We start from the raw sequence: 72,089 nt of genomic DNA on the forward strand, positions 1-72,089 counted from the left end.
ATTCGTCGCCTGCAGCGGCTCCAGGGGGGGGGGGGGGGGGGGGGGGGGGGGGGGGGTCCGGGAGTTTCTCGAGGTCAGCCCGTTTCTCGAGGAATGAGAATGAGGAGCGCGGGGGAACGGGTCAAAGGTCAAGTGTGGGAACAGACACCCCTCTTACTTCCCTTCCGCCAGCGAGCGAGCGGCTCTTCTCTGCTGCGAACGTACACGACCGCAGCGGCGCCGGCGGCAGCGTTTTCACTCGCTGTCGGGGAGAGGCGGATGCAGTTTGCATGTAAATACCCAACTCCCTCCCTCCCTCTCTCTATCATGTGGAGCAGGTCGGACGCCCACACTCGCTCTCTCTCCCTCCACCACAGCACCAGGAAGGAGGAGGAGCAGGAGAACCGGAGCGACAGGACCGGCTGGATTCCCCGCTGGTGACACACACCGCTCGCTGACTCGTGGTGGATGTTCGTCGCCACCACCTCCGCCTGCTCACCCCATCGTCCGGTCGACACCGAAACTCCACCCGCCGCCGTAACATGTTTGGCTTGACGCTCGTGTTTAACAGCACGTACAGTAAAAAAGAGCCATAAAGCTGCCACTGGACAGGAGGAGGGAGGGAGGGTGAAATATGAATCTACAGGTGCCCGTGCAGGAGGCCTCAGGGGGGCAGACGTACAGGCGTTATCTGCCCCTCGGCTCTGCTCCACCAGATGAACCCACGGACTCGCTGCGTCGTCGTCAGCTCTGGTATCACAAACACAAAACAAACAAAAAAAAAAGCAACAACCCTCTGATCATAATAATATTTTACGGCCATTTCATGTTCCTTCCCCGTGTCCCTGCGGAACTGTTCCAGCCTCAGACGGAGCCGTGATGCAGCCCCCCACCACAGTGATGAAGATGATGATGAGGAGGAGGATGATGAGGCTCCTACATCCTTACTGTACCCCCCCCCCCCCCTCTTCATCCTCTAACCCTCTCCCCGGGATTTGCTCTTGTGATTTTTAGTTTTTTCCTCCACTTCCAGGGGAGGGGGGGGACGGGACCCCCCCACCCACCGACTCACCCACCGACCCCCCCCCCACCCCGGACTGACCCGCAGGAAGCTGCATGGGGCTTTTTATTACCGACGAGACGCGGAGCAACGTTGAGGACGCAGGCGGGTCGATGCGGATCGATCGCGCCGTGGAGGTGGAACAGCCATCAGAGGAGATTATAGACGATGAATCATTCAATATCTCTGTTTGACCAACAAGTGTTGGTTTTTTGAAACAGCCTGTTTGATATTCACAGATTAGATCGTCCGTCAAGTGTGTGTTATTTTCTTTTTTTTCCAAATTAAGACACAAGTGCTCGTTGGAAATAAAAGTGAACGTCGCGTTTTGTGTTCTCGTGCGTAAAGAGCGCGCGCACCGGAGGATTTACATGAAACGTATCGGACGCGTTTTTGTTTTTACAGGAATCTTCTTAATTATTATTATTATTATTATTATTTTTCAATGTCTCGCATTGAGATTCTGAAGTTCCTTTCCTACCTGGACCGGGTGAGAGCCGCGCGGTTCCCCAGCTCTGAGAGCTCCAGCCCCGGCTTACAGGCTCCGCTCCTCCTCGGTCCCCGGACGGAGCTGCTCCAGACCTCCGGGGGCTGGTGGGGGGGGGGGGGGGGGGGGGGGGGGGGACACCCGGAATTAACAATCCACAAAAGAAATGAAAACAATCCAATGGGGGCAGACGCGGGGGGGTAATTATTCCTCTCACAATTTCTGTCCCACTTTCACAGTCGTGACCAGCGGCTGCGCGTCGACCCGCCGCTCCGCTCCTCTCTCCGGGGCTGGAGCCGTGGAGCCCAGCCGGGGGAAGACCCGTGCGCACAGCGGGGGGTGGGGGGTGGGGGGGGGCGAGGGAGGCAGGGAGGTGTCACCCACTCGCTGGTACTCCGTTACCACCGGGCAGCGGCGGCAGCATCCTCCGCTGACTGGCGCGCTCTGGGGAGGTGGGTGGCGGCGGCTGGATGTGATCGTGGTGTGTACGCGGACGCAGCACCCAGGGGGGGGGGGGGGGGGGGGGGGGGGCGGGGGAGTTAAAAAAAGAAGAAAAGAACAGATACGTTTAAAAAAGTCACCCGAGAAAAAGAGCCACTATGTCCGGTAAGATCCGGGAGTTTTTGGCGGTGGTGTAGTTTCCAGAACCCTCCCCGACGACGACGCGCGCTCTCCGCTCCGCTCCGCTGTGCCGCCGACACCAACTCTGTGCGCTCCGGCTCCGGCGCGGCTGCTGCACCGAGTGTGATGAGAGGAGTGGATCCGAACGACTGCGCTCGTTCTCCCCTCCCTCTCCCTCTCTCTCTCTCCCCCTCTCCCTCTCTCCCCCCCTCTCTCTCTCTCTCTCTCCCCCTCTCCCTCTCTCTCTCTCTCTCTCTCTCTCTCTCCCCTCTCTCTCTCTCCCTCCCTCTCCCTTCCTCTCTCTCTCTCCCCCTCTCTCTCTCTCTCTCTCTCTCTCCCTCCCCCCTCTCTCTCTCTCTCTCTCTCTCCCTCTCTCTCTCTCTCTCTCCCTCTCTCTCTCCCTCTCTCTCTCTCTCTCTCTCTCTCCCTCTCCCATCCCCTCACATCCCCTCACTCTCTTATACTACAAGAGGGGGGGGTGGAGCGAGCATCCACCCCGAACACTGACGAACTCTCCCCGGGTTCCCCAAAACATTTTCTGTCATTTATCCAGATCTGTGACTTCTTCCTGACTGACGCTCTTCAACACGCGCCGCTTTTTATTATCTATATATACAGGTATATGTGTATATACAGGTATATATGTATATGTATGTATATATGTATATACATGTACATGTGCGTCACAGTGCGCACGGAGCCACAGGTTCGAGTCTCCATCAGCCCCCCAAAAAACCCAAAGAGATAAAGAAGTGAAGTTTCTCTCTCTCTCTCTTCACCTCCATCCATATTTATAATAAATACATGTTTGGACCCCCCCCTTCTCATCCCATCCCCATGTGTCTCTCCCTCAGCTCCGTCCCGCCTCACTGCGGCTCGGAGCTGCTCTCTCTCGCGCTCCGAGCGCCACCTACAGGCGACCGTCGGCACAGCCCCCCCTCCTCCTCCTCCTCCTCCCCTTCATCCCCCTCTTCATCCTCCTCGGTCGGAGCACTCGGGCTTTTCCCGCCGCCACCGAGCAGAGGTATCAGGGGGGTTGGGGGGGTTGATGTTTTATTGCTGCTGTGATATGAAGACACGAGGCAGCGGGAGGTGGATGGAGGTTTGTTTATCCAAAGCTGCTTACTGCACTGTGATATTACACACAACACTTATGGATTATTGTTTTGGGTTATTTATTTATTTTTTGCACATGGCTGCCTCTGGTCTCTGGCATCTGCTCAGAGGGGCTGATCCCACCACGTCATTCAAACAACAACATTTAATTTCACCTTTTGCTTTTATTAGGATCTACATCAGGATTTACACTGCAAAAAATGTGTGCGTGTGTATCTTGCTTTTATGGAGTCCTCAAGTGGCTGACGTGGATATTAAATATTGAATATTTAAATGTTTAATTCAATAATTCCGTTCAATAATTAATATTCTTATCACCGTCACTCTGGACGACTCTCATTCATCCACTTTAACTCAAAGTCTGACTCGATGTTTTGCAGCAGCAAAGCTCTCTGGGACTCGTAGTCGACTTCTCTCGTGAAGTAACTCAGCGGAGCAACGTTCTGCATCTTTGTTCTATGATTACCGATGATTATCTGCGGACTGTGGGATCATGACGACTCTTGGTTTTTTTAATTTGTCTGTATTTCCTGCTGCTCGACTGTCGCTGGACACGTCGAGTGACGGCTAACACCAAGAGGAAAGACAAACGCTAACACAGTCTCCTTTAGTTTGATTCACTTCAAGTGACAAGTGCTGGTCGCTTTTGTTCACACTTACTGTTCACGTGCCGGTTTGCGAGCGCCAGTTCCACGCTGATCTTCCTCCGATTTGCTGCAACTCCAGGATCTGTCGGCGAGCAGAAAGTCGCGTGGTGTGAACTTGGCATGTATCTCTCCGTGACTGAGCGTACTAGATCGCCTCAAAGCAAATTAGCTAACATGCTTCAAAGGCATGGACGGGCTTCAAAGTCACGAACAAAAATCAAAGTCACGAACAAAAATCAAAGCCACTTCAAAGTCACGAACAAAAATCAAAGCCACTAAGACTTCAGAGCCATGCGGAGACTAGCTAGTTCTCTTAAAGCAACAGTGACATGTTTAAAAACAGGAACTTAAAGCTGCAGTGTGTAATAAAGAAGAAAAAAATATTCACAGAAATTTAATACATTGTACATAACTACATGTTCATGTACGTATTATCACCTGTTACCAAGGACCGATGTTCTTTTCGTCTACTCTGAATGAGTTAAATAGTTTCATGAGGTGGACCCGACCTCCGTGTGAGTCGCCATGTTTCTACGTCGCGTTGTCAGAATTTAAAAAAGAAAAAATTCTGCCAATAATTGCGTTAAAAATGCCAAAAAGTGGAGACAAAGAGAAATGCTAACAGTCCAGAATGCGTCGCATTAATCGTTGTTTAATTTCCAGCGCTGCCGGAGACCGGAAATTGAATCAATCAATAAAGTGTCCCCCGTCGGGTGCTCAGTTGGTTGCGATTTACAGTTTAACTTTACCACCAGAAAAGTACAAAAATTACACCTCTTCCCCCGACACATTAAGAGACGTGCTAGCGACAGACGCACCGACGCCGGGCTTCTCGTGGTTAACGCGCCCGTCTCCCGTACCCGAGGCTCGGGGGTCTTGGCGGCAGTGAGAATCATCAACAACAACAAAGGGAGGACGAGTTTCAAACTCTTTCTTTAACATTGTGAGATAGAATGTTCACTGATTTCACAGAGGATAATTCGGAGATCTGGATGAAAACAAATCAGACACATTTAGAGATTAAGAGTTGCGGAACCAAATAACAAATCCGGATCTGGTCGGTTTTGAACGTTATTTCATGAGGAGACTGTTTGAGTTCTTCTCAGTGTCATTCTAGTTTAGAGCAGCAGCTAACGATCAGTCTCATCATTGATTAATATGCTGATTTAATTGACTGGTCTGTCACATCAGAAAATATCATTCCTTGCATCCCTCTCCACTTCCGTTTACATTTCCACATTTGAAATGACGGAACCAGAAACTCTGACATTCTCACTAAAACTCCTTTTTGCTGATTCATTTTCTGTTCACCAATTAATTAATTCAGCTCCGGCATCATTTACACTGTAGCACTAAAACAATGAACCCACAAATAAACACATTCATTTCGTCGTTGCGAAGCTGCGTCAGCAGCATCAAACAACCATTTTTTCAAACTGTAAATAACTCGTCTATCTTCATAACTCTGGTTATGAGTGTGAGCAGCAGCCGAGCAGCAGAAGGACAGACTGAGAATATTGATTGGGATATTACATCTGATCAGTCAGGGTCCGAACAGGCTGGGGGCGTTAATCACGGAGTGCGATGCCGGGAAACGAAGTCGGCCCTCGGAGGTTCAGTGGCCGACTCCGGAGACGAGACCGGATGCGACGCGTCTTCGGGAGGACGACGGCGAAGGGAAAAACAAACAGGGAGGAAACAGACGGACACTAACTGTATCGACAACACTGTTGGTGGCTTTGTTTTAACTCACTGTCGGTGCCAGACGGGTGTGGTTCTATTGACGCGGACACCGCTGACGAGATATTTCTGGGTGATTTGCTTCAAATCGAATCAAATTTGCAGCTTTAAAGTCGCATTTTGACTCTCGTCTTCCTCGTCTTCCTCGTCAATGACCAACTGGTGGTGGCAGAGAAGCTTCTGTATGTTAATTCTGGCACCTGATTATTATTTGGTTTTACGCTTTCGATGATGAAAAAGTTAATTCGCGCAGTGAATTCTTTTAATGAATTCGGAGCTTTTTGAGGCTGTGGCCATCTTTCTCTACAGTTACCATGGTGACGTGTTGTTAATGGGAATGTAATGGAAAAGCCTCAGTAGGCATGTAAAACTACGGAACAGGATCAGGGCCGCATGGGAAAAATTTATTTGAGTTCTGACTTTGAACTTTGTCAGAATTCTGACATTATTTTTCAGAATTCTGACTATATATCCTTTCTATTGCACATTTAAAATTTCTGTAGTTTTTCTATACCGTGTGGTTTCCGCTTACTCTTACGTTTGCACTATTTATAATTAATTTATTGTATATACCGCCTGTTGAACCGTTGTGTTGCGTTTTCAAACCCGACGGTTTGAAATGGAACAAAACGCCGTGACACCGTCACTCTGATGGTGATATCTGTCAAAGACCGTCTGCAATACTTTATTTATTCTCCCTGGTGAACGTCAGTAACACAAAATTCCCATTCCGTGCTTTAGTATCTTTTAACTCGCCAACAGCTGCTCTCCACCTCACTGAGATGTCATCATTTACTCCTGCAGGATCCGATAACTTAATACGTCCTCACGTGTTTTATTCTCAGAATCTGACTTTAAACTCAGAATTCTGACTTTAAACTCAGACTTTATTCGTAGAACTCCAGGTACCTGTAAGTACTGTTCTCAGAATTCTGAGGTCAAAGTCATAATTCTGTAGAATAAAGTCATAATTAAAGTCAGAACTCAGATAAATGTCCATGTGTGGAACTAATCCCCTTCTGTATAAAACAACAGACCATCTCTCCTCAGTAAAAAAAACTAAAACAAAAAAACACTTCAATGTCCAATCTGATCTCGCCACCTCTCACTTTAGCATTAGCATTAGCATTAGCGTGAGCACAGGTATCCCCCTGACCTGGTGTCTAGCTGCAGGTCAAAGGTCAACCAATCAGGGAGGCAGATGGTTCATCCGGGGCGCCGCCTTCTTCCTTCGGCAGGTGGCTGCTTTACATTCAGCGCGCTCGCCATTCGTGCCGCTTTGATTAATAGACTATAATCTGTAATCTCCGCACTGCCCGCTGCTAACGAGCCAAATTAATTAGGCAGTGACAGTAAACATCTATCGATAGGATCAGATGAAACTTTATTGATCCCTGTGGGAGGGTGGAAAAAAATCAGCACGTGGAAGCTACAAACGGTAACAGACGAGCCGAGCAGGAGAAGCGCCACATACTGTAGCTATGTGGGGGAAATATGTGAAACATGAATCAGACTCATGGTGAACAATTAAATGTAAAAAAAACAAACAGATGAGACAATCAATGAAATATTTGCATTATGAAAGAGATGCAAATTGATTGCACAAACACAGACACACAGTTTACAAATTAGATTAACTTCCAGAACCTTAACCTTTGCTGTGTGTGTGTGTGTGTGTGTGTGTGTGTGTAAAACGTAGATAATACTGTGTAATAATGTTTGAACGGTTCTGCTTTTAACCGAGCTGACAGATGGTTGACGCCATGTCGCTTCTGTTGACACCGAAGAATGTATTGGATGTATTATTATTATTATTACAACTATTGAATGTATTTCCATGAAATTGGATACATACATTCACGTTCATCCCAGAATCAACTGTGATAACTTTGACATTTAGCGCAAAGGATTTGAGCCTACTATAGCTGTTAGCATGGGAAGCTAATAACAGTATTTCAATCAGCTGCACCTCAGCTGCTTATTGCTTAAGTGTTAGCATGCTAACACACGAAATTAACATGTGTACCTGCTTAACAGCAGCGGGCTAGCATTGGCATCTTGAGCATGCTGTTACTTGTTGGCGAGTCAAAAGGATGCCAGACACATAACGACCTCAAAGCCTCGTTGCTATTGTGACGACAAGCAGACAGGAAGAATCAAAATGTAACCTTGTCACTGTCGTCTCTGTCTCACAGACATTTATATTTTGTTCCGGACGCCAGAACTAATCTACCTCGGCCGTGACAGTGATAATATGTTCGTCTGTGTCTGAGTTTATCCCATTAAACGCCTATTAGATCAGCTGAAGGCGGCACGGTGGCGTAGTGGTCAGCACTTTCACCTCACAGCAAGAAGTTCGAGTCCCGGTTCGAACCAACCAGGGCCTTTCTGTGTGGAGTTTGCATGTTCTCCCCGTGTATGCGTGGGTTCTCTCCGGGTTCTCCGGCTTCCTCCCACAGTCCAGAGACATGAGAATGGGGTCAGGTTCATCAGAGACTCTAAATTGACCGTAGGTGTGAATGTGAGAGTGAAGTTGCAAAATTAAAAAACTAGTCACAAAGGAGTGACTACATATGTAACACTATCAACTAACGTCACGTCTCATTGCTATAAGACCACTGTGATTCACCTGTTACCATGGTAACTGCAACAGCGTCTTTACAATTCCAGGCATGTTGAATCACGTGGTGCCGTATCGAGTTCGAAGGGCTGTCCCATTTCGTAGGGGGAGATTTTCAACCCCTTCCCCTTGTAGCTCCTTTTCAAGAGGAAGGGGTAAAAATGAGACATGGGATTGGGCCTCAGTCAATCGACATGGGTCCTCGACTTCTGAGGTTGCCGCTTCCTTTTCCATCATCGTCATTCCCTCGCATATGCACCGCTCCGAGCGCACTACAGAGCAACTCTTACACTTCTGCGTGGAATATAGAAAACAAAACGTCTCCGGACTCGTTCGAAGTTGTATTTCGTCACGTTAGATGGAGTCGGAGCTTCTCGGTCCTCCGGTCGTCCATTTTTGCAGAAGAAGCATTGAACTGTGTAAACGGTGCGTGAGCAGACACGGAGGAAGACTCCCCTCCATTACAGATGAAGATGTCCCCGCTGCCAGTCGGTATTAGTCAGATTTGATTTGCTTTTTTACCTCGATTAGCACCGGGAGGCCGAGCTCACAGCTCCGAAGGCGTGTGTGCGTTCAGCTCCGTTAGCTGTCGGTCGGTGTGTAGGCGGGACCTGTGTGGGCTGCCGGGCAGCGGCGTCTCATTGGCTGCCGGCAGGTGTGTTTCCTGAGTGGCGGCTCCGTAATGGGCGCCCGTGGGAATCGCAACCAACAAACCTGTGCACTGACACGGCCGCCTCCCACCCCCCCCACTCGCACCTCGTCCTGCTGCAGCTCGCGCTGCATTCGAGGACCACTGGGAGCGGTGGTAAAAGCCGCTTTCCTCTGGTGTGAGATACCTCTCAGCTCATGGTTTAGGCTGGAAATATTTACAGTGAGTCTGTTGGACTCTGGATAATAAATACAAAGGAAAAGTACAGTTTAGAGGTTAGTGCTTCATTAAAACCCTAAAAATTTATTATTATTTTTTTTTTTAAGAAATGACAAGGGAAACTCATGAAAGTCTTAAAACACAGAGTTGTAGTTCTCATTTTTCTGGTTCATGTGATCATACTGTAGTTTTGTTTTTCTTCCAGCAAAGCTTCTCTTTTCCCTACAACACACACACACACACACACACACACACACACACACACACACACACACTCTGTCAGTTTGTCTCCGAGTGTCACCTGATGCCTCCATCCGCCACATAGAGAGCTGTCAGTCATCCTGACCGCCATATTGTTAGCGATGGACCAGAAACAAAAAGGCCTTCGAGAAGAGCGTGTGCGCGTGTGCGTGTGTTTTCTGTTCAGTTTTTTTACTGCAGCATCAATCTGTGATCTAAATGTGTAAATCATGATATATTGGCTTCGCCCCACAACTAAACTGATTGACGGGTCATTCAGGAGATAATGTGCTGCGTGGCGTTGGCGTTGGTTGTGGCGTCGTGAGGTTTCCCAGATGTGGCGACAGTCGTCGTCCGTTTTGTATTCCGTGACATGAATTGCTTGATCTTCTGCCCCTTGTCCAATGTGGAGCGCTTCTGAATTCGCCCGACGTTCTACAACGCGCCACATTCCCAAAGTGTGCAGCTCCAACAGCAAAGACGTTTTCACGCTCCGGAGGAGGAACAACGTGGCCTCGGCAACGGATGGAGGAGGAGGAACAACCCCGACGGTGGCCAGTGTTTTCTAACACGGTGCTCATTGATCTGCAGCGAACACACTTGGCTCCTAGACGACGGGAAGACGAAAGGGATGAAATCATTCGTTAAAGCAGACGATGAGCTTTCTTCTTCTGAACGTTCGGTTCATTAGAATCCAAGAGATCCACGCGTCCGAGGTTTAATCCGCGAGTGCGTCGCGCTGCGGAGGATACAGACGCTCTGTCGGACCGAGAGGCCGAAAGTCCCCCATCGGTGACGGAACCATTCTGATTCCACTTCGTCCCCGAGCAGATAGATTCCAGCTACTGTTGCCGTCGGGGAAATTAAACAGAAATTGATTTGCAGATAAACAGGGTCTTGTGACCCTCCGTATGAATTTATATGAGGTGGATTAGTGCGCGTTACTGCGTCGACGTCCGACACGTTGGGTTCGGACTGAAGTGTCGCCGCAGATGGTTGATTCGTTCCTGATCCCTGGATTTAAGTGACGGTGTCGATCCTCCGGGGGACAAACGGTGGAAAAGTTTGTCTTGCTTGTTTTCCCGGAGGAATAAATTCATATTATGAAGAACAAAGAGCCTTAGTTCTTTGTTCTTCTTTTTGTTGCATTACTTAACGTCCTCTTCATAACAGCAACAGTTCAGGATATGAACATGTGGACGAGACGCCATTGGTGAATATAAAATACAACGTGTCTTTCTGTAACCCACTGTCCCAGCCACTATACTACTGTTTCATCTACTATTTCTTCTACTACTTCTACTTTTACTCCAACTTCTGCTTCTTCTACTACTTTTTGTCTTTTATTTCTTCTAATACTAGAACTTCTTCATCTTCTACCACTACCATCAGTACTTCTTTGTCTACTTCTACTACTGCAAATACTACTTTTAGTCCTATTTCTACCAATTTTGCTTCTACTCCCACTACTTATGCTTTTTCCTCTCCTAATGCTGCTACTAATTTTTACTACTTTTAATAATTCTTCTACATCTTATTCTACTTGTACTTCTTCTTCTACTATTTCTCCTACTCCTACTTTTGCTCCAACTTGTACTACTTGTGCTTCTTCTTCTAATACTTTTTTGTCTTCTACTTCATCTAATACTGGTACTTCTTCCTTCTACCTCTGTCACCAGTGCTCCTTTGTCTACTTCTACTATTTCTGTTTCGTCTACTATATCTACATCTACATATTCTTCTTCTTTGACTTGGTGATAAATTATCTGTCTCCATTTTTAACGTCATTTTTCATGGTTTTACAGTTTGATTTTCATTTCACTGAGCATTAAAAACCTCACACTGCCTCGGGGGAGGGAGGGATGGAACCATGTATAATTCTGAATCATAATGAATGATAATCAGCCGTGTGTTGGTGGTTGACCTCGTCACAACAAAAACACAATGGCAGAAGAGGCTCAGTGTGTTTCATTTCACTTCTCTGTCGCTGGCAGCACATGACAATGTGTTTGTGTTGCATTAATGAGAAAGAATGAACACACACAATAAATGACTCACTAAATGCTCAAGGGTGTGTGTTTGCTCTATTCATGTTGTGGGGCGGAGCTGCCAGATTGATTGGCAATATTTTCCAATGGGTGCCATGGTAACAGACATTGAGGAGAGATGGACGTGTCCCTCAAACATGTCGACGAAGCCGTTCTGAATTCGAGAGCGTGGAGCGTCACGTGGAGTCTGACACTGGGGGAGGTTAGCCTTGTCCAGACGATGGAGAGTATCTGCCCCTACGGTGCCCCCTACTGTTCACGTCTGTGCTGCATCTTGCAGACGTGTAGCGTTCATTTCCGAGGGACTTGCACGACCAACGCCCGACACGTGAAGCCGCCATGACGTGAAACCGTATGTAGTCTAAAGGAAATATGTGTCAGGCCTTAAGCAACAAAAGTGACGAGCGCTAACGGAGCCTTGGTGAGGACGCGCCAGACTCAGTTTGCAGAGGCCGGAGCTGGAGACTAGGTTGTTGCCACGGTTGTTTTAATTTTCTATGTTCAGGGCAGGCCCCTGCAGTGTGGAGGAGGCAGACCCTCATCACGTGGTGTAGTTTTGGGAGGATGGAGACACGTAGCATTTAAAATGAACTTATGCAAATAAAGCATGAATAGATATATATGAAAATAAAAAGTGTTAGGCAGAGGCCTTCAAAAGCGATGTCATGAAAAGTTTTCATTTATCAGCCAACTGCTGCAGGACTCCTTGTTCTAATTGTCTCTGAAGAAGCGTCTTGGTGACTCTGGCTGCAGAAGGAGTCTGGGACCGATCACACGACTCCCGACGGAGCCGGTGACGGATAAGAAATGGAAAAAACATCTGACGAGCCCGAAGCTTTTTGTACAGTATTTTAGAAGTCAACGGTTTTGGGATTGTTTAGGTTTCTCATGAAAAAAAAAGGTGTTTATAACGAAGGACGGACGTTGAGGTGTTGAGCCGCTCCGTGGAAACCTCGAGGGATTATTTTCATTAATCTGTCGATTTCTTTTCTCGATCAATCGATTTGGTTGTTTGGTCCAAATGAAAAAATGTCAATCGCCAAGATGATGTTTTTGTTTTATCCAAACACCAAAAAACTGAATTTATTCACATTTAAGAAGCTGAAATCAGAGAATTTTGACTTTATTTTACATAAAAAAAAATCGATTTATTTATTTAGTTGGAAATGAATTTAGTAGCAGAGTACTAATCGATTATACGATTAATTGTTGCAGCTCTAGAAACCTCCTCCTCCTCCGGTTTGGGGTCAACAAACCTACCTACCTATTTCCCTACCTACCTACCTACCTATTTTCCTACCTACCTACCTACCTATTTCCCTACCTACATACCTACCTATTTTCCTACCTACCTACCTACCTACCTACCTACCTATTTCCCTACCTACATACCTACCTATTTTCCTACCTACCTACCTACCTACCTACCTACCTATTTCCCTACCTACATACCTACCTACCTACCTACCTATTTTCCTACCTACATACCTACCTATTTTCTATATAATATCTATTGATATCACTTATGTTGAAAACACAGTGCCTCACATTATGCACTTGATGGACCATGATAAAAGTGCTAGAGTAAACAACACGACATGTTGTGTTTCCTCGTGTGATGTTGTTGGAGTGTGTGTGTGTGTGTGTGTGTGTGTGTGTGTGTGTGTGTGTGTGTGTGTGTGTGTGTGTGTGTGTATTTGGCGTTGGGCCTCTCACACACTCGTCGTCTCAGTGTAGAGAGTCAGAGAGACTTCACCTGTGTGTGTGTGTTTCTAGTCCTGACGGGATAATGGACTGCGTCTGTTCAAGAGGGGTCAAGGGTCACCTCGCAAACAGCGCTCAACCCTCGCGTTTACACCTGCCTCTGTTTCCGTGACACCCGGGCCCGCGGCCCCGCCCACTGTCACCTCGCTGTTGTTGTTTCTCTCTCCTGATAGGCCGCCCCCAGCCGCCCCGCTAATTACGCCACTTTGACTGCTTTCTCTCTCTCTCACTTCAAACACGCAAACCTCCCCTGGCAGAAATGTCCACCGGTCGCCGTGGTTACCGTGCCCATAAACGGTGCTCATCTATTACCAGTGATTCACGGGAGATGAAAAGCGGCTCGCCGCCACACTTCACTGAACAAAGGAACCACACACGAGTGTGGCTGGTAAACACAAAAACACTAATGCATTTTTGTCCAGTAAACATCAAACGCACTTGTCAAACAAATAATCAAACACATTTCAGGAACAGATACAATAAAAAGAAAAATCATAACTTTGGATAGTCTTTGATTTAAAAAAAACCAAAACAATTGTTAACCAACCTCCTGAACGTGGTCAGAGACGACAGATCCTTTTCATACAGCACTTGATTTTCAACTTTTATTGGCACCTGCTGACGAGAATATGAATAATAAGAATAAACTGATGAAACAAGTAGCCGCTGCGTCCTGCTGAGCGCCGTTCACTAACCGTGGCAGAGTGTGGAGAGCGGCGAGGCCACAGTCATTAAACTAATCCAGTATAAGTAACACACATTGTGTTCCTGAGAGCTGCCGTTCATACGTGTTAACGGTTTGATTTTCAGTCGCCTGCACGCTGAGATTCCCGTTGTTAAATGTACATTGAGACCTGTGAGCCAGGTACTGAGGACCTGCGTCAGCAATTCATATTTAATAATAAGTCTCTTACACCTCTGCTGTGTCCATTCTCATTGGTTGTAAAGGAGACAAAGACTGACTGAGATGTGGACAGCGCCCAGGTTTTTGTGCTACACCCCAGAAAATTAAGCGGATCAAAATGAGCAGTTTATAATAAATCATATATAGAATATAAAAATAAAATTGAACAACGCACACAAAGGAACAAAAATACGAGTGCGGCCTGACAGTCACTGTTCCGCCTCCTCTCTCCGTCTTGACCTTTCCTCCTCCTCCCGTTGTGTTGCAGCTCATCCGGCTAACGGGTTAATTAGCTGAATGAAGTGCTCGGCGGAGGAAATGTCAGGCTCGCTGGCTGCAGTTTGACTTCCTGGACGGGAGGTTGAAGGGGTCAATGGAGGGGTTTACTGAACCTTTTCCCTCTCACCTTCTTCTAAATGTCACCCAGGAGCCATTAGTGGGGGCCCGGCTGCAGCGAGGCTCCGCGTGGCAGACCGACCGATGGACCCAGCGACCCCTGAAGACGCCCCTGGACGCTCGACCGGCGTGAAAAACCTCCGAGGTTCGCCGCGACGCAAGGAAAAAAACATTATGTCTCAGCTTTCTTGAAGGATATATAGTGTGTCAGCGTTGGGATGGGACACGCTGGGCCTCAATGATACCAAAAAAAACACCCTCTTGTTTTTCTTCTGCCAAAGTTAGCATGCTAACTAGCTAGCCCTGACCCGTCTCGTCAGTCTGCGATAGCGAGTCGGTGTTGCGTCCGGTCCGCCCCGAAGAGGTAGATGACGTATTCCAATAATCGGGATTTGCTAACGAAAAACAACGGCTGAAAGTGTCTTGCATGCGAACCGTCGCCGTAACATTCGACGTCACAGAAAAACGCAGGAAAAAAAACAGAGCAACAGGCTGAAAGCGTTTCAGTCCTTTCGGATGTTTTAAACCTCGTTCACCTGTCCGTCCTCGTTCAGCACATCTCTAACGTTGTGTTCAGACCAAACTTGCGGAACAAGTTTTTTGCATCACGTTCTTCGCCCGCAGGATCAACCCACGAATATCTGTGTGTGCTTTTTCTGACGCGGACTCTCAACACTGATTGGCTTCTGTGACATCACATGAACCTTTCGCTCGAGTTTCAATAGCCAATTTTACGACTCTGCATCGTTGACGTCCCTTCGCGAAGTGTCCTGTTACTTGTGCCTGGCAACGTGAATGCACCACAGCGTCAGCCGTCATTGCTGCTGGGATGAGGTCGGGTGTTACACCTGTAACCACACCCGCCCGTGATGTCACGGTAGGAAAACATCCCTGTGTGCGGTGAGAAGTTAAAGCACTGACAAACGCGCACATAAATTGATAAAGAAAAAGGCCATGAAGTGCATTTTAACCTAACGCTATGAAGATTCTGGTGAGTTTACAAGTCAGTCTGCATTAGCTGCACGTGTTGAGATCTGTGCATGTTTTCTAAAATCACGATCTCTTTGCCGAAAGAATGAAATGGCAATCCAGATGCGTGTCCCAGAAGACGTCGCTCCCACTGTGTGCACACATCGTGCTCATCGCACATGAGAACACAAGGGAAGACTTTCATCGGCCTCGATGACAGGAACGTTGTTTTTGTCTGTGATTGCTCTTTTCAAACGTGTCAGAAAAGACCTGACGCTCCGGCGCGCGATCTGTTGGCGTTTATAATTAGTTAATATTATGTTGAAAAACCGCTTTTCTTTTTCCCGGGGACCACTGGACAAAAGAAAGAAGACTCGAGTGCAACGCGTGGACCGACATACGCACAACACCAAGTTCAATCAACACCCCAGCACTGCCGCTGACATCATGCTCGCTTCAGCTACACGGGGGAAGAATACGGCTGATTACCGCAGCTCGTAGGTTTACTGCGTCGTCATAATGTGACTCATTAGGAGCCTTGTCGACTGTTATACAACAGAGAGCAGATTATTCCGTCGAGTGATGGTGGATGAAACATGCGAGAGAGAATTGGTAAAGAAGGGAGATGCTGCAGAATTTGGAATTCATTTCTGGCGACAGAAAAATGTCTGCATACAGATAAAACTTACAAAAACAAGTGGCAGAACGTATTTTGGTCTCGGACAAATATAAATTTTGACCTGATGACGGCGCCAGGATGAAAAGTAGGTACAGCTAGACACCAGGTCAGGGGGATACCTGTGCTCATGCTAATGCTAATGCTAATGCTAAAGTGAGAGGTGGCGAGATCAGATTGGACAGTGTTTTTTAGTTGCTTTTTTTTTGCTGAGGAGTCTGTTGTTTTTTACAGAAGGGGATTAGGGCCACACATGGACATTTATTTGAGTTGTGACTTTAAACTCAGAATTATGACTTTATTCTACAGAATTATGATTTTAATCTACAGAATTATGATTTTAATCTACAGAATTCTGACTTTAAACTCAGAATTCTGAGAATAAAACACGTGAGGATGTATTAAGTTATCGGATCCTGCAGAAGTAAATGATGACATCTCAGTGAGGTGGAGAGCAGCTGTTGGAGAGTTAAAAGATACTAAAGCACGGAAAGGGAATTTTGTGTTACTGACGTTCACCAGGGAGAATAAACAAAGTATTGCAGACGGTCTTTGACAGATATCACCATCAGAGTGACGGTGTCACGGCGTTTTGTTCCATTTTGGAATGGTTTGAAAACGCAACACAACGGTTCAACAGGCGGTATATACAATAAATTAATTCTAAATAGTGCAAACATTAGAGTAAGCGGAAACCACACGGTATAGAAAAACTACAGAAATTTAAAATGTGCAATAGAGAGGATATATAGTCAGAATTCTAAGTTCAAAGTCAAAATATCAGGTGCCAGAATTAACACTGCGGAAACATACGGAAGCTTCTCTGCCGACCACCAGTTGGTCATTGAGGGAAGTCGCCGCCGCGTCATGTATGAAGTTGCGGAGACGAGGAAGACAAGAGTCAAAATGCAACTTTAAAGTTGCAAATTTGATTCGATTTGAAGCAAATTACCCAGAAATATGTCGTCAGCGGTGTCCGCGTCAATAGAACCCCGCCCGTCTGGCACCGACAGTGAGTTAAAACAAAGCCACCAACAGTGTTGTCGATACAGTTAGTGTCCGTCTGTTTCCTCCCTGTTTGTTTTTATATTATATAGATGTAATATCCCAATCAATATTCTCAGTCTGTCCTTCTGCTGCTCGGCTGCTGCTCACACTCATAACCAGAGTTATGAAGATAGACGAGTTATTTACAGTTTGAAAAAATGGTTGTTTGATGCTGTTGACGCAGCTTCGCAACGACGAAATGAATGTGTTTATTTGTAGGTTCATTGTTTTAGTGCTACAGTGTAAATGATGCCGGAGCTGAATTAATTAATTGGTGAACAGAAAATGAATCAGCAAAAAGGAGTTTTAGTGAGAATGTCAGAGTTTCTGGTTCCGTCATTTCAAATGTGGAAATGTAAACGGAAGTGGAGAGGGATACAAGGAATGATATTTTCTGATGTGACAGACCAGTCAATTAAATCAGCATATTAATCAATGATGAGACTGATCGTTAGCTGCTGCTCTAAACTAGAATGACACTGAGAAGAACTCAAACAGTCTCCTCATGAAATAACGTTCAAAACCGACCAGATCCGGATTTGTTATTTGGTTCCGCAACTCTTAATCTCTAAATGTGTCTGATTTGTTTTCATCCAGATCTCCGAATTATCCTCCGTGAAATCAGTGAACATTCTATCTCACAATGTTAAAGAAAGAGATTGAAACTCGTCCTCCCTTTGTTGTTGTCGATGATTCTCACTGCCGCCAAAACCCCCGAGCCTCGGAGTACGGGAGACGGGCGCGTTAACCACGAGAAGCCCGGCGTCGTTGCGTCTGTCGCTAGCACGTCTCTTAATGTGTCGGGGGAAGAGGTGTAATTTTTGTACTTTTCTGGTGTAGTTAGGTAATCCGCAACCAACTGAGCACCTGACGGGGGACACTTTATTTTGGCGCACGACTGATTCAATATCCAATTAATGCAACATATTCGATTCCGTTTAGTTCAACAACCGTATTCAACACGACGTAGAAACATGGCGACTCACACGGAGGTCGGGTCCACCTCATGGAACTATATTTAACTTATTCAGAGTAGACAGAAAAAGAACATTGGTCCTTTGTAGAAGGTGATAATACGTACATGAACATTATATTATTATTATGTTATGGACAATGTACTAAATTTCTGTGACTAAGTTTTTCTGAATATTACACACTGTAGCTTTAAGTTCCTGTTTTAAACAGGTATGCATGTCACTGTTGCTTTAAGAGAATTAGCTCTTCTCCGCATGGCTCTGAAGTCTTAGTGGCTTTGATTTTTGTTCATGACTTTCAAGTGGCTTTGATTTTTGTTTGTGACTTTGAAGCCCGTCCATGCCTTTGAAGCATGTTAGCTAATTTGCTTTGAGGCGATCTAGTACGTTCAGTCACGGAGAGATACGCTGCATTGGCTCATGCCAAGTTCACACCACACGACTTTCTGCTCGCCGACAGATCCTGGAGTTGCAGCAAATCGGAGGAAAATCAGAGTGAAATCAGGGCTTGCACATTGGCACTTGAACAGTCGGTGTGAACAAAAGCGACCAGCACTTGTCACTTGAAGTGAATCAAAAACATGAAATAGAAAAACTAAAGGAGACTCTTAGCGTTTGTCTTTCCTCTTGGTGTTAGCCGTCACTCGACGTGTCCAGCGACAGTCGAGCAGCAGGAAACACAGACAAATTATCATAATATAAAAAAACCAAGAGTCGTCATGATCCCACAGTCCGCAGATAATCATCGTTAATCATAGAACAAAGATGGAGAACGTTTGCTTCGCTGAGTTACTTCACGAGAGAAGTCGACTACGAGTCCCAGAGAGCTTTGCTGCTGCAAAACATCTAATCGGAGTTTATGCGGCCACAGTCTCTCGCCTTGCCAACAGTATCCTACCTACGTGAAAATCCAACCTGGCAACTCCAGGCTCCCTAAGAGCTGTCAGTCAAAGTCCGGAGGCTCCGCCCCAAAGTGTCAAAAACTTTTTCCGCGAGTGTACAAAGCGCTCCACGAGCAGCGCCGCTGCTTTTCCCGCCAGCGAGAGCAGATCCTCGAGCCTCAGGGGATTTAAATCTTCGCATGATGGTTAATATATGTGCGTGTGAAATCACATACATCGCTCGTGAGTCATATTTTTGGTGCGCTGTATTAATGACCCAATTCTTCCTCCATTGATGGGGAACATACGTTTTGGCACGCGTGTGTGTAGATTTGAAATATAACGTCCAGATGATCTAATGTTTTCTGATGTTTCCTCATCAATGTCTTCATCTTTTTTCCTTTTTGGTTAAAATCCCACCTGTGCCAAATCTGTGCTGCGTCGGTCGACTCTCCTCCTGAGAGAGGAGACTCGCCAACTGGAGTTTGGCAAAATATTCAACCAAATGAACCTGTGTGCCAGTTCCATAAATCGTACAATAGATAAGGACTCACGTGGAAGTAGAAGTTGCTGAGGTTAAATGTTGTGACCTACAGATCCCCCAGATCTTCAGTCAGGGGCTCAGACATTATTCCGTTTCCTCTGTCTGTCTCTTTCAGAGACATGGCGGCGCTGAGGCGGGACGTCCTGCTGTTCCTGACGGTCGCCCTGCTGGTCTCCTGTGATGCCGCATTCATCGACGTTCTGTATCGTGTTGCCGAGGAGCAGCCCCCCAACACGCTGATCGGCAGCCTGGCGGCGGACCAGGGCCTGCCCGACACGGGCCACCTCTACAAGCTGGAGGTGGGCTCGCCCTACCTGCGCGTGGACAACAAGACGGGCGACATCTACACCACGGAGATCCCCATCGGCCGCGAGAAGATGCGCAAATGCCGCAACAGGCTCTACGGCAACAAGTGCTTCCTGGAGTTCAAGGTGTCGATCACCGACATGGTGAAGGGCCTCGGCTCGGGGCCGCGGCTGATCAAGGGCCGCATCGAGGTACTGGACAACACGCCGCAGCTGGTCGTCATGGGCAACCTGGACCGCGAGCGGAAGGACTCGTACAACCTGAATATCAGCGTGGTGGACGGCGGCCGGCCGGCGAGGGCGAGCAGCGCCCTGCTGCGGGTCACCGCCACCGATGAGAACGACAACGCGCCCAGGTTCGAGAGAAGCCACTACGAGGCCGACCTCCCAGAGAACAGTCCGCTGGGACACTCGGTGCTGCAGGTCAGTCGGGGAACTGGTCACTGTACATATACTGTAAATGTCTGGACATGCACGTGCATGTTGGCTCAATAGTTTGGTTGAGAGACTCTGAGACTCTAGTGGAGGTTCTCTGAGGGGCCCTCTCACTTCTAACCATCACGACTCAGCATGATAATCTGTCAGTTGATCTACTGACCGGTGACTTTGTCATGTTCCCTCAAGAAAGTAGAGTCTGGGTCCCAGAAGAGAAAAGAGATTAAAAACAAACCGAGGGAAAACACCTGTTTATTAATTTCTTTCTAAAGAAAGGTGAGCTGGCTCTTAGCAAACTCCTGCTACGACAGCTAGCTAGCAGCTACCTAGCTGAGATCAACACACAGCTGCTTATCGCTAGCTTGCTTGCTAGCTAACTAACGTTTACTAACTGAATATAGTAGGAGTTCGCTAGCTACTCTAAGAACACACACACAATATTATAATTTCATCAGCATCATAGCTGCGGGGCCCACGGAGACTGTTTATGTACAGGGCCCAGAATTTGGTGCTACAGTCCTAGTTAAATGCACACAACAGTAGATTTTCAATTCATTATTCCGCTGAAAGAAAATTAGAAAATATATATGTATTTTTTTAAGCAACATTTTGAAAAGTTCCAACTTCTTTAAAGTAAAGATTTGATGTCGATGATAATATTAACAATCACCATCATTGACTAATCAATAGTTGATTATATATCCGATGAAGGATTGGACATGATACAGGGATATTTTTTAATATACAGGGAGTTATGCTTGTTTTACCCCTTAAACCACTTCTGGGAGGTTTTAAAGGGAAAAGAATAGAAACGACCGGCCGACGAGTTTCATCCGAGGAGTAAAGTTCAAACCTGGATTCAGTTGAGCAACAGTTTTACTGACAAATATTTGTCTCCGCTCCGACCGACCGACCGACCGACTCTGCTCCTCACACGGAGCTCGTGAAATGAAAAAGTGAGTTTCGTTCAGAACGAATCTGTCGCGGCTCGTGTCGGAGAATTCAAACTACTTCTTCTTCTTCTTCTTCTGTCCACTTGAACGTTGCAGTGACAACACACAACACGCTGCTCGATTCCCCCCGTGCACACAGACGGTGCTGCCGAGGTGAAGCAGGGCGTGGGATCGGGCCGGCGAGTCGTCACTTATTAACCACTGAGTCTACTTCACCTTTGAGCTCTGGGCTTCTTCAACGGCACTGTAGAAAAAAGAATCCCGACACTTGTTCCACCGGTGTCGCCTTAGTTTCCTCTGAAGAGATTTTGAAAGCAGCAACAATTTCTGACATCAATATTAACGAGCGAGAAAGAAAATCCTTGACGTGAAAATAGCACTTTAACTCAAGGTCCACTTACTTACTTTTGTTTTGCAGGATCCTTTAAAAACTTCACAACTCCATCTCATGACCTCCGCGGGAAGATGGAGTCGGAGACACAAAGATTTTAAAAACGTCGACCTTGAGCTGAGATTATTTTCCTCCTTTTAAATATTCATGACCAAATTAGCAACGCTCGTAGTTGAAAGCTCCATTAAAAAGGCGAGTGAGTGGACTTTGGTTTTCAGACGTTGCGTTCAAATGAAATATTTATTTTGTTAAAAATGCAACAAGGAAAAGTTTTAACACTGAAACGCTTTTATGTTTTTATTCATTCAACTGTAAAACGCCACTAATCTCAACTGTGGATTCATCAGATTAGATGAGACAAAAATACTGAAATATCTGGTGTGAAATAATAACTTTTCATTTTCCTTTAATTGGCGAATAATCTAAAATTTTCTTTGAAGAATTAGACGAAAGTAAAAAAATCTTCAGTGTAATTGTCACTTTTCAGATGAAGCGTCTTCTCATTAAAGGCCGAAGAACGTTTGACGGGTCTGACCGTCATCATTACTCACCGCTTTCACCAAAAATACATGATAAAAAAATGTGTCCACATTGAACCACCATATTTTCTTATTAACCTTTATTAAATTCTCGTAGTCCGATTGAGGGCAAGCCCTCATTTCCAATGCAGCAAAAAAAAAAGGTTAAATTACAAAAAAAACAGTAACAGGTTTTTTTGTAGATTGTACAAACTGTTCCAGTTGCTAACATTTCCCCCAAAAGTAGAAGGCTGACATTTGTGGGAATCCAGTTAAGCTACACCCTGTAGCTGGTTAGCTTAGCGCATAGCATGAAATAGTGCTAAATCTAATGATTGTTTCCATTATGGACGAATATTTTCATGATTATCGATTAATTCTGACCAGATTTTTCTTCACGTTTTATTTTAACCAACAAATACCAATATATATATATATATATATATATATATATATATATATTACAGTAATAATTTACAGTAATATAAATGTTTAGTATATATAAATATGTAGTTTTTAATACTGAAAAATGAATTCAAAATTGAATTGAATTAAATGATCAAACAAATAGTTGCAGATTGTTAAACTGATAGTTTTAGCGCTGTTTTGCAACAGCCTGGCAGTTTCCCCCTGTTTCCAGTCTGTAGCCATGCAGTATATTCATGTACAGCTATAAGAGTGGTATGGTTCCTCTCATCTAATTCTTGGCAACAAAAGCAAATACGTATATTTCCCATTTCTTTTTTTAAAAAGAAATTTTGCCATCGCCACTTTACAGTTTATAATAGATTTCTGTGTCCTCGGTCATGACATGATTTTTATTGTTCGTGGAAATAAGATTAAAGAGTAAATTACATTACTGTGAGTCCCAGGTGAAGGCTGGAGAAACGCTGCACCAGCAGCACCTGGGACGTTTAAATCAGCTGTTCAACAACCAGCTCATTGGAAACTTACATGCCGACCCACATTCCTCCACAGCAGGCGAGGCATTGAATGAGCGCAATTAAAATGTATTAGATGTGTAGATAGTGAGGCGTAATGAGAACATCCTAAGTGACAATCTGCCGACTGCTCGTACCAATTACATAACTCCATTCACTTTGGGTTTGGGCGTGTGAAGGTGGATCGCACGCCAGATGCTGGTCCGGCTTTGTTTTGACAATGGGAGGAACATTCACTCATGTGCCACCCGTCGGATGCCCCTGACCCGCTGCGTGGCCGTTAGATGTTGCCGTGTGGGCGTTTGCACTCGGCTTTGATGGTCTGTTATGTCTCAAGCAGGAGAAAGCAAAGGACTTTGTAGTGTTGCATTAATAATGCTTGTGACTCTTTGTAAGAATCTAAACAGTCAATAGAATTTAACTGAGTTTATAATGGAGTCGGGGGGTACATGTTGCACCTCAAACAGCCATTTATGAATAAAAATTGCCAGAAATTGGTCAAATGGGACTAATGTTTGAAAATGGTTTTGACATTTCTTTAGAGAAACCCAGATGTCAAAAGGTTGTTTCAGACTTAAAAAGGCCTGGAAAAAAAGTCTGTTAAAACGTCCTTAAGTGACTAAAATGTATATCTAGCATATTACACAACCTTACTTTGGTGTAAATACATAACTTTTAAGTGTTTAGCCGTGAAATGGTTACCCTCTGTTTTTGCCCTTGTAGGTCAGAGCCAATGACACAGACACCGGCATCGAAGGCAAGATCAGATACAGCCTCCATAAGCCCTTGAAGAGTGTAAAGAGGCTGCTGCGCATTGACCGCCTCACAGGCATCATATACGTCAAAGGCCTGGTGGACCGCGAGGAGGAGAACGTCCTCGAATTCTTTGTGGTCGCCAAACATCGTGGGTCCAACTCTAAGAACTCCACGGTTCAGGTGACCATCAGTGTCAAGGACCAGAATGACAACCCGCCGGCGATCGAGATCCATGATTTTGGCTTGGTGACACACCACGACGGTGTGGCCAACATCTCTGAGGACATGCCCATTGGCACCAAGGTGGTGCTGGTCCTGGTGTCGGACTGTGACGAGGGGGAAAATGCGGTGGTTACGTGCGTAGTTACCGGAGATGTTCCTTTTCAGCTCCAACATGATATTGAGTCGGCCAACAATCGGATGAGGAAGTACTTCCTGCAGACAACTACCCTGCTGGATTATGAGCGTGTTAAGGATTACAGAATTGAAATTGTAGCAGTGGATGCTGGCGACCCTCCTCGATCCTCTTATGTAGGTGTGACCATCAATGTCCTGGATGAGAATGATAACGCCCCCTATGTCACCAAACCGGCCAACTCCTCCTACACCTACTTGACACCTGTCACCCCACCAGACACCCGGGTGGAGGTGGTAGAGGCTGAGGATATTGACTCTGGACCCAATGCGGAGCTGGTCTTCACCATCACAGGTGGCAACCCGTTTGACCTATTTCACATCTCGCCAAGCAGCGGGGAGATCACACTGGCAAAGGAATTCACCGGTAAGCACAATGGCCTGCATCGCCTTGTGGTGAGGGTAAGCGACAAAGGCAAACCTCCCCGCCACACCACTGCCCTGGTCCATGTTTTTGTCAACGACACCAAGTCCAATGTCTCTGTCATCGAGGCGCTGGTTGGACACAGTCTCTACACCCCTCTGGACAGGGACATTGCCGAAGATCCCAACTACGCTTTCGCTCATTACAGCAACATCCTGTATGGCAGCCTGGCGGGCATCGCTGGTGTGATTCTGGTCATCGTTGCCGCGGTGGTCATCGGACATCGGCTGACCAAGGATGCCAAGAGCGGCTACCAGGAGGACAGCCTGCAGAAAGGCTTCTACCTCATAAACGAAAGTGTCACCGACATTCCCAGAATCCACCTGCCCCTCAACTACCCACCGGGAAGCCCTGATCTGGGCCCCCACTACCGCTCCAACTCCCCCCTACTCTCCATCCAGCTGCAGCCAGTGTCGTCCGAGAAGCACCAGGCTGTTCAGGATCTTCCTGTCACCAACACCTTGGTGGGAAGGGGCGACAACAACTCCACAGGCTCCGACCAATATTCGGATTACAGCTACAAGGCCAACCCGCCAAAATAAAGCAACAAACAGGTAGGAGACTACGCCAACACTGCAATGTACCAGAGGGACATCTACTGGACCGACCAGGTGTGGTAGTCATGCTGGGACTTATTTGGCGAAGCCAATGTTCTTCCACCAAAGTTGCAATGAGCTGGAAATGTCAAAAAAACAGTTATTCTAGTGGTTGTATATCGACCTCCAGGCCCTTACTCGGAATTCTTTTCAGAGTTGGTGCTTAGCACAGAAAGTTATTATAGTGGGTGATTTCAACATTCATGTGGATGTTGCCAACGACAGTCTTAGTTCTGCCTTTAATTTGCTCCTAGACTCAATTGGTTTTACTCAACATGTAAACAAACCCACTCACGGTTTTAATCACACCCTCGACCTCGTTCTGACCTATGGCATAGACATTGACAATCTAATAGTATTTCCTCAAAACCCTCTGTCCGATCACTACTTACTTACATTTGAACTCTGGTTTATGAACTTTACTGAATTTGGAGAAAAGTTCTATTACAGCAGGTGTCTATCAGAAAACTCTGTAAGTAAATTCAAAGAAAAAGTTCCTTCTTTATTTACTCCACTGCCTTGTCGATACAGTGCAGGATAGTTATCAAAACTTTACTCCCACACAAATTGATGATGTTGTTGATAGTGCAGCAGCCTCACTACGTTCCACACTTGACACTGTCGCCCCTCTGAAAAAGAAGACAGTCAATCAGAGGAGGATAGCTCCATGGTTTAATGCACAGACACGTGCTTTAAAACAGACGTCACGTAGGTTAGAAAGGAAGTGGCGTTCCAATAGTCTAGATGATTCTCACCTTGACTGGAAAAATAGTTTAATTACATATAAGAAAGCCCTCCGAAATGCCAGAACCAATTATTATTCTTCACTAATAGAGGAAAATAAAAACAACCCCAGGTTCCTCTTCAGCACTGTAGCCAGGCTGACAGAGAGTAAAAGCTCTACTGAACAGTCTATTCCTCCAACTCTTAAGTAACAATGATTTCATGAGCTTCTTTACTAATAAGATTATTACCATTGGAGAAAAAAATTACCAGGTTCTTCCCACTAATGGCACAGACACACTGTCCTGTACAGTAGCTTCTGAACCAATAGTATCGCCTAATTTATATTTAGAATGCTTCTCCCCTATAGATCTGGCTGAGCTGACTTCACTTGTCACTTCATCCAAGTCATCAACCTGTCTTTTAGATCCTATTCCATCAAGGCTATTTAAGGATGATAAGGATAATAATCAAGCTCCATCATATCTTACAGAGCTCATAGTTTCATATCATCACAATAGATCACTTCGCTCTGTAAACGCAGGACTACTTGTGGTTCCCAGAGTCTGTAAAAGTAGAATGGGAGGCAGAGCCTTCAGCCACCAGGCTCCTCTCCTCTGGAACCAGGAGGCAGACTCCCTGTCTACATTTAAAGTTAAACTTAAAACATTCCTCTTTGATAAAGCTTATAGTTAGAACTGCTCAGGTGCTTAATAAACCATTTCTTTATTATGCTGCTATAGGCCGAGACTGCTGGGGGAACTTATATCATGAGCATCTCTCTCCCCCTCTCTCTCTCTCCCTCTTTTAATATCTCTCTCTCTGCCCCCATGTATCTACATTACATGTCACTAACTGTTTTCTCTCTCTTCTAGTAGATCTCTGACCCCAGAGCTGCAGGATCCAAACCCGTCATTATTATTATTACTATTATTTTCATCATCACTAATAATAACAACAACTTAATTGTATTTTTTAATTCTAAGTGTCAGTCTAGTAGAGACTAAAGCGGCGGTTGTACAACTGTCCTCTCTCTCTCTCTCTCTCTCTCTCTCTCTCTCTCTCTCTCTCTCTCTCTCTCTCTCTCTCTCTCCCACAACTGAGTCTGGTTCTGTCAGAGATTTCTTCCAGTTTTTTCTCTCCACCGTCGCCAAGTGCTTTGCTCATTGTGGGATCTGTTGGGTTTCCCTGTAATATTGTAATATTGACCTCACTATGTAAAGTGCCTTGAGACAATGTATGTTGTGATATGGCGCTATACAAATAAAATTGAAAATTGAATAGAATTGATTCCCCCACACAGCACACACATCCAAACTGCCATCGCCCCTTTTTATCTTTTGTTTTGTTAATCATTTCTGTTCTGTTCCATTATTGGTTTTCAACACACCATTGTCCACAGTATTCACACCATGAAGGATTACACAAAGGATAGAGCAAATATGGGCTTACCAATATTTATCAGCTGATATTTGACCAGAAATTTACAAAACCTTAGCCTTAAATGAACTCTGCTGATGGTTTTTGTTGATTGAGGTGTGTGTTTTTTGTTGTTCTTGTCAATTAATGTGGTGTTTATTGACGACTTCCCGGTATATTTAATCACATGATGTCATATTTTATTCCAAAGTAAAAGTTTGATTTTGAAGATTTACTGTACAAAAAGATGCAAATCCTGAACAACGGGGTTCACTACTGATATTGGAAAAATATTTTACTTCACCTGTCTCTGAGTTTCTCCTCTTTTATAAGTCTGAAATGTTGCGAGTCTGGAGTTCTTTGTTGAGCCATTGAAAGGTTCACACTGGCAATATATTTTCTTTTTCATTTCATTTATTTATTTCAACGTTATATTTTAGTATTTATGCAACCTTATTATTTGCTTTTGCAATGAAGTGTATTTTGAAAGTGGTTGGTTTCTCATTGCATAAATATACAACACTGGGAAGAATACTTAATTTATTTATCAATATACTTTTTGAATCAATTGAAGTCATTACAAATATATTAATTTGAGGTAATCAGATTCACTGGCTCAGTACTACCGATGCAGTATCTCAAAGAAAAGCATGGTGGGAGGAGGAGGAGTTTTCTGCCCGCGGCCGTGTCAGTGCACAGGTTTGTCGGTTGCGATTCCCACGGGCGCTCATTACGGAGCCGCCACTCAGGAAACACACCTGCCGGCAGCCAATGAGACGCCGCTGCCCGGCAGCCCACACAGGTCCCGCCTACACACCGACCGACAGCTAACGGAGCTGAACGCACACACGCCTTCGGAGCTGTGAGCTCGGCCTCCCGGTGCTAATCGAGGTAAAAAAGCAAATCAAATCTGACTAATACCGACTGGCAGCGGGGACATCTTCATCTGTAATGGAGGGGAGTCTTCCTCCGTGTCTGCTCACGCACCGTTTACACAGTTCAATGCTTCGTCTGCAAAATTGGACGACCGGAGGACCGAGAAGCTCCGACTCCATCTAACGTGACGAAATACAACTTCGAACGAGTCTGGAGACGTTTTGTTTTCTATATTCCACGCAGAAGTGTAAGAGTTGCTCTGTAGTGCGCTCGGAGCGGTGCATATGCGAGGGAATGATGATGGAAAGGAAGCGGCAACCTCAGAAGTCGAGGACCCATGTCGATTGACTGAGGCCCAATCCCGTGTCTCATTTTTACCCCTTCCTCTTGAAAAGGAGCTACAAGGGAAAGGGGTTGAAAATCTCCCCCTACGAAATGGGACAGCCCTTCGAACTCGATACGGCACCACGTGATTCAACATGCCTGGAATTGTAAAGACGCTGTTGCAGTTGCCATGGTGACAGGTGAATCACAGTGGTCTTATAACGATGAGACGTGACGTTAGTTGATAGTGTTACATATGTAGTCACTCCTTTGTGACTAGTTTTTTAATTTTGCAACTAGCGATCTCCCCCCGCTGGTGATAGTCAAAATAGGAAAATCTGATGACGTAGACCAGACGTCTCATTTGTGGTTCGGCCGTCTATGGTCGACCACGCCCTCCGAAGGAAGTGGACACAGCTGTAGTCGGCTAACGTACACTAGCTTATAGCCGAAGATGCTAGGTGGCGGCAAATAAATACCACTACAATCACACGGTTGAGCCGAGCTGCAGAAGCGTCGGTCGGTTCATTTTCTTTTAACTCGAACCTAAGCTAACCTTCTTCCTATGTCCGGCCTTTATGCTAAGCTAGGCTAACCGTGTCCCGACACCACCTGCAGATGAAATATTCCTTTAAAAAAAAACTTTACTGTCTTTTCTTGATCAACACCAGCGATGCACTTGAACACAACACAGTCGGAACTTACTGTACTCGGCTGAGGTCGGAGTCATTAAGGAAGGAGGTCGACCACGAACCCTCAACAACACAACAAACGTCAGTACGAAGCAAAGTGTCTCGACGACGACGTCTCAGACGTTGATTATCAAATCAAAAATGTTAAGACAAGAAAGAAGAAGAAAAAAACTAATTCAATTATTGCATCTCTTCCTCTTTTTTTGGTTTATCCTTGAGAACTTTTTTTTTTTTTAATCAACAACTTCCACTTTCTTCAGAGCTTTACCTCGTTTGCACAGTTTCACCATTTGTGGGACAAAGTTTCCGTGTTGGTGAAAAACAAACTCACCCCGCGTCTGATCGTTGATTAAAAGGACAGACAAAGGGCGGCGGCGGCGCCAAGGCCGCTCTTTCAAACGCCGGCAGCTCCGCTTTCACTCCACTTTGTTCCATACGAAGCTTATTTGCACAAAAAATAATTATTCGGTGTGAAAAGGTGAAACAAAAGGAAAAACGCAGGACTTTTGCTTTGAGACCTTGAAAAAGAGGAAAAGTTCAGGACTTTCATTTGATGGAGTCGATTCAGAGACTCAGTATTTGTTAATCTACAATTCAAATTACTTCTATAAATTACTTTATACTTTCTGCTTCAACAATATGTACGTCGAAATATTATTTATGTTGTTCATCCCATTGTATTATAACGTGTTATTGTATTTCACTGGCTATGCCAGGTATTGTTTTCATCCCCGTGGTTTTTATGGACAGAAAATAACTCAACGCATGGACGGATTTTCACCGAACTCGGAAATGGAATTATGAATCGGGAGTTCATCTTCCGGATGACGAACTTTAGGAGCTGATCGGTCAAAAGCGCAAAGGTCGAGGTAAAAAAAAAAAAAGATATGGTCCAAAAGAAGCATCTGTAAAGATATTTCCACAATTATTAGAGACGATCTAAAGCTTCTATTGATCAGAAAATGATTCCTCACCCCAACGTCACACAACGAGCCCAGTCTGGGATCCGGAGCTTCCTCGTTACCGAAGTGGACAAGTGGAAAACGACTCTGACTGTCGCCGGGCAGGTTTAGTGTCTAATTCATTTTTTGAGGGTCAGTCCGAGTCCGAGGTCCCGTCACTGTATGTTCCTGATACTGCACACGGGTCATAGTGATGGAGGTCATCACTTCACCAGTATTTCACATGATTTAATAGCCTGAACTTAAGAGTAAACCATCTCCTTTTCTTGTGCCGCAACTGACTTTTTCATTATAAAACCAAAACGATCATCAAACCAACGATATTTGCACCTTAGTAATAATACAAAGGTGTATTATTTATTAAATAATCATTTGGTTTTTCTGCTGGGTCAGGTTCGTCGCGGTCAGACTCCTGAATGAAGAACTTCATATTTATATTTCTGATCCGTTAGTTCGAAGACGGTAAGACAAGTAAGTGGTTTTCTTTAAAAGCCGAATCACCGTGCGAGTGAGGACGATCCCCGTCTAGAAATTCACATGTACGTTGTCAATTTCTCCGCAAAACATTCGTAATTTTACACGGTTAGTTTAGTCCGACCGACAGTGAGGCCGTCGATACAGAAGCTGCTCGTGAACACGACGTCGTGTGAATCACTTTCCTCACAGACGATCCAGTGACCTCGGGTCCGCAGCTAAACTACGTTTAAATCCCGAGTCGTGACAAAAACAAATAAAACCGACGAGCCGGTTTTCAGCAGAAATGACGTGAACCGGCACCAACAACAGCAGCTAATGCGTTAATGTAAAAATATGTAGGTTAACAACAGTATTAATGTAAGTATGGTAATATGATAAACACGTGTAATCCAAACACAAGTATTTACGGCTTTGGTATCAGACGGGGGTTCAGTAATCCAGCCGCAGACAGATGTTGAACCCTCTCCCCTCTTACAGTACATCGTGTTTATGATCTGTATTTAATCTCTGTTCGGATTTTTTTTTAATGTTTAACTTGTTATGACGAAAATGAGAAAATGTGTTTAGTTGTGAGCCTGAAACACGAGCTGATAAAAAAATTAACGTTTCGCCTTTTAGTTTTTTCTTAAATTCGACGTTACCGTGAAAGACCATAAAACGTACAGTTTGATTTTCATCGTCCTGATCAACGTTATGATCCAGCTGTTCACATCTGAATCTTCATCTGAAGTTTCTCAGGTACAGATTTATATAAAATGAATAACTGACAAACATTTACTCAAGTACTGTATAATTATAAAATATCAATAATTCTCTATGAATGTCATTTCTGTGATTTAATCATTTTATCTGTTTATTTATTTGTTGATGTTTTTCCTTATTTGACATTTCATCCTCGGCATTTATTATATTTATTTATTTATTTTTATAATTGATTTAATCACAACTGAACAGTTTCATGTTCATCTTAAAAGTGCTGCATGAATAAAGTTGATCATATTTATACATCTACTCAATGGTTAAATATTGTACTATTTAAAAAAACCAAAAAAACTTTTATTTCACATGTGAAATGACAAAGTGCTTCACAGAAATTTAATAGCATTTTTAAATGAAACCCTATCACTGGGCTGTAGTTGGGTAATGTCACCCACCGCTTTATGTTTAATGAAGCAAAATCAGCCTCATGTCTGTAAAAGCATCATTTTAAATGATTTAACATGATTCCACCTACGTATGCTTCAATAAACCGCGCGTGAATCTTACTCCATTTTAAATCCACTTTTTTCATAATTGGTAAGTGACATCCTGTTGTCGGACTCTCAACTTCGCCTGCAGAGCCAACGGGACGTGACGACTCTGATCGTCACGTCCCGTTATGGGTTCATACAAGAACCCATAACTTTCATTATATTGACGTTTGGGCAGCAGCAGCAGATGATGATTTCACCGCTGCCGACGTCGACGGCATCAAGGGGAAGTTGTAGAAATTTTTAACTTGTGATTCTATGAAATGTTTTCTTTTTCTTCCCTCACTCCTTCGTGGTTAACCAATAAAAAAAAAACGCTCCACCCCCTCACATGAGAATCAGTCTCCGAAAGTTTCCACACATTTTAAGCAACTTTTCTGTCGTGTGTGTGTGTGTTTTGGTGGACACACACACACACACACACACACACACAGTCTGTCCCACTGTGGAATCGCACACCGCTGCAGGGCTCGGTTCGGGATCCTCCCGTCTGAACTCCGGCACCGCTCTCACCGGACAATGTGCCGAGGGTTTCAGCCTCAGTCCATAATGTCAGAGGAAGGCCACAACAGAGGGACCACATGAGATCGTAAGTGTGTGGTTTGCAGGAAGATGCAGCAGCGGCGATGTGAAGGAGTCCGCTATTCGTTCCTGCGAGCGAGGTAAACAGTGTAGATCACACTCACCTCTGGCTGCAGCTGCTTCTCCGAGTCGAGGCGTCTGATGGCAGATGGTAGTGATGATACTCACAGGTGGGTTTCCAGATTTAATTCAGTCTTAAGTCTCTCAAACAGGGGAAAATCCTCAGGACGACAGTTCACAGAGCTCGAGCAGCGCTACAGACCCAACCGACGCTCAACCATTTCCTGCTGGAGGTTTTCCGACGTCTAAACGGCTTAACGAACATGAGCACTTCCTTTTCTTTCTTTTCATTTTTTTTTTTGATTTTCGTCTCACCTCTCGAGCGAAAGTCTGAAAGAGTTTGAGAAGTCACAGCAAGACGTCTGCTCCTTGCTCGTTTCAAACTCCACAGTAATCACACTCACAAACGATGTGAGCAATCGGCTCTGCGGTGGTTTTTAGATTTCCAGATACAAACGCAGGACACACCGAGGGGCAGGACGGTGCGACGGACGAACTGACAGAGAAACGACTGTAGCACAGAGGCTAAATACAGGAATCATTGGACACAGGTGAAACACATTAGGGCGGGGCCGACCGTCAAAAGAGCGGGAAAACTGGACAAAGACAAGAAGTGAGAGGGAGGGAGAAAGAGAGAGCGAGGAAGGTTTTAAGTTTAACTTTAAATGTAGAGAGGGTATCTGCCTCCCTGACACAAACTGGGAGCTGGTTCCAGAGGAGAGGAGCCTGGTGGCTGAAGGCTCTGCCTCCCATTCTACTTTTACAGACTCTGGGAACCACAAGTAATCCTGCATTTACAGAGCGAAGTGATCCATTGGGATGAAATGAAACTAGGAGCTCTGCAAGATATGATGGAGCTTGATTATTTAGGGCTTGGTAGGTTAGGAGCAGGAGCATGGACTAGTTTTTCAGGATCCTTTTGAGATAAGATGTTTCTAATGTTCTTGATATTGCGCAAGAAGGCTGTCCAAGAGAATTGTTTTGTGTGAGTCAAAGGACATGTCCTGGTCAAAGGTAACTCCAAGGTTTCTCACAGTAGAGCTGGAGGCCAAGGTTATGCCATCCAGGGTAACTATATGATCAGATAATATTTCTCTGATGTGTTGATGGGCGAGTAAAATTACCATTTTTTTCTGAATTTATAAGTAAAAAATGATTAGTCATCCAGGCCTTTATGTCTTTAAGACAGTCCTGAAGTTTGTCGACCTGATTAGTTGCATCTGACTTTATAGATAAATACAGCTGGGTATCATCAGCATAGCAATGGAAATTGATGTTGTGTTTTCTTATAATATTGCCTAAAGGAAGCAAATATAAAGTGAAAAGTACCGGTCCCAACACAGAACCTTGTGGTACTCCATGTCTCACTTTTGTGTGAATGGAAGATTTGTTGTGAACGGTAACAAACTTGTCACGGTTTGTGCAGGAAGCAGGACCCAAATGCAGAGGTGGCGAAAAAGGATATTTAATAAAAAAAGAAAACATTCTTACAGTGTCTGAATAAAACAAAAATACAACTAAAGGTGTCCGCGAGAGTGGGAACAGAAGCAATGTCTGGAAGCACCGGGGAAAAAATCACAGGAACCGACTCCACGGGAAACGACTGGGGAAAAACAACAGACGACCCGACAAAGACAAAGGGAACACAGAGACTTAATACACACAAGGAGGGCGGGGCAAATAGAACACAGGTGAGACACATTAGGAACAGGAGCAGGAGCATAGATTTAAATAGAACCTATATACTGGATGTCGCCCAGACAAGATGTAACTCGGACGAGTTCCTGCTTTTCACTCCGAGAATGTAAAATATTGTAGCGAGCTGTGGGTTGCACTTCAGAGAAACACACGGACTCTGCTTGCTTCCGTTTAGAGGCTTTTATTTTGACATGCCGTCGGCCACACGGACTGCCGCCGTTACTCCTTTTCCCTTGCAACGTGCAGGGTTTGGCACGAACCGAGCCAAGTACCACGCTCACGGTTCTGTGACAGAACCGGACTTATCAACACAACGAACATAGTACAACGAGTACAAGAATACAGCAAAGACACTGAACTTAAATTAACACACTAAACTACGTTGAACACCAGCGAACCCTCGGGGCATAACTCCCAGCTTCCACAAACCACACCCCTTGGGTCGCCACAATATTATAATGTCGTAATGTTTTATTTTCATATTGAGTGGAAAGTAAAGTCATGTCTTCTCTGATTTCTGTAAAAAATACTCGACTTGATTGTAAATGATAGGTAAGAGAGCTCTCCTCTCCCTCCCTCTCTCTCTATGGAGCTAAATCATGTTTTGTTAATTCAAAAAAAATATTTTCAACTGAAAGCTCACGTTTTGATTTTGAACTTTGAAAAATAAAACCGTTCAAAATAAAAATAAGTGTAGGAAAAGTTTCTTCAAATCAAATATTTTTTTTGATTCAACTCTGGAATTCTTTTGAAAGAATCATTTATTTCAATTTGACATTTTTGGTCCTATTTTTTTCAGTTGCAAATTTTATGTTTCAGATTCAAATAATTTTTTTTTTTTTTTCACATTTCACCCTTTTTTCACTTTCAGATCTTTTTCTCTGTTCAGGTCGATTTTTTTCAGTTCAGACTTTTGGCACAAATGTGGCGTGGGGGCGTGGTGTCACCTGAAGGGGCGTGGCATCATGGATGAGAGCATAACAAAGAAGGCTGGGGACGTATAGTTTAATTAAACGGTCCAGAATACGTCGCGTTCATGTTGAATTTTCAGACGCCTCCAGAAACCGGGAATGGAATCGGCAGTGCGCCACCATAAAGTGTCCCCTGTCGGTTGCTCAGTTGGTTGCAGTTTGCAACTTTACCACCAGATGGCGCCAGAAAATTGCCACAATTGCACACTGGGGCTTTAAACTTGAATCTTTCACCTCTTCACAGGGGAAATTTTTTAATAATCGTTGATTCAAATTAGTCATTTGTGCCGTGAAATTATAAGTCGTTGATTGAAATCCTCACCTGGGACTTTTATTATTATTATTCTCTTTTTTTTTAAACCTTGAATTACCCCATTCATTCGCTCCAAATTAATAATTCAATAATTCCGTTCAATAATTAATATTCTTATCACCTTCGCTCTGGACGACTCTCATTCATCCACTTTAACTCAAACTCTGATTGGATGTTTTCCAGCAGCAAAGCTCTCTGGGACTCGTGAAGTAACTCAGCGAAGCAAACTGCGTCTTTGTTCAATGATTAACGATGATTATCTGCCGACTTCGGGATCATGAACACTCTTGGTTTTTTATATTATGATAATTTGTCTTTGTGTTTCCTGCTGCTCGAATGTTTCCGGACACGTCGAGTGATGGCTAACACCAAGAGGAATCAAAACTGTTTTGCTGCAACTCTAGGATTTGTCGGCGAGCAGAAAGTCGTGTGGTATGAACTTGGCATGAGCCAATGCATCATATCTCTGTGACTGAACAAACTAGATCGCCTCAAAGCAAATTAGCTAACATACTTCAAAGGCATGGACGGACTTCAAAGTCACGAACAAAAATCAAAGCCACTAAGACTTCAGAGCCAGATCTCTTAAAGCAACAGTGACATGCATACCTGTTTAAAACAGGAACTATTGGTTCGCTATAGTTGCCTACCCCATCTTTAAGAGAGTTGAATATATTCAAGAACATTTGTCCAAAAAAACACTTCAACGTACAAAAAACCACGGCATGTCAGTGTCTCTTGGAAAACGAAATTTTTGTACTTCTACAATCTATTTTTCTCTTTCTTTTCCTCTTTTTGATGGTACGTGACATGACCTCCCCGGAGGACACGTTAGTCGACGGTTTTATTTTATTTAGTTTTGTTTGACTGCCGTCTTGAGCATTTCCAAGTTAGTCTCTTTGTGTTTATGATTTGCCCCGTGGGCCGTATTGGGCCCCAGAGGTCGGAGGTTTCCCTGACCCGGCTTTAAATGAATGTCTGTGCAAAGTTGAAAGTTGTTTGATGAGGGTCAAAGGTTAAAAGATGAACACGGTGACATCATTAGTCATCCATCCAAAACAGTAAACCAGACACGAGGCTTCATGATTTGGATGATATTTCCTTTTTTTTATTTACATTTACATTTTCTATGACATGAAAACCCCAAGTAAACCATTGATCATCGTTATATCGGAGATGGAAGTTTTTTCTTTTGTAAAAGAAAAAAGTTCTGTTTTAAAGTTTCTTCTTCCAACAAAGTAGAAAAAATATCAGCGTCCGCTTCCCTCCGTGCTCTCTCTGAAAGCGAACAGAGGGTGGAGGCAGTGAGGGGGCGGGACCCCGGGCGGGAGGTCATCGGCGTAAGCTGACCTTTAGCCTCGTGTGCCCCGAGCGGCCGGCCGTGTTTGTTGTCTGTTGCTGTTGTTCTAATGAGAGCAGCCGGTGTCGGGGTGAGCCGCTCGGTTTCTGCAGGTCACCGCAAATAAACACGCGCATTAGTCCGGGTAATGGGTTCGGTGGGACGCCGCGCTCACATTTACAATGGTTGATCTCTGAACTCTGAGTGCGCCAAGCTTGCAGGGCCGCGGATCATCAGATGAGGGGAGTTTTTTCAGAGAGGAAGCGCTCGCTTCTGGTTTCATTAGCGCCGCGACCCTGAGGGCCGTGCCTGAAGAGGCGGGGCCGGGGCAACACCCGGCGCTGGTCCGCTGCGTGCTCCTCCATCACTCCGCTGAATGGATAAATAATTAGCGGTGCTCCCGCTCCTCGCCCTCCCACGCTGGGTTAAAGCCGCCTCTTTCTCACCTCGCTCGGGAGGAGAGGAAGGAAAAAACAGGGCTGCAGCCTGAGATGCTTTCAGGAGGCCTTCGAAATTACAGCGCTGCCGCTCCCTCCTCCTCCTCCTCCCTCACAACTGACCCTCATTGGAGATGGATGAGCTGGGATTCACCGGAACACAGCAGCTTCAAAAGGAAAGAGTGCAAAAAAAAACAACCTACGGCTGAAGAAGATGCCAGAGCGCTTCAGACGGATGTGGGCGGAATTTACTGCTTCTCCAGAAAACGTCTGAACGGTTTCCACGGCGATCTGACCGGTCGTCCGTCTCTCTTGCTGTGACAGAGCTGACTCTGCTCTGCGTTGACGTGATGTTAAACAGCCGTTCGACATCTTCACCTCCCGCGCGCCGCCTCACAGTAACCTTGCTCGCCTACTCGTGCACAGAGTGACCACAGGCAGAGAAGCCGCTCACTGCGGGAATTCAACAGCTGACGTTTGCTCTGCTCAGCCAGAGACAAGAAGCAAAACACTGCAGACAATCTTCTGCAACAGGTTGTTGTTTTGTGTATTTTTCCTAATGAAAAAGTCTGATCCCTCAGAGGGACAAAATATGCCTCACACGGGGCGCCAACATGTCCAGAGGGGGTCCTGCTTACTTGTTAGGAAATGAGGATGAAGGAAGAATCCTAGGGAGCAAGACAAAAGCAAACTTGCTTTTTTTAGCAGATCGGAAACAGCTCTGTGTCGGTGAGACAATGAAATACGATGTTTAGTCTGAGCAACAGACCCATTAATTTGACGGTTTATCAGATGCCAGGATGCTGAACGGCAGTTTATAATTCTCAGACAGAAAAGGGAATTTCACAACTCCGGAAAGCTGCAGGTGTTTTGTTGCAACGATTGCAAGGTTAACTGTAGAAAATGTAAGGCCTCAAGTCAGAATGAACATGGAAGTAAGCAGAGCAGACTGAGGGACCAAGGGGCAAGGACGCTTTACAGTTAATGAGCGAGGACAATAAGGAAGCATGTAGAACAGAGGCTTCCTTTTTAGCAGGAAAGAATAGGAAGCATCTAAGGCAGTAACACAAGTAAAAGGATGCTCCCTAGTTAAGAAAGGAGGAACAAGGTTCCTTAGTTGAGAAACATACAAGGACAAAGCTTCCTTTTAGAAATTCTTAAAAGGAAAATTAAGATGACTTATCAGTCTGTATATATATATACAGTATACATACTGTATATATATATATATATATGGCAGCTAAATGTAAATTAACCATGTCAACATAACCTGATGCCTGATAGATAATGTCGTATTTTAAACCTGTAATACAAAGAGCATGGGGCGCTCAAGTCTTATCTTTAACCAATGATTTATTCAAGTGTTATTTTAGGAAAAAGATATCTATTAATAAAAATAAAAAAAATGTTTTTTATTCCACAAAAATACTATTTTTTAGGATACAAATTGCGGAGCATTTAGGAGGAGGTGGTGGAGACCAAACACTGAGATAAAATAAAATAACACTGCTCCACATGAATGATCAATGCTCTTTAAGTTCACTTAAAACAAAAAATAATAATCAACTATTGCCGGTTTAAGAAAAAACAAAGTGTCCTAGGTTGAAAGGATAAGGAGCAAGAAAATGTCCTAGTGTGAGAGTGAGAAAGAAAAGTGAGACATGAGAAAATATCATTGCGTCTCGTAATATTCACACATATGAAGCGGCATTGTAGCTGTTCACTTCGCTGCCGTTGCCGTGACGCGAGTCGTCGATGTGACCTGACGGCAGGTACGACGACCGGGTGAGATCGACGGTTTCGGGAGAGCCGCCGAAACGCGACGTGCCCCTCTTTCAATATTTAATCAGGAAGTGCAGCACAGGCCGCGGGTTAACATTTCATAAAACACATTAGCATTGATTCGGCAGGCCCTGGCAGATTAAAGTGGATAAAGAGGAGGACGGAGGGAGTCGATGATTCGGTAACAACTGAGAGGTGAGTAAAGACGACGCGGAAGCTTTTGAACTTTTCCATTTCTTTTTAAAAGGAAGTGCGACACAGACTCGGATGTTTGTGATCTGCGCTGTCGCCTGAAAGGACAACGGAGGAATCATTAATCCACTTAGTGACACCTGCTCTTTTTCTCACCTCGGATATTCTTCCGACTCCTCAAGGCAGAAATAGTCGATTCGCAGAGATAGATCCTCCTCCACGTGCAGCTGCGGGTGACAAAAGGGCTGCAGGTGGGAAATAATTACAGAAATTAAAGAAAGGAGCTAATTAATAGCTGTGGGGGGAAAGTCCAATAATAAGTCCAATTTCACTTCTGAGTTGAGACGTTGGGAGTCGATGCCTCAGCGTGATAAAAACATCACGTCGGCTTCTTTTGCCGCCTCGGAACAGCAGAAGAATTAGTCGCTAATTAGTAAATACTACAGGAGGAAATATGCGGAATGTTATTTAAATGAGGGCGCATTTGACCCAGCTCACGGGAGACGCAAAAATATCTACGCTTGTTGTCGTTGGTTACGGAGATGGGTGATGGCGGGGGGGGGGGGGAGTGACAGGAGAGCAGGACCCCGATGGTGGAATCAATCCGGGCGGCGCCGCGCTTCAGACGCGACGTGTCGCAGGGCGCCAGACACTCGGCAGATGGTGATGCCGAGTTCCAGCCGCTCGCCGGTGGGTGACGTTCATCTGAGGCGAGTGAAGTGTTTGTAGCGCGTCGTCCATAAAAACACGCCCAAGAATTTCAGGCAGCAGGTTCGGCTCCATCGTTCCAAAAACAACAAGGTCTCATTTTGTTATTTTTAGCAGCTTCCCCTTTAGAAAACCAGAAAAACGAAGGACGGAACTTCCTAAAGTCGGAAGAAGCGAGATAGAAGCAAACTTTTTCTCAGAAGGAGGCGTCGCTCAGCTTTACGGGAAATGTTCAAATGTTGAGTTTCCCACTTCAGCGAACTTCAAGCGCCATCTGGACTTCAGGTGCGTTTACTTCAAAGTTCGTTTTCTTCTGTGGAGAAAACAAAAACCCTAAAACTAGCTAGAGCTAAAAAAAAACAAAAGCACTGGGATGTTTTTCTGCCGTCGCACACTTCACTACAACTTCCAGCTGCCGACACCTTCCGACGCGTTGAAAATCTCCCGGGCGGAAAAAAGAAAATGATTAACAAAAAATTCGAAAATAAAAAATCTCACATTGGTCGGGGGTTGTGACGCGTGTGACGCGCGGCGTTAATTGGCAGCCGAACGATCATGATGAATTCATGCAGGAATAACAGCGGATTACTGCCGTTTAATTAACGATGCCGCGTCGACGCCGCCGCCGCCGCGGCATCCATATTTAACGAGCAACATCGCTAACAGGAACTGATCGCTGAGCCTCCCAGCATGTGAGGACACGCAAGCTCACACACACACACACACACACACACACACACACACACACACACACACACACACACACACACAGAGTTTTAATGTCGACCGCCTGATACATTTGTTCATATCCGCCTCCAAATATGAACACTCCCTGTAGCTGCGTTAACAGAAGCGATCGTGAAAGTCAGGGCTCATTCAGGATGCAGAAGGCCCATCTCCATCCCCATGACCGGGCTCATTCCGGGAGGCGTTTTATTTTGAAAGGCGTCCGATTAGACCGCCCGTCATCCGAACACTCTGCCGATGATGAGCTCTGTTCCGACAAACGGCGACACGATCGTTTTAACACCTTTCCCCTCTTGTTCCGCTCACACACACACACACACACACATGAATCCTCCCCTTTGTGTTGCGAAGCCCGGCAGCTCGGAGGCGTTTGGTGTTGATTGTTTCACTTACATGCTCAACTCCAGTCGGCCGCTTTATTGCCACTATTCTGCCGTGCGACAAAGCGCTTCTGTTGCCTGAGCAATTCAATTTGTTTTCTCTCTCTCTCTCGTCACTTCTTTAGCAAAGTTGATTCCCAGTCCATGAATAGCAGAGATGGTCAACCTTGGAATGCAAAGATGTGATATAGCTTTAACAGCGAATTTGTAAAAACAAAAAAGCAAACAAGGCAGCTACAATATGTCAACTGCCGTTTTCTCTCCATTTAGCCCGACATGGATTTTTTCGGGGCCGATGCCGATATCGTTATTAGGGAGCACAAGATTCCCAACACCGATATATGTATATATAGATATATGTCATTTTATCTGTCAATGATTCTTAAGATGTTGTTTTATGACAAAGAAATGTAATAGAGTCTTGATGTTTTAGTTTTGTTTATCCTGTACGACAAAAGAGTTCATATGGGTCAACATTGGGCTCATAATCGACAAATATTATTGATCAACGGATATATATCGGTCGGGCCTTTACTTCGAATGACAACATTCGCTGCTCGACGTTCTTCAGCGTTCATCAGCGGATGAGTCTTCAGTTGGCTGCAATCTGCGACGTCACCACTGGATGTCACTAAATCCAGCAACAACAAGCGGCTCCTTTAAATCTGCAGCTGCAAAAAAAATAAAATAAATTACAACATGACATAGAATATGAAGCAATTAAGTGAAGTCATACTCCATAAAGCAACAATTATATTAAACCACTGCACACAGTTATATCTTCATTATCTCACACACACACACACACACACACACACACACACACGGGGGATGGAAGCTGCCTTACGTCAACTCGTATCTTCATTAAGGCAGCACATGCCTCGCACATTGTGATCATAAAGAAGGGGACAGACTTCTTCTTCTACTTGTGTTTAATGTGACATCACTGGCCTCCACACACACACACACACACACACACACACACCCAGGCACACACACAGTGTGTAGTGTAGTATAAATGGCCGACGAGGGGAGAGGACGCAGCAGCAGTAGCGGAGGGACTGAGGGAATATTATTGTGCTCCTCACATCGCTGTTAGTAATTAAAGTCAATCACCACTCGAACAGACTTACACACAGTTCTGCTGTTATTGTGTTTGTCTGTGATTGATCGAGTCAATAACAGAAACACGGCGCGCACACACACACACACACACACACACACACACACACACACGCTGAGCTGTAAGTACGAAAGTCAGGAGTCAATTCCTGTTCGTTCTTTAGTGTTGAAGCCGTGCGGATCTTCTCTGTTTGTTTAACTCTGATTATGTTTCACGTCCTTCGAATCTTTTTTTGTTCGCAGCAGGAACGAGCTGAGGACGCAGCACAGGCCGATACAGTTGAACAGCAGCTACAGAGCAACATGTTTGTCCAGCGTTCTCTCTCTTTTAGCTCCGTGTTTGGTCTCCACCGCCTCCTCAGGGAAACTTCTGCAGCCGCTAAACGCCGCGCTACATGTTGACGATCCTCAGACATTAAACATGAAAAGATACGAGCCGAACCTCGCCGTGAATCTCCGTGGAGATGCAGATTCAACTTTCCTTTCAAAAGACCATTTAATTTCCCGCTATGGTGAAATACTGCTTAAAGCCACAGACGCCGCAGACGTGTTAGCTTGATATTTGGTTGCGTTAACCTATGTGCACAATGAGAACACATGGTGTTTCCGGTGTTTTATTTTCTGCGATGTCCGATGGTTTTCACTGTCGACACCATTCAACACAAGTTGTGAGTTAAAGGGGCAGTCGGCGATTTTGGATAAAGACAGTGGGCTGCTCGGGAGACAGACGCGCTTATTGTGAGGTCAAAACCCCTGAGTCGTAGCGTCTGTCGCTAGCACGTCTAGCGTAGTTTTTTTGCGGCGCGGCCTGAACGGACAGCTAGGAAATATTCTCAGCATTTTTTACAAAAAGGAACATTGGATTAAAATCTCTAAATCCCAATCCACGGACACGCCCCCCGTCTCATCGGACATTGGAACTTTGTGTAAAAAAACTGAATGAACAGGAATCGTCCACATGCGGCGCGGGCAAGACTTCCGGCGAGTGCATTCTGCGAACAGGTGTTGGAAAATAAAAAGTTTACCCATAACTGTTCAAGTCATTTATGAAAACATGACTAAAAATTAAAATCTTAATTTCAAAAGAACCTTTCAGTTTCTCTGAGTCCATTCTGCTTGTGGTCGTATCGTACATTAATATTTAATAACTCAAATACATTCAATAGGATAAATCAGTGTTATTTCCTTTAATTCCCCGAGTTACCGCTTCACAGTTTCCCCCTTGCAGCTGAAATGTTCACATCCTCGAGCAGACGGTGAGTATCTTTGTTGGAATCTCTTGGAAAAACTTTCCGGATGCTGCCCTGAATCTTAATAACCAGAGTTCAGAGCGTTTGGCCGGAGTCTGGAGGTGAGAGAGCGATGACGCCACCCGCCGATCCGGAGAGACGACAGAGTTTTAACCGCTCGCGGCAAGAAAACTGACCCAGAAGCAGCCGGGAGCCTCCGGTGGATTCACGAGCCCCCGGAAAAATCTCGTCTGATGAACTGGGTTGTGAACCGACTGAAACAAGCTCCTCATGCAGCCGGAGAACATCCTCCTCAGCCTCCTCTTCCTCCTCCTCCTCCTCATCATCCTCCTCCTCCTCATCATCCTCCTCCTCCTCCTCATCATCATCCTCCTCCTCCTCTTCATCTTCATCCTCCTCCTCCTCATCCTCATCCGTCTCCTCATCATCCTCCTTCTCTTCCTCCTCATCCTCCTCCTCCTCATCATCCTCATCCTCCTCCTCTTCCTCCTCCTCCTCCTCTTCATCATCATCATCCTCATCCTCCTCCTCCTCCTCATTATACTCATCCTCCTCCTCATCCTCCTCCTCCTCCTCATCCTCCTCCTCATCATCCGCATCCGTCTCCTAATCATCCTCCTCCTCCTGCTCCTCATCCTCACCCTCATTCTCCTCCTCCTCCTCCTCATTCTACTCATCCTCCTCATCATCCTCCTCCTCATCATCTTCCTTCTCCTCCTCATCATCCTCCTCCTCCTCATCTTCCTCCTCCTCCTCAGCATCCTCCTCCTCCTCCTCCTCATCCTCCTCATCATCCTCATCCTCATCCTCATCCTCATCCTCCTCCTCCTCATCCTCCTCCTCCTCCTCATCCTGGCTTCACCTTCTCCTTCTGCTCACCTGAAATCATTTCATGGTCGAAGAAGCGGCTGCTTCTGTTTTCTGATTTTGCGCTTGCGGCTGCAGCGTTTGTTTGCACTTGAAGCAGACGGAGGCTCCGTCATCGGGGTTTTGCTTCTCTGTCACAGTTCTGGTTCAACGTTTCTCGTGAACATTGCGAAGGGGCGGAGCACCACCCAGTTTTGGAACCAAGCACATCCTGGAGGAACGAGACTAAACTGCTTTGTACTTACACACACACACACACACACATGTAATCTTTCCAGGGATTTAAAAACTTTAATCTTCCCGGAGCTGAAAGTTAGTTAGTCGATTAATAGATTAGTCGACCCGGAGAAGGAATCAAGTGCGGCCACGGAAAAATAGAAAAGGAAAGCAAATAAACAAAACCGAAAACACCAAACCAGCTCGTGAAGACACCACACGGCAGCGCTCAGATATCACACACACACACACACACACACACACACACACAGAGAGACATACACACACAGAGAGACATACACACACACACACACACACGTGACGGAGATGGATTCGCCGTCTTTTTACAGCGTCTTTCGTAGGGCGTGTGTGTGTGTGTGTGTGTGTGTGCGTGTGTGTGCGTGTGTGTGGAGCCAGTAGGTGATCTAAATGGTGGCAGCATATGTCAGTGTTAATCTGATTTGGGTGATTCACTGGACAGAGAGAGACGGATGGAACGGAGAGAGAGAGGCTAAAAGAACAGATAGTGAGAGAGGGAGGGAGAGTGGAGGGGGAGGGGGAGGGGGGGTGTTGTAGATGGAGTGTTGTCGGGGAAAAGACAGAGTGTGTTACTCAGATTTTTTAAATGCAATGTGGGTCAGCTCTTAGTCTGGTAGCTGAGAGGATCACTCTCACACACACACACACACACACACACACACACACACACACACACACACACACACACACACACACACACACACACACACACACACACACAGCTTTGTAGTTGTTGGAAGTGTTTGTCATTTTCACTGGTGCCGGAGCGACGCTCTTCCTCTTCCTCGTCCTCTTCCTCGTCCTCTTCCTCGTCCTCGTCTTCTTCCTCGTCCTCTTCCTCTTCCTCTTCCTCGTCCTGTTCCTCTTCCTGTTCCTCTTCCTCGTCCTGTTCCTCTTCCTCGTCCTCGTCCTCTTCCTCGTCCTCTTCCTCTTCCTCTTCCTCGTCCTGTTCCTCTTCCTCTTCCTGTTCCTCTTCCTCGTCCTCTTCCTCTCCGCCTCCAGACTCTGAGCTCGGTTACACAACGTGAACTCGTTTCACTGAGATGAAGGTGAAACAACGAGGAAGACGATGTCGTGTCGTCTATTCATTCATTTACTTTTAATCAATCTTTTTTTTCCCAGTGATATTTGGATTGAAACACAATGCAGCCAAAAGGATTCTCGGATCCGATGGACGACGGAGTTTGATGGATCCTTTCTTGGCCCACGTTTCATCCGTCCAGCGAGTTTACTGTCAATCTGTGGTGTCGTGTCCGTGTGATGCTGCCGGCAAACAGACGGACAGACAGATCATCGCCTCCTTGTTGAGGGAAAATAATTAATAAAGTCCATTAGTTTGTCCGTCAGAGCGAAGTGAAAGCTCAGTGACATTCATTTTAAAGCGCAGTGCAGGACGATGTTGAGTTTTGATAATTGCAATGGGACCTTTTTCTTCATGGACTTTTTTAAATTGCTCGATTTGCAGCAAAAAACAAAAGTCATATTGTTTAAGTTCTTACGAAAGGTAGGAGCCAAACGCAGAGGGAAATGGAATTTAACTAAACTAAGGACAAGAAGACAGACGTACCGTGAATCCAACCGAAGGGTTTCCACGGGCGTCGAAACAGACCGGAGCAATAAGTACAGACATCACGGACCGGAACCGGAGACGTGAACACAGACGGACCGCGAGCACAACGACTAACGCTGCGTTCCATCACACCTCGGAACTCGGACCCCGGTGGTCCAGTGGAATTCCCACTCGCAGAAGCGTTCCAGTCGCAGTTTCCCAACTCGGAGGTTGTACCTTCGAGCTCCGAGTTGGTACTGGAACGACGAGCTCCGAGCTCCGAGGCGCGATGGAACGACGAGCTCCGAGCTCCGAGTTCTGAGGCGTGATGGAACGACGAGCTCCGAGCTTCGAGCTCCGAGCTCCGAGCTCCGAGCTCCGAGGTGTGATGGAACGACGAGCTCCGAGCTCCGAGCTCTGAGCTCCGAGCTCTGAGGCGTGATGGAACGACGAGCTCCGAGCTCCGAGGCGCGATGGAACGACGAGCTCCGAGCTCCGAGCTCCGAGGTGTGATGGAACGACGAGCTCCGAGCTCCGAGGCGCGATGGAACGACGAGCTCCGAGCTCCGAGGTGTGATGGAACGACGAGCTCCCAGGCGTGATGTGTGATGTGTGAGGTGTGATGGAACGACGAGCTCCGAGCTCCGAGTTCTGAGGCGTGATGGAACGACGAGCTCCGAGCTTCGAGCTCCGAGCTCCGAGCTCCGAGGTGTGATGGAACGACGAGCTCCGAGCTCCGAGCTCTGAGGCGTGATGGAACGACGAGCTCCGAGCTCCGAGCTCCGAGGTGTGATGGAACGACGAGCTCCGAGCTCCGAGCTCTGAGGCGTGATGGAACGACGAGCTCCGAGCTCCGAGCTCCGAGGTGTGATGGAACGCAGCATGAATACACAGGGTTGAACACGGGCGGACAAATCGCAGGGGCAGGAGACAACGCAAACAAGGAGGGGACAGGAAGTGCAGAGACACGCGGAGACGGACCTCAGGATGGAACAGGAAACAGGAAGTTCAAGACGAAACGGACACGAGGGCGCGACAGAGAAAACTTGACTTGAAAACAGACACCACAAGGACAAACTACAGAACATGATCATAAAGTAACAAATTAGTTCACGGCCAAAACATTTGAATCAAACTTCAGTAGTTCGCTGGGGTCAGAATCATGACGCTCATTCCTCGGCCTTTGGACTTTACATCACGTTTCCTTCAGACACCGTTCGCAACTTTTTAAAAACCTGAACATTTTCCCCATAAAACACAGAAACAGAACCTGCAGCGTGCTGAGGAAAAAACCTGTTCAGGCTTGGTCTTAAATTTCATTCACGTGAATAACAAGACACTGGCTGAAGCCGTTTCGAACACAACAACAACAACAACAACAACCAGAGATAATAACTCACTAACTCCATTGTTTCCTCAGTTTATTTTCGTGCAGATTTTGTGTGAGATGATGTGAAGAGAACCCGTTTCTCGTGACCCCCCCTGCTGCTAAAGAGGACAAGCTTGACGTCCTGTTATGCTAATGTTTATCCAATATTTATTTTGACCTGTCCATCATCCTGGATCCCCCCTCCCCCCTTTTACTACAACCTCTGACCTCCAACAGAACAAGCAGCTGGATTAATCAGGCGGCGCGGGGCGGGCGGATGAGGCGTTAATCCGCTCTAATCCACCACATTAGATACCGGCACACTCGGGGTCCCCACACTCCCCCTTGTCTTCTTCTCTCGGCTGCTACGTGGCCATTCCGCCGTAATGGCCGACGTGAGATTGAGTGAGAGCGCTAAGCCACTTCTCGCTGTCAGAGCGTCGCCGGCGTCGCCCGCGAACACCGGCGACTTAAGACCTCGGGCGGCAGGAAGGAAAAAAAACAAGGAGACCTTTCGATTTTAATAAGGTGACATGACGGGGGGAGGGGGGGTTAAGGTACAAGGCGTAATCCGGCCACAACAATGCGGCTCACACAATTAAAACTACATCAGCGTCTGTCAATATTTAGCGTGAGGACAGATAGTCGCCGCCGCGTCACTTTAATCCCTGATAAACCTGCCGCTGTTAATCCTTCATTTACTGCAGCAAACTGACATCAGCCCCCCCCCCACACACACACACACACACACACACACACACACGACAGTTCATCTCGCTTCTCTTGTTAAAGTCCAACAAACTGAGTCGGACATTTAAATGTTTGTGCGTCTCCCTCTGCGTATTAATTTATGTATTAATACTTTCGGCTGCGTCGTCGGCCCGGACTAACGAACCTCAAGTTTTTTAGAATTATTAACAGCACCATGGAAACAGAAAGAAAAGCGATGATGATGATGATGATGACGATCACCTGCAGTTTAGATGATTAACTCTATCAATGTGTAAATCTCGGGCCCTCAGGAAATTTGATGACGTCGCTTTGGCATTTTCACAATATCCTCAGATTTGAAGCTGAAAACAGTCGCTCTTCATAATATATATGAATAAATGTCAGTGTTTAATTATTGTTTCTGTCACATGTTTCTCTAAAGTCCCATCGTCACACACATTGAATTACATGCTGCGCTAATGATACAAATAAATAATAAGACAGTAAATGTGGTTGATTTTGTTGTATTTTTTTTATTTTGTTGTCGTCCTTATTTCCAAAGTTGGGAAAAAAATTAAAAACACTGATGTCGTCCTCTTCTGTCCAAAGTCACTGGCCTGCAGTCTGGCAACTCATGACATCACCACGTTCGGCGTGAACTAGCGGCACATACCGTCGCTTTCAATCGTAACACGACAACTGGGGCACAAAGAGGCGACTCTCTGCCCCACCCAGAGGCAAACAACCAGAACTCTGGGGGCGGAGCCACAACTCGCAGCGTCTCCGTCCGTCCTGATCCGTCAGGTCACCGCGGGGTCAGACCTCGAACCAACGGAGGAAGTCCCTCTCCTCCACGAAGACGCCGCTGAAACGGGTGAATCGCTGAACGGGGTGAACCTGTGACCGAGACTCCCATCGTCACTTCCCAGACTCCTCGGCTGCTCTCGCCGAGCGTTAATGTGACAGCCACTTTGAAATTAGGCAGGGGATTAAATTAGGGGCTTTAAAAATCCTTTTGGAGTCGCTCATTCAGACGTGAAGAAGATTAAGGGGCGGCGATGAAAGGGGGATTCTAGTTAAGACCCACATTATCGCAGACCTCGGCGCCCAGACGGACGGGAGAAAAAGTGTTCTGTGCATTTGAAGCCATTGGAGGATCCGTGTAAATGATTTCTTTGTGGACGAGTGAATGAAATTATAGAGCGGGGACCCGAGCGCCTTCTTTCTCTCTCGCCCGCTTATCAAACCTCGCAAATGGACAGAGCCCGTGAATCAGACACACTTTCCTTTCCGACACACACACACACACACACACACACACACACAAGAGAAAGTGGGCTCAGGGGCAGACGAGCAGAACGGCAGGTGAAGTTTCGTCTCCACCTCCGGGTGATTATGCACCGAGACAACGGAGGAGCGGAGCGGCGTTTGGACCCGAGGACGGACGACGACGCTCTGGAACAAACAAACAAGCTTCAATTAAAAAAAAAGGAAGAAAAAAAAAAACGGGGGCAAAATATCTCATTTCCCCTTCGGCAGATTGGATTTATATTGCCGGAGTTTGTTGCCTGGTTACCCTCTCGTGGCAAACGCTCATTTTCCAAATGTTGATTAGTTCGGAGACAATAAATAAAATCGATGGCTCGCGAGTCGCCCCGGCCTGATTGTTTCCGAGGGCGGGGGGGGGGGGGACAGGAAGTGGACCTGAACCGGGACGTGAGCGCCATCGTGAAGACGTCTTGTTTGGTTCGCAGGTCAAAGTTCATCCAGAAAGGGAACATGTTCTCCGAACCGCGCAAAGATGAACAAATGATCTATCTTTTTTTTCCGGGTCATAATCTGGAATATGCGAGATTCGAATCCTCCCGCTTCACTTCTTTTTTTGCATGTGACAGGAGAAACTGTCGTTACACCGAAAGAGAGAGAGAAAACGCTGTGCTGCGTTCGGCCGAGCGACGGAGAGACGTTGTTAACGTCTGTTCAGCGACGGGTTTTCTTCTTCTCACTGTGACATTCACCGTTAAACACACATAAAAATTCAGCTCACATCAAAACGGGTCAGAGGTTTTTAATGCGACGCAGCCGACAAACCCGGAGAATTATGCCGGTGCAAATATTAAAAACACAAGACGTCAATACGCTTGACGCCGACGCCCTGAGGAGGATGATACGACTTCCTTAAATCAAGTTGCTGCTCAGCGGTGAAATGTTTTTATGTTTTTTTTCCTCGGCCTCAATCAGACTTGAACCGCCGCCACTTTGTTTTCTCTTTATTGTTCCATCCGGAGCGGTGAGAGTGGCTCCGGGCCTCCTGTCGGATCCCCGCACCAATGAATCAGATGAAACAATCAAATCGTCTAAACGCCCCTGCGAAAGTCGGTGACGCTCAAGGGGAAACAAACATCCACCGTTCGGTAGCTGCTGCTCTTTCAGTTGCAATACCTCACGTGGCCACTACGCTGACATTGCTTCAAACTCCGGGACGACGCCACTCCACTTCCTGCCGTTAACAGGCAACTTAAATACACATGAATATATATACATATTTAATATGTAATAAACTAAATTCCACAAGCTTTCACACTAATATTTCCTGAATATATTAGTTATGATGAAATTGAAATTAGGATTGAGGCCACATTACGTTGTCTCAGCTACACATTGGTGGTAGTCACACGGTGTTACCGCCCCCCTAAATATACCTCTTGTTGCTTTGTTTTTTCATTAAGATCCATGGATTATTCACTGGGAAATCTGTGAGTATGTAAAAATTGGTAAAAAAAAAAATATATATATATATATAAAAAAAAAACTCTCGCTCTTGCAATGTTGAAGAACCAGTTTGTAATTTTTGTAATTTTCGACCGACAGGGGACACTTTATGGCGGCGCACCGCTGATTCCATTACCGGTTTTTCCGGAAGCTTCTGAAAATGCATTGTGAGCGCGACGTATTGTGGAGCGTTTTGTTCAACAACCGTATTCAACACATAGTTATGGACAATATGTTAGATTTCTGTGAATAAGTTCTTCTGCATATTACACACTGTAGCTTTAATGAAAGTGATTTATTTTTCTTTTGTCCAGATCCGTGCCAAAACCTTACGGATTCTTTCTCGGCCCATGTCTCGTCCTTTCACCAAGTTCCAGTTGAAATCCTTTTGGTGCTTTTTTGCGTAATCCTGCTGTAGAAATTTGGCATCAAACATCTCAATCTGTCATGATTTGATTCGATTTTTAGGAGGAGCGTTCTTCATCAGCGAAGTTTTTTCAAACTTTAAAGTTGTCCAAACTGATGCATCCTGTCATCGCTTCCCCGACGTTCATCTGATGCTATCCACGTTATTTAAACCCTCCTCCTCCTCCTCTTCGTCACTGTCTGTGGTTAACGAGCTGCGTTCCTGTCGACGGATGACGAGCTCATTAACACGCAGGAGTGACAGCGGCAGCACTCGGGTGCTCTCATCAACGCGACGACGGCGTCACCAGCGATCCGCGAACACCAGCGATGGATTATACACGAGGACGACGTTTCAAACATTTAAGGTAACGTCGTGCTTGTCGTTAATTCAGGATATCATTTTTTTTAACAACAACACACTGTTGGTTCTTAGTGTTTCGTCTCTCGTGTTTAAACCCTCATGTCATTTTAATCCTGTACACTGAGGAGACGTTAAGTTCACAAAAAACTGATTAATCTGACTTTAAGTGTAGAAACCTTTTATCCATAGATACTGTATTTATTTTAATGTCAGACATTCAGCTGGTCCTCAAACTTATTTTTTGCACAAGCTTCTTCGGGATCTCTGTCTGTTTAATGACATTATCCTGAGAGATAAACACAGAAGGCAGGTTTATTGGGACCCTGATGCACTGACCACTTGTTGATCTTTGCACGAACCAGAATCCTCCTCAATATTGAGCTCCTGTAATAAATTCTTCAGCTCAATAAGACATCTACGGTCTCCGTCTTCCTGATTCAACTACAGCCATTTTTCCATTACACGTGTCGAAGTTGAGAGAAGTTGTTGGGCGACGGAGGAACTACTCTCAGGACGAGCTGGTGAACGACTGTTAGCCGAGCTAATGTGGCGGTGTTAATGATTCCCCCTTTGCCCTTCTCATGTTCAATGTCAAGCTTTTGTGACTTTTGCAGTTTTTCAACTGAATGATTTTATATCGGAGTGAAGTGCCGAGTTCGCCACACGTCTGTTCGCTAGCTTAATTGTTGAGCGATGAGAAAAGTCCACGCTGAGACATGCTAACCGGCCGTGTTCAGGATTTTTCTTTATGTTTTGTAGCAATATGTGTAGTTGGCTGTGTGACACCTCATGTTTGTTTCTTTGTCGTCATAAATAAACGACAAGTTGGAGCCAAAGGTGACGGTGTGAGGCTGTTTCTTCACACAGCCGCTACGCTAACGCGTTAGCCAGCGAGGAACAAGTGATATTAACACGTCGGCCTGAAAACTGCTCCTAACGCGCCGTCGTTAATCAAAGGAAGCTGCACTTTTTATTCAGTTTATTTATGTCGTTATGTCGGAGACTGAAATAAAAAACTTTCTTTGCCTCGGATTCTCTTCCTCCAGAAGCTTCGGGCCTCAAGACTGTATGTGTTTTTATTTTTCACTCTCTCCAACGAGAACAGCTTGGACATGTTTGTGTTAAATCTGTTCCCCCCCCCCTTTAAAAACTTTGGGGGTGGCCATGGCCGGCGGGCGACTGACCTCACACTCTGGACTGGAGAGATACCAGCGGGGCCTCGGAGGATTGTGGGTAAACCCCCGGCGGCCTCTCGGCTGGCCGCTACAAAGCGGCTCTCAGAAAAATCCGCCGGAGGGGGGGAGGGGGGGAGGAGCCGAGGCTACACGGAGGAGCAGCGAGGCCGAGGGGCCCGGGGGCGACGCTCGCTCCACCGCTCGCTCTCTCTCTCCTCCGAAAATTCTGTTATTTCATTAACGTGACGGCTGCAGATGAGAAAATCCATTTCTGAAGCTCCAAACCGTTTATCATACAAACTGCTTTCATAATTCATCAACAGTTCGCTTTGATTTCTGGACTCTGACTTTTTTGTGTCTATTACCATTTTTTATTTATTTTTGACTCTTGTTTTATGTCTATTAGAAAAACTGACGTTAAAGCTACAGTGTGTAATATTTAGAAGAACTTATTCACAGAATTTGAACATATTGTCGTGTTGAATACGGTTGTTGAACTAAACGGTCCAGAATACGTCGCGTTCACGCCGAATTTTCAGACGCTGCCGGTAAAACCGGAAATGGTATCAGAGGTGCGCCGCCATAAAGTGTCCCCTGTCAGTCGCTCAGTTGGTTTGCGGTTTGCAACTTTACCAGCAGATGCCGCAAGAAAAGTAAAAGTATTACACACTGGGGCTTTACGGCTAATTTTATTCTAAATATTTCTATTTTATAAGTTGGGGGCTTCATGTCCTGTAGTAATCAAGCAGCAATAAAATAAATGGGTTAAATTTGAGATATTATTGGTAATTTCTGATCTCATGCTCCGTTACTGGTCGGTGAACATTTGGGCCAATGTCACATTCTCAACATATTAATGCAGCTGTAAAAAAACACAAACAAATCTTGAATCATGAATAAAACAAAAACAATAAAGGCAACTTTACTCGCTTTTGATAAATAAACATGCGTGAACATCTGAAAATTATTCTGTCTCTTGAGTCAGTCTGCAACCTCGAGCCGCAGATCAATAAATCATCAGATCAATACATCCTAATCATCTTCCCAGTGTCAGACGCAGACAGACGTTAGCAACAACACAGGATCACGGACGAAAAAAGCCACGTTGACATTTTGCAGATAAAAAGCTGCAGCAGTGATATTATACATATATAATATATATATAAGTATGTGAATTACTTATTGACGAGCGAACGGGGTAGTTCCCGGGTGATTAGAACACACGTCAAGACTGAATAATGAAGGGCTATTTAAAGTAAAATGCATTATGGGTAACTAGACAGTTTAAGAGCTTTACCGACAGAAAGACTCTCGGGAGACAAATAAGAGCATCACGTGGCCAATGAAGGGAAGCGGATCTGATCGGTGAGAGCGAATTAGAATCCAGCCAAATCTTTGGTTTCCTTCATATTTGATCAAATAGAGAAATTGTTTCACATTTGGTGACAGCAGACTGCTTATTACATATGACTTAATGTGGCCTCAATATAACTTTCATCTATTTTTTACTAATATCATTCCCTCTTGGAATTAGCAGACAGATTTAATAGAATCCCACTAAAACAACTTTTGAATTTATTTGGAAACATCTCCCCAAGGGTTGTGTTTATATATATATATATATATCTGCCTTTAAATATGAACAACTGTACATCGTTAAAAAATATAGTGTGACTGCAAAGTTAACTGGGACATATTGATTTGAACAAAAGTAGCCTTTGTTTTTTTATTGAACTTCTTTTGTAGATAAAAGTTATAAATACATTTTGGTAGCAAGTATAGTTTAAGTTATAAGCAGCAATGAAATCCTCACACGTGAAAGTATTAGACGTGTTATTTCCTGTGTCCAGTATGTGGCGCAATGATGACAACAGAATATTGTCAGGTAGACATCTTCCTGCTGGGACCCTATCAAAAGTGAATTACGTTCACTATTATTATTAATAATTCAAGGCCGAGCCGCGGACACGCTCTTTTGATGACTTTTCATCACAAACGTCTCCAGATTTTGAAGTTGGTCTGAATAATTCTGAATGAGGAGTTCATTAATGATGAGATGCCTGTAAATCCCCAAAATTGACTTGGATTGTAAAGACTACAAAAACATTATTTACATGTGTACATGATACATGTGCCTATTTTCTTTTAAAAATATATAATATCAATATATCTAACAATTTTCGTTGTTGCAGGTGAATATGAATATATGAACATAGTTATGGACAATATATTCAATTCCTGTGAATGAGTCCTTCTAAATATTACACACTGCAGCTTTAAGTTAGGCGGTCTTAGCAATTAGGACCAGTCTTAGTAAAGACCAATCAGTGCGACCGGTGCCAGACGATTTTCCACACATTCTTGGGTGTAAATTCGTTGATGATGATCCTCTGACTTTTGAGCTTCTCGTGGGGAAGAACATACAGGTACTTATATACGTTAGCATGCTCACATTAGCACTTGGCACACCATCTCTCGGGTGGCTGTAGATATATTTTTTTTTGTCAAAAGTACAAGTAGCTAGCATGTAATGTTCAACATTACCAATTAACAGTGACACTGCGGCTTTTGTGGCGAGACGTGAAACTTATCAGAAATGTCCTTGGGCGGCCATCTTTAAATGAATTGAAGCTATTTTCCTGATGTGCAACCGGAATATTATATATAATTGTGTGTGTGTGTGTGTGTGTGGGCTATGTCAAACAGTCCTCGTGTCCAATTTTTTTTCTCTCCCCCTGAAGCAGCTCGTGATTAACTCCTTGCGCAAGCGTTGTCGCCTCGACACTCTTTTCATTTCTCTGCACCGAGAGGAGAATTGAAGAATGTGTAATTACCTGAAGGAGTGAGGCGACCGAACTGTCCATTAGCGGCACACCAAAATCCCGCGGTAATGAGAAAAGCTAAGCCACTTACAGACAAAGGCGCCGCTATTTTCCCTTACCTCACTTCAACAGTTAATGACAGACGGTAACACGGCGGAGCTGCTCAGCTGCACCTCCACCTTCCATCTCCGTGGGATGTTCGAAAGAAATAAAATAAATAAATCTCTGAATAAAATCACTTCAAAATGCTTGAGCTGGAAAAAAATACATGAGTACAGACTGAAGACACTGCTGCAGCTGCAACGTGTGGTTTTAGAATAATTCTTCCACATGTACAGATGGAAACCCTGTGTAAAGACATGTAAATGTTTAGCCTAGCTTAGCATAAAGACACGCAGGTGTAAAACTCCTAGCCTAGTTCTCGGTAGACAAAATGATAATGGCTAAAAAGTCTTAATTTGCCTTCATGCTTTCTATTATTATTGTTGCTAAGAAAGGTAGCAAGAGAATTTCACAAACTTTCCCAAAATGTGAAGCCAAATCCCCATGATCGCCCCCTGGTGTCTGGCTGCAGTATAAGTCATAAGCCCCTCCATCGGTCCCTCTTCTCAGTTTCCATATAGCAATACCAATTAAACAATGCTTCTTTGTTAATTATGTGTCTCACTGTAATATCTCCTGAGTCATTTGTTTGTGTTTTGCATTATCGTAGGTAACAGTTCACATATCTTCTTCCAGTTCTTCATTTAATCAAAACAGACAAGCATAGTTAAGTTTAGTTGGTGCTGGAAGCTTCGGTCCCTCCTCTAAGTCGACTAAAAGCCAACATGGAGGCAATTAAGCTTCATCTCCACCTGCAGTGAGCTCACTTTTTCTTATTGAAATTAGTATTTCCATCCCATTCGCCACACACACACACACACACACACAGACTCACACACACTGCTGTGTCTGTTTGGCTGTAAAGGATTACAGTGCTGCAGCAGTAATTAGTTGTGGCTTGATGAACATTTGGCCCTGTGGCAAGGAATAATTGAGCAGCACTTTGCGGTGATCGGCGACGAGGTGACGAGGCCAGAAAACCTCCCGAGTTCACCGACACTCGCACTCGGGGGGATTCTGTTACGCCGCTGCGCTTCGCCGTTCCTTCGCACTGCGCGTTAATAATACACACGTCGTCCGTGTATCGCACGTGAATAATTCAGTCCAGCTCAACATGTATGCGTCTGTGAAGCTGAAAAGTTTGGGTCCTTAGTGTCAAATTAAGTTGAGTTTTTTTTCGTTTTAACAATTTACAACATATTTGGTGGTTTAAATAAGAACTTAAATTAAACGGAAAGACCAAACTAAATATGAAGCTGGTGTGATGTCAAAGTGAAAAGAGATATGTCGATTACATTTCAATTATATTCTAAATGCAGCAGAAATAAAAAAAATGGTAACAACCAAATGTTCATTAATGTGTTTCCATCCTCTGTTGTTATGGGAATATTATGAGTTGGTTCATGGAAATAAATTGAGGAAATTTTCCAGCCGGGTTCCGTTTGGTGTAAAAGTGACGTTGAGTGATTTTTTTTTTATTATTATTTTTTGTTGTTGTTGTTTTTACTTTACTTTTATTTAGATTTATTTCAATTTATTTGAGTTTATTTGGGTTTCTTTTTTAAATATTTTTTGTCTTTTTTGTCTTTATATATATGTAGCATTGATGCATGTTGATATAAAGTACTGTAAAAAATTATGTAAAAATCTAGAGATGTTAAAAAAAGAAATAAAAGTGAATATTGAGGTCACAAGATTCACGATTCATCATTTATTGAGTCTCTGTTCATTGCACTTTGTTTTCATCAATATACAGAACTATTATTGCGATATTTGAATCTGGCTTTTCAATTCTTTTTTTTTTCCAGGCAAAGATAGATTATTATTGCTCTGTGATGTCACTTCAGACAGAGACGGAATTATTGAAAAGTTCCGTCATCTGGCTTTTCTTAGGCGTCTGAATCTTTAGAATTCCTCAAAAGCACTGTTTAACCAAATCTCACTCATTTAAACTATTCTACGACATCTTCCTTTTGATCACTAATGTAATAACTATGGTGTAATCTTTTTTTCCATTCACTGAAACTGTCTGGAGCCCCCCAGGGGAGGCCCCGCCTCCCGCTTTGAAGAGCCTCTGTTCTATTCCAAACACAAAAAGGGGAAAATCTCAATCCTACATTTACAAAATCATATATTTATATCACATATTCTTTTACAGAGAAGCTCCGTTTGATTTCGAACGTGGAACGGCTCAAAGTACCGCGGTTCCCAAAACTCAACACACAACCAATTTCTTTCTTTTCTTTAAATCTTGAGTTCCAAAGAGTGGAATGTTTTTGACTGGTCACTTTAGGGACACGACCCCCAGACCGTCAATCCAGTCGTGTGTTTCGCAACTGTACGATCCGACCGAAGAGGCGAAACAAAATTCCCTCGGAACGAGCAGGAAATGAAGATGGCTGCAGACCAGCTCCGTCAGACAAGATGCCGAGTGTCAGTTGACGTTAGACAGAAACCGACTGCAAAGAATCTGACACCAGATGAATTCACTTATCCACTGTTTATTTTTTTTACGTGGGGGGATGAAATGTCCTCGATTGATTAAAATCTTTAATTTCTCAGCAGTAGAAAACGCCTCCGTCTGTCCGTGCTGTCTGCTGCCTGGATGACGGCCATCCACCTATCGCTCACTGTTGTAATCAGCATCCTGCTAATGCAACAAGAAGAAGAAGAGCAGAGGAAGAAGAGCTGTTCAAGAGTGGGGACAGAGAGGAGGAAGAGGACTTACGAGTCTCCTCCAGAAAAGAGCGACAGCGTCGGTCGTTCCAGTCTCAGAGCCCAAAAAGATGTGATCATGATCAAGTTATGAAACCGCTCCGGCCGTCAACGTCACCGGGAATGAAGTAGGAAGCCGTGTGACGTCAAGGTTTTCTAATATTAGAACCTTGGACTGAATATAAAAATGTTCATAGTCGCCAGGTCAAGAAAGTGAAGCCAATGCTGAAGTGCCTGAAGCAGCAGAGGGCGACTAAGTGGGTTGTTCCAACATGGCGCCGGTCAAACTGTGAAACTCGAAGGTTTCAAAATGGCAGCTCACAAAGAGGTCAGCTGAGAGATTGCAACGTGATTGGTTGTACATTCTTCTGCTTCTTCTACTTTGCTGTTTTTAATGGCGGTTGGCGACCAAGCGTAACAGGCGCATTAGCGGCACCTTCTGCTCTGGAGTTTTCCCTTCGTCCTTTGACAGTGGCAGTTGTTAACATGTGGCGGAAAAAGCAGAAAGAACAGCGGTAGATGTATCTTTTTGAAAAGGAGATTTCGCTCGAATGTTAGTGTACACGACACCTCACCCTAACTGAATTAAACGCCCGCCATCTTTCGAATTCCCACAGGCATGCGCAAGGGGTGGACCGATGAACGAGCTCATTCTTATCCGGTTGTTGGTACCGTGTTTCTACCTCCACACAAACCAACGGGTGACGTCAAGGATGAGTTGACACTTGCCTACAACCAATCAGAGCAAGGGATTGTTTGACGTAAAAGCCAATCGACCAACGCTGAGGAGGTGCCTGTTCTTCTTGTATGGAAAAAAAATATCGTCCAATTAATTCACGACTGTCGCAGCAGAGGATTCAACAGACCTCTCCACATCAGTGGCAGCCATCTTGGTTGTTGTGGGGAAAAAAGCCTCTTCAGTGTCATTGTTTCAAAACCCGACCTGTTTTCAGGACAGATGGACAATCTGTCTTAAAGGGAGCGGAGCCAGACTCATCTGTGATCGCGAATAAACATGAGCTGGCTGATTGCTCCGGTTTTTCCTTTTCATCTCCTCGTTGTCAACGGCTCTTATGCTCGGCAACGTCCCGCCGTCTGACAGTTGTGACAGGAACAGGGTGGAATCTTTGGTCGTCGGTACAAAAACAATGGTCCTTTTATTCGCCTGAGTGAGTTTTGCAGATAAAAAAAAAAACACCCAAATTCTCACAGTGTGTCTGCTGCTATGAAAACGGAGCAATAAATCCAGTAATCAGAACCTATTTATCACAAAGAAGAAGAAAAAGAAGAAGAAGAAGAAGAAGAAGAAGAAGAAGAGCACCAAACTGCTAAATTACAAACAAAAGAATATGCTTAACTAATCCAGTTTTGTGTCTTGTACTACTGCACAAGTATCAACCCACCGTGACGCCACCCGTTGGTTTGTGAGCTGCAGTGTCCTGCAACCATGCACCAATTGGACGGTACCAGCTGTCAATCACGCTGTATCCAAGCCCCCCCAACACATCTGATGCTTGACGGTCTGTCTGACTGTAAATGGACCATAATGTACAAAATGAACATCATGCTGTTATTGAAGAAAACTACTGATTGAACCATAAACTTCTCCGTAAAATGTTTTACTGACGTTTATCAATCAAGTGAGAAGTAGAGTCAATTTCTCATTGAGTCGCCCCCTACTGGTCAGTACAGAGAATACAGGCCACAGCCACTCCAGCATTGGCTTATCTTAATGGACCCGGTGACTACGTCCATGGTTGTAGATAGGGTTGTGTACCATTCAACATTTGAACTGGTGTCTGTATCTTTTCTTGGAACTAAATCTGGAACACTTGCATTTTTCCGTTATGCCGTTGTCATCGTCACAATTCATATTGTGATATGTCCCGGTGCAATTCACACCCTGTTGTGCTGCCTTCAAGTGGTATCGGAATTGTGGTAAATACAACTTGCCGAAATGGAAATTGCACACGAACGCCCCCTCAAGTCGTAATCACGAGCGGGAAACTCAGATCATTTTTCAGACCCCGAGTTACAGAGTTGGGTTTAACCAGAACCTTTCAGCTTGGCGGAGAAGAGGAACAGATTCAGTAATGGATGGTACGTAAGGTAGGTCGGCCCGTGTCCTCAAAAGTACAGAGTTCGGTACCTGATCCCGAGTCGATCCAATTTTTCCTTCCGGAGGAATTTTGATCTGCGACCGTGGAAAGTGGAAAAATGAAATGAGATCTTTCCAAACCCATTTGATGTCGGGCCAGATGAAAAGAAGAGAGGAGATATATGGCTGTTGTAATAATAAAATAATAAAATCTGATCATTAGTCAGAAGTATAAATAAATGTGATAAGTTTAATCTTGCTGTCGGCATCTACATTTCCATCTCCATGTCAGTTTGTCCAGATACTTTTCTGTTGCAGATTCACAATCCCACATTTATGCGTATGTCAATTAAATAAAAGTCCTTGAAGTTAATTAATTGGCGTTTGAAGCGCGCGAGCGCGAGCAGCGTCTCTTCACTTCTCTTCTCGGGATAACGACGCTCTGACGAGTCGGCGCAGGATTGAACGACTCCCTGGTGACGGATACTTTTTTCTCTTTCGGTAGTAAATGTCGACTTTTCTCTGCCTCTAATGTGTTTTACCTTCGTTGACATTGCAGCGTGCAGCGAGTCAGATTGACTTGTGAATTATGACAGGGAAAAAAGAAGATGAAAGAGTCCCTTTGAAAGCAGCAGTGAAAGGAATCAAGTGTTTGGGCCGACGTGTGAACGGCGCCGAGACGCTGCCAGATCAAAATGCAATCAAAGAATAACATTTTCCTCTTCTTTTGATTGTGATTAGGCCTCATTTTCTGACAGCCACTAAAATAATTGTGAAAGTAATGCGATAGTGGCAGGTCCCCCCCCCCTCACTCTCTCTCTCTCTTCTCTTCTTCTTCTTCTCCCTCTGTCTTTCAAATAGCGGATGGATGATGAAAACCGCCGTGACTCCAGGAACGAGCGTCGCCGGGCGCGAGAGGGGACTTCAAAGGGAATGATAAGCAAACGTAGGCGAGCTTTTCGTTCTGAATTAAGCCGACCGGGCCACTTTAATCAAATTGTTTCAGAGGAATCAAACTACAAACAGCAACAGGGAGAAGCGAGAGAAGCCAGATTGATTTCTCTCCCCAAGCTTCGTGAACTTCCTCTGACACCGGCAGCGGCGCCTCCGACACACTGACAAACCCCTCGCTTCCCATTTACCGCTGATTTCCGCGTTACGACTCGGGTCTGTTGACCTGCGGGCGCCGGTCGCCGCCGCTTTAACACAAACAGCAATAATGTAAATCATAGGATATTAAAAAAAGTTCACATCATGCTCAGTTATGTGTCCGTGACTCGTTGATGGGACAGGAAGTGGACTGAATCTTAATGTCCGTCCCCAGGACTCGCTCTCACGTCCGAGTCGCTCGGCGTCATCACAGCTGCTGATATGAAATTATATTCTTGTGTTTTTTAATAAGTGGGAAGTAGATGCTTCAGACTACGCTTTGCTTTACGGACTACAACTAAAGATGGACGACGCGTCTTACAGGCGCAGATACAGGCGCCGCCATCTTGCAATTTTCTTTTAACGTCAGAGTCTATGGCCTGGAGTATCAAGGCCCCGCCCCCACACACGATCTCGACCAATCGTGAGTCAGTCTCATGCTGTCAATAAATCTTTTCAACATTTTTGTTTTTCCATGTAAACACTTTATAAAATTTCGTCAATATTCTTGTTCCTCGCACTGAAAATCGAACCCAGTAGTTGTTGACTCTCTTCTAAAGCTGCTGCAGTTCATCGATCAGTAATCGATTACTAAATTAATCGACAGCTATTTTGATAATCGATTAATCTTTCAAGTAGTTTTTATGAAAAAAAAGCCTTAATTCTCTGATTTCGGCTTCTTCAATATGAATATGTTCTGGTTTCTTTGCTCCTCTGTGACAGTGAACTGAAAATTTTTGGTGTTTGGACAAAACAAAACATCGTCTTGTGGGTTTGGCGGAAACACGATCGTCATTTTTCACCATTTTATGAACCAAACGACTAATCGATTCATCGGGAAAATAATCGACCGATTAATCGATGGCGAAAATAACCGCTAGCTGCGGCCCAACTCTCGTCCGAATTTGAGAAGCAATTGTATAAAAGAAATCACGTGAAAGTATGAAAAGATATCTTTCCAAAGTATCCGTGTGCGAGGGAGACAAAGTGATGGCCGAGCATTGGAGCCGGTGGAACCGGAGAGTCGCCATCACTCACGGCTCCTCGCAGCCGCTGATGGAATTTTCCTCGGACGGGCGGAAGGTTGTCGAGCGAGCGAGAGCAGAAGTCCAACGGGGAGAGACGAGGCGGGAGAACAAGGAGAAACACACACACACACACACACAAACACACACACACACACACACACACACACAAACACACACACACACACACACACACACACACACGCACACACACACACACACACTCACACACACACACACACACGCACACACATTCCGACTCAGTTTCTCTGTAATTGACTGTTGAACCTTGTGAACCCGACAACGAGGGGTCGTCCGCCCGTCACCGGTCATCACAGGTCGCGACCTTCACTGGACGTACTGTACGATATTCTTCTCCCTCTCAGAGTTTTTGGAATTTAGAGTTGACCCGCAGAGGTCGAATGAAAAAATAACAATCCAGCATTTCACTCACAAAAGCCCCCCAAAAAGATCTGCAGAGATGTTTTTTCTTTTCTGTCTTTCTTCATAAAAAACAGTTCCTTTAATCTGGGGCAGCTGCGGGGGATCCGACTCCCAGGTTGGGAAGCTCTGCTTCTTCTTTGTAAAATATTGAATAATTCACGTGGGAGAAGAATCGATGACTAAAAGCACCTGAAAAGGAAAAAGACTGGAATTATTATTATTTATTTTTTAAATATTTTTTATTTGCTGTATCGTGAAAAAGACCAAGAGCAACACTGAATGGATCCACAGGTTCGATCCTCCCATCAAGTTTTCCTGGAAATATGATCTGTAGTTTTTCGCTGCTGACGACAAACAGACAAACCATCCAACAGACAGACGGACCGAGGTGAAGACAGAACCTCGTGACTCACTTCATTCGGAGGATCTTTGCCGTTAAAGGAGAAAAAAATAAACATTAATTGATGACGTTAATCTGTCAATGGTCATTCGAGCGATTTTGTCTATAATCGAACACATTAATATTCCTGTACACGAAGGTAATAAAGGCTGTCAATCATAATGTGCCTCCATGAATTCACACTGAGACAGAGCCAAAAATAAACCAGCGATTTTCAAACGTTACTAAACAATGTGGATTTAATGTCGGAATAAAAAAACACCCGGGAGATTAAAATTATGAATTTATTTGTTTTGCTTTTTTTAAATTTCACCACATACAACATGGAGAAAAACAAAAAAACAAAAAGTGAAACAAAATCTTAAATAAAAACAACGTCGACAGCAAAACAACAATTTTGTAATTTCGAAACAATTTTTTTTACCCCAAAATGTTGTCGCATGACGCTGTGACGGCCTGTCGCCACGGAGACGGGCGCCGTTTCTGCAGGGTTACCAACCGTTTGAGCTCAGTGAACATGTGACTTCATGATAAAACATAATTCATTCCTTCGTTCGCTCGTTTTTCTCTTTCATGACTTAGAAGAAACAGTCACGAGCTGTTATCACGTGTTTCACAATCTGTGACACTGAAACAGTAGATTTTCCCATCAGCAGGGGTCAAAGGTCAGACGGACGCCAGCAGCAGCAGGACATCCGGTCGCCGCGGCGATCGACACGCTGACCTCTGCTTTGATCAACCCGGGCTCGTTTCACGCCCCTTTATCAGCGGCGGGTTAGTTACTGATGTCGCCCGCCGCCGGCTCGCGCTCCACCTTCACGGCATTCCGCTGTCATGGCGACCGCCGCCGTTCAGACGGCGTGTGACCCGATTGAAGAAACTCGCTCCGGGGGACGAGGGACGACGAGCAGCGGCGGCGACAGTCGATGGATGTTTTCGGCCTTGTTCACTTTAGAATCAGGTGAACGGCGCAAAACTGAATCACCCACTAAATAAATATATTTAAAAGGTTTTTTGTTTCTCCGAACTGACGAGCAACGAAAAAGTGCAGGAGACTCTGGAAATCTTAGTTTCAACTTTGGGTTTTGGGGACATTTTCACAGGTTTCCCCAGAGAGTGAGAAAAAAACCCAGAAGGAATATTTAGGGCACTGAAATCTATGAGTGTGAGAGATTTGGAGCGGAGATTTGCTTTTAGCAATGAAAAGTGCTCTATAAATGAAATGTATTATAATTATTATTATTATTATTCAAATAAAAATCTGGATGTTGCGGATTTGAATTTTTGGTTTCAGTGTTGAACCTTGTCGGAGGTGAGAGACATTTTCAACGTGTTGGTCAGTTTGTTTGTCAGAAACTTAAAGATTCTACTAAAACTGTTGCTGGGGATCCAGGAATTATTAAATTTACATTTTCACCAATTCCCCAAGGAATCATTCACGGATCTTGATAAAAACTAATTTTTTTTAAATCATGGATCTTCAATGGATGGATTCTGTGAGTGTGTGTGGATGAGATGAGGTGCAGTCGTGAACTCTGGGTCGAGATGGAGCGAATGAGATCGAGGAGTGAGTTTCCTCCGAACGGCGTCTCGGCCTACGTAGATTTCCGTGCTTCGCTCCTTGTGTTGAATGAATGTGGGAGAAAAAAAAAAAGTCTGAGAAACGTTTTTCTTGCTCTTTCAGTTTCGACGCAGCCGGTGTTTGTCTGCGTGACTCTGCCGGGGGGGACACGGAGACGAAACGCACATTCACAGTGACAACAAACTGTAATCGAGTGTGATGACGTAGCACGCGACCACTGCCCGAGTCATGGCGATCATGATGCCGAGACCTGTTTTGGTGCAATCGGCTCCTTTCGGCTGAGGTAACGAATTAAAAAAACCCCTTTGTTGTGGTGAGTTCAAGGACAATGAGTGCAAAAGCAAAATCCACCCTTAAAAAAAACAGCAACACAGCGTCGGAGGCCACTTCCTGCCGGCAGCCCCGCTGGGACTCCGCACCGAAAGGGCACGATCTTTCCTGAAGGCCGACGGGGGGATTGTCGAGATTGTACTATTTTCAGAACCACATCAAGGCAATTAGCACAGCAGCAGCTAAGCTGGTGCATGATGGGAGCCCGAGAATGTGTGTGTGTGTGTGTGTGTGTGTGTGTGTGTGTGCATCTGTTTTATGTAAGCAGAGCCATATGCTCATACCCTCGACTGTATGTGGTCGTGCGTCGAGCTCGCACGTCTCTTCGCCGCCATGTGGAGGGTTAAAATTATCCCGGGCTCGTTAGGCGAAGCGTCCCGAGCGGCCGCTAATTAGCACATAATAGGACGGGCGCGTCTGCCACAGAGGGGCCTGTAATTTAGGAATAAAGTTCATTTTCCCCTCGCAGAGACGTTCCTCACGGCCGCGACCAGCCGCCGACAATCAGCCTCCCTCCTCATCCATTGGCGGAGGCCGGCCGTTATTATTAGCTAACAGTGCTGTCGTTACCCAGGGTGCACTCTTTGTTATTCAAGCTCATTTTGGCTCTAATTTGTCATGTTGCAGCAGTTATTTAAGGGAAGTTTCTCCAGGCTTCTGCCGGAGGAACAAACAGGAAGCTTGCAAGATGTGACCACGGCGAAGGTGTCGGGCGTGTGCGAGCGAGCGAGCGAGCGGGCGGGCGGCGGCTGGAAATAGAAAATAGACGGATCACATTTTCTCTTTTGGTTTTGTTCTCTTATTGCAGCCTTCGCAAGTTGAGACGTGGAGCCATCTGGAGCCGAGGACGGAAACATGCGACACGTCTGACGACTCGGTGCCACTTCATTAACACGGAACAGTCAGAGTCAAAATACATGAAATCCCATGAGGGGAATCTCACCTCTTTGTTTCCTGTTTATTAAAAGGTACAGTAACTACTGGTGAATATAAATCATCAGGAAACATGAATGCTTCGTGTTTTGTTGCGATTACGCAAATTATGACACAAATATTATACAGATAGATACTTTATTGATTCCAAGCTGTTCCAGCAGAAGTTAAACAACACGAAGCGCAATATATTTTTAAAAAATAAATAAAAAGGAAAACAAAATATCGGCATTGCAAGAAAAAAAAAATAAAGAACAAGGAAATATGTAAAAAGAATTTACATGAAATAGTTTTGATTGTGTGATCAGTCAGTTACCAGAAATATTGAAAAAAGTGAATCTGCTGCCGTTTATGTTTACGTTTACGTTTAAATCTTATTTTTATTATTTGATTCATTTATTCTTAATGTAGGAAAATCAGACATTATGTAACAAGGATGAGAAAAGAACTTGTGCAGCAGTAAAAAAAACAGACAAACAAAATGAAATGTAGACGAATATTCCAAAAAATGATTTACAAGACTACCTATAACGTGTGTGTGTGTGTGTGTGTGTGTGTGTGTGTGTGTGTGTGAGGAGCCAGAAGACTTCGGTTTGTGGCTCTGTAGAAAAACTCAGCAGCAGATGTTGTGGGGGAGGAGCCTGTTTTAACCTCCTCTGGGTTCTCACTGACGCAGGGTGATTATTGGGCCATTTCTTTATTGTGTCTTTTGGGTTTCTTGGGTTTCCTTCTTTATGTTTAAATCTGTGATATTCCACGTTTAAAGTCTCTCAACCACTGACACATTTGTGTGTTCATTGAATATGTGTTTATTGACTCGGATGTAAACTCGATCAAAGCGCCACAGTGTTCTGCAGTTTTATGTATGAATATGTTAACATGCAAATTAGAAAGCCTAATTTAATATGCAATAACTTTCATACATTTCCAAAGCAGAGATTTAAAACATTGGATGAAGTCAGGTTTAAAACTTTTTTGACATATTAGAGCCTCAGGTCTTTGCAGAGGGGATTCTATTTTTTCTTTTTTTTTTTATCCATCCACAAATCAGAAAATACTGTCAACAGCCATAACAAATCCATTTTCAACAAGTTTTTTTTTTTTAGGAATGAAAGTTATAAATCAGGCCATGAATGATATATGAACAAACCCCTCGGTGAAAACCTTCAGAATATAGATGGGAATGAAACGGGAAAGTTTGGTGAATGTTAGCGAAACAAAAGTTTCTGACTCGGAGGATGAAAACAGACTGTAAAGATTTACTTTGTGTTGAACAGTAAAACACCTTAATGTGAATTCTGGACATTTTTCTTTTCCTCAATATCCCGTGTAGAGCAACGGTTTACAAAAGAGACGAGACACGGACAAAAAAATCGAATTCAAAATAACTCATTCATGCGATTTTTAACATAAACTACATTTAAAAAAGGGGCTATTCCAGAATGAATTTCTCTTTCTTACAATTATCAGGTGAACATGGTTTTGTTTTCCTAAGTGAACCCCTGTGCAGCGTTCAAGAGTGAGACGATGCTTCGGATTCTGAAAATGGTTCAAAAGAGGAGATGCGGAGGAAAAAGGATGTTGGACAACAAAAGCCTTTTTGATGCAGCTAATTTTAGCCACATTAGCCTTTTCCCTCCAGGTGCAGTGTGATGAATGATGTCAGCTCACTTCACTGGCTCACTCTGTATTAACCTGTATTCACTTTAATAAAACATAAAGCCTTATCGTTAGTGTGCAGGTAAAATAAGGTGTAGGACATTTTTATTTGTTGAATTCAAATCTGATCAGGAATAATTTCAAGATGAGGTTTTAGAAAAGTCTTAGAGACGGAAACTCAAATGTCATATTCAGACCTATTCAGATTTTTCAGTTTTTCCCTTTCCTCTAGTGTGTTCTTTTTTTTTTTTTTGTAAATGTAAAAGTTCTGCCAAGTTAAAAAAGCCCAAAGTCCAAAACTCCTCACGCTCCTGAAACACCTCGTCAGTCGTCCCGGCGATACTTCCGTAACATTGTGACATCACATAAATCATCTCTACCAGCTGGTAGGACACGCCCCCCAACAAAACCGGGTAAAGCGAGAGCGATTGACCAATCACAACAAAGTGGAGCCAGCTGGCCAATCAGAGCAGACGGGGAGGGAGGGGCCTTAAAGAGACAGGAGCTAAAAAAAAAGACATGTTGTGAAAGAGGAGCTGCAGGAAACTTACGGAGGTGTTCACGGAACATTAGAGCATGTGAACCTTTTCAAGTCATAACCCACATTAACATTATGAACCTGAACATGAGCAGAATGTACGGCTCCTTTAAAGTGATAGTTGAGCATAATTGCTCTCAGATATTCTGGTGTTCGTACAGCCATGGATCCGCGTTGGTGTGGCAATATTCAGGTTGGGTGACGTATGGTCGAGCTCATATGATGATGTTACAGTGTAAAATTACTCATTAACTCACCACTGTCTTTTAATCCAGAGGATGCAAAGATTCATTTTGCAGGACTGTAACACACTGGTCTGCTTTTAGCACGTCACTATCATAAGATGGTGTCTATATATATATATATATATATATATTTTTTTTTTTTTTTAATATATATATATATATATTTTATTTTTTTTATTGAATTCTGCAGCTGAAGATCTGACTGTGATGAAGCATAAGTGTAATTAGTTAGTGTGCACTGATTAAATCAGTCAAATTAGATGTGTTTACAGTAAAGTAAACACAATAACATCTAATCACGAGCCAGGAGACGAGATAATGAGAAATAACAGGCAGGTTTATTTTCATTTTCTTCCGCCTTATGTGATTGAATCAATCAATATATTGTCAGAGTGCAGCTCGACTCTGGTTGGTTCATCTATTTTTAACTCAGGTACTGAAATTGAAGGTCGTGAAGAAAAACAGAGATATTTTACTGTCACCTCTTCATGATGTGTTCATGTAAATTTTTATTGTCTCTCTGCTGAATATATCAGTTAAAACATTGTCAGGATATAGTAGGCGCACTGTGACTGACCGTCTGCCGGTCGGGGGTTCGATTCCCTCCCGTATTGACGCTTTGCCTCCGTTTGTTTCCACCGATCGACGGCTGATATTTGAAAACCGGCGAAGAGTGTAAACTAACGACAGGAGACGGAGTGAGCCGCTGATGTCCGCGGACAGCCGATCGATCGGCGAGCCCGGGAGTCTCGCTCCCTCTGGCCCCGCCCCCTCCTCGCCCCCCCCCCCAACGGGTATCGCCACTGGTCAACAGGTCCATCGCTCAACATGGCTGACAGCTGCGGTGGCCGCTCATCCGCCTGGTCGATGGCATGGATTTCCTCCTCCTCGTCCTCTCAGACTCAGATATTATGACATCTGATGGTGAGGTGGTTAATGTAGTGCTATCTGAGATAAACACACACACACACACACACACACACAGTGAAGAGAGTGTAGAGAGCGGAGGTGGAGATCAATCAGCTGTCTGTTGTCTTTTCACAGTCGTCGCTCAATATCGCCGTGAAACGGAGGATGAATTTACACGAGGGAGGAAAAGGCATCGACCGTCTCCGGACAGGGTCTTTCCCACAAGGAAATCAGGCAAATGGGGAAAAGTTGGATTTCAGTTTCGCAGCCACTTTGTGGCACAATTAAATATCTCTTGTGTTTTTTATTCCGTGTAATATAAATCACAGCAGCAGACACTGACGTTTCAACATGGCCCCCGTTTCGACGAGCCTGTCATATGACGAATGGATGCCGTCTTTTGAAACGGCGTATTATTTAAAGCCCGCGATGCTCGGAGGCAAAATAGGTGTTTGTGGCGTACCGCCTGTCGCCAGTAGAGGCGCTATTTTAGAAAATGGTCGACGTTGGCCGCTTTTCCCCACTTACGACAGAGTTCGTCGTGCGAGTTGGAGGAGTTGTTGGTTTAGACTAGAACCGGACGGAAATATCGTTTGGCCGATAATATCGGCCGATATTAACCTTTCAAAGAAATATCAGAATTGGCCGGATCTATGTTTAGAACCAGACAAATTTTATCGGCCCTAATATGGATATCGGCTATAACTGTCCGGCTCTAGTTTAGACTGTTAATGTTGCTTTCACACCCAACGTGAAGCCAATTGTTCGTGCGATGAGATTACATACACGCAAGTAAGTAGACACGAATTTCGCATCGCGGGATGTGGCGAAAGCCAATGAGCGTCGAGATCCTCCCGACGTCAACGGGCGGACCTTCGCGGGTTGTCTTTTCTCCAAACACAAATGACCCAGCAGACAAAGTTGTGCGAGTCATGCAGTCGATAGTTTGCTTTGCGTTTGGCGGGAACACAGCGCTAGTGTGTCAGTTCACAACTAGCATAATAATAATGAAAATATGAATAATAGTGATAACAACAAGAATTGCCGCAACAGTCGCCTTATGAAACCACATTTAAAGCCACAAAAATTGGATTTGCTTGTTTTTTGTGTTAATCCCAGTGTAAAAGGTTTGTAGGTTGGCAGACATGAAGAAACTTGGATACAAGACAGCGCAAATAAGAACCTGGTTCAAAATGAAGGTCAAGTTCCGTCAGTGTTCCCTGGAAGATTCTTAAAGTGGCTGTTGGAGCCGGAGTGGAAGTGAGTCTGATCACCGCTGCTGTCCGTGAAGGCGAACTGTAAACTGTGGGTGCAAACCGAGCCGAGCGCGGCGACAACTGGTCTCGCCGCCGTCTGACTGTAGGGAATCATCACGAGCCATCTGAGGATGTTTATTAATGACCTTGGCAGGAGGCTGCCATGCCGCTAATGCTATTCACTGGCACACGGTGATCCGTGGCAGCGCACAAAGAGAGGCAGGGAGGCAGAGGACAAGGCGCCTGGTGGACATCCATATTAATGCCAAGCTCGGCCTGTGTTCTGCTGCCATGAGCCCCAGCTGAAGTCCAGACAGAGAAGCCTGATCCCTCAGGACCGCGCTCCTTTATCTTCAGACCAGCGCATCCGCTCCGGCCCCAACTGTCACAAGGCGTCTTCCAGTGATGTCCGACGATCCTCAGGGCGTCTTCAGATGTTCCGAGGAGTCACGAGACGTCCGAGGGAAAAAGTTGAACAGCGAGGCCTTCGCTCGAGGTGGAACGTCGAAGCGTCCGAGTGAACTGAGATGGAGAAGGGAGGGAGAAGAAAATCAGACTTAGTCGGGAACAAATACACATGTTGACGTTCGACATTGAAACTTAAACAACTCTGGATCTCTGATCTGCTCAGTCAAATATTCATGTGTATATAAAAAAGACACAAGATATCATAGAATATTTACATGGTTTAGAAAATGCAACGATCACAAAAATTAGGATTTAACTAGGTGTGAACATCATGTTCCATTACAACCAAATTAAACACCAGGAAACTTAGAGAGAAATGAGGAAAACTA

The 72,089-nt window shown here is 44.8% G+C and overlaps 2 protein-coding genes and 2 long non-coding RNA genes across 7 annotated transcripts in view; 3 read left to right on the plus strand and 1 right to left on the minus strand.

The window, feature by feature from the left end:
- LOC118319124 (protocadherin-1-like) overlaps window positions 1-4,080 on the minus strand; it is a 157,634-nt gene extending 153,554 nt beyond the window's left edge. For 2 of the 4 annotated variants that reach the window (XM_035649247.2, XM_047334364.1), the window contains exons 1-2: window positions 3,924-4,042; window positions 1,521-1,630 (exon numbers count right to left, since the gene is read on the minus strand). The gene's annotated coding sequence lies outside the window, so the exon portion shown is untranslated. Of the gene's footprint in view, window positions 1-1,520; window positions 1,631-3,923 lie in introns of all 4 variants that reach the window. The other 2 variants (XM_047334363.1, XM_035649248.2) reach the window with 1 other exon arrangement.
- Window positions 4,081-18,531: 14,451 nt separating this feature from the next.
- Window positions 18,532-25,271, plus strand: LOC118319859 (protocadherin-1-like). The gene is made up of 3 exons (XM_035650556.2): window positions 18,532-18,689; window positions 19,697-20,309; window positions 23,848-25,271. The coding sequence occupies exons 1-3, from the start codon at window positions 18,577-18,579 to the stop codon at window positions 25,258-25,260; spliced, it is 2,139 nt and encodes a 712-aa protein (XP_035506449.2). The 5' UTR covers window positions 18,532-18,576; the 3' UTR covers window positions 25,261-25,271.
- Window positions 25,272-27,283: 2,012 nt separating this feature from the next.
- On the plus strand, window positions 27,284-31,798 carry LOC118319951. The gene is made up of 2 exons (XR_004796175.2): window positions 27,284-28,856; window positions 29,328-31,798. It is a non-coding gene; the product is annotated as an uncharacterized LOC118319951 (long non-coding RNA).
- Window positions 31,799-36,289: 4,491 nt separating this feature from the next.
- On the plus strand, window positions 36,290-43,456 carry LOC118320021. Its single transcript, XR_004796189.2, has 2 exons — window positions 36,290-40,811; window positions 42,612-43,456. It is a non-coding gene; the product is annotated as an uncharacterized LOC118320021 (long non-coding RNA).
- Window positions 43,457-72,089: the final 28,633 nt, after the last annotated feature.

This window comes from Scophthalmus maximus, chromosome 9 (assembly GCF_022379125.1).
Source record: "Scophthalmus maximus strain ysfricsl-2021 chromosome 9, ASM2237912v1, whole genome shotgun sequence".
In the NCBI taxonomy this organism is placed as follows: domain Eukaryota; kingdom Metazoa; phylum Chordata; class Actinopteri; order Pleuronectiformes; family Scophthalmidae; genus Scophthalmus; species Scophthalmus maximus.

What these genes read in the sequence shown, in the direction of transcription:
- LOC118319859 (XM_035650556.2), top strand. Translation starts at nt 18,577, where the DNA reads ATGCCAAGTTCACACCACACGACTTTCTGCTCGCCGACAGATCCTGGA. An exon ending in CATTGGCACTTGAACAGTCG is followed by an intron (nt 18,690 to 19,696) that starts GTGTGAACAAAA and finishes TGTCTCTTTCAG; the next exon opens with AGACATGGCGGCGCTGAGGC. An exon ending in TGGGACACTCGGTGCTGCAG is followed by an intron (nt 20,310 to 23,847) that starts GTCAGTCGGGGA and finishes TTGCCCTTGTAG; the next exon opens with GTCAGAGCCAATGACACAGA.